The 71215-nt window shown below is 44.4% G+C and overlaps 3 protein-coding genes, 1 long non-coding RNA gene, 1 other non-coding gene and 1 pseudogene across 9 annotated transcripts in view; 3 read left to right on the forward strand and 3 right to left on the reverse strand.

Moving 5' to 3' along the window:
- Positions 1 to 4406, forward strand: part of CXHXorf56 (chromosome X CXorf56 homolog) — a 21530-nt gene extending 17124 nt beyond the window's left edge. The window contains exons 5-8 of one of the 3 annotated variants that reach the window (XM_014559792.2): positions 220 to 309; positions 916 to 1008; positions 2364 to 2456; positions 4077 to 4406. In XM_014559792.2, the coding sequence (XP_014415278.1) occupies positions 220 to 309; positions 916 to 1008; positions 2364 to 2426 (246 nt within the window). In that variant the 3' untranslated portion in view covers positions 2427 to 2456; positions 4077 to 4406. Of the gene's footprint in view, positions 1 to 219; positions 310 to 915; positions 1009 to 2363; positions 2784 to 4076 lie in introns of those variants that run through there. The other 2 variants (XM_032475007.1, XM_006185281.3) reach the window with 2 other exon arrangements.
- A 12331-nt stretch (positions 4407 to 16737) lies between these two features.
- LOC116661988 lies at positions 16738 to 27963 on the reverse strand. Its single transcript, XR_004317949.1, has 3 exons — positions 27840 to 27963; positions 23288 to 23291; positions 16738 to 16748 (listed from the first exon to the last, which is right to left on the reverse strand). It is a non-coding gene; the product is annotated as an uncharacterized LOC116661988 (long non-coding RNA).
- An 18195-nt stretch (positions 27964 to 46158) lies between these two features.
- Positions 46159 to 49156, reverse strand: SLC25A5 (solute carrier family 25 member 5). The gene is made up of 4 exons (XM_032475939.1): positions 48953 to 49156; positions 47425 to 47911; positions 46949 to 47089; positions 46159 to 46572 (listed from the first exon to the last, which is right to left on the reverse strand). The coding sequence occupies exons 1-4, from the start codon at positions 49061 to 49063 to the stop codon at positions 46415 to 46417; spliced, it is 897 nt and encodes a 298-aa protein (XP_032331830.1). The 5' UTR covers positions 49064 to 49156; the 3' UTR covers positions 46159 to 46414.
- Positions 49157 to 56637: 7481 nt separating this feature from the next.
- SLC25A43 (solute carrier family 25 member 43) overlaps positions 56638 to 71215 on the reverse strand; it is a 34894-nt gene continuing 20316 nt past the window's right edge. For 2 of the 3 annotated variants that reach the window (XM_032475937.1, XM_032475936.1), the window contains 2 exons: positions 58791 to 58925; positions 56638 to 57916 (listed from right to left, as the gene is read on the reverse strand). In XM_032475937.1, coding sequence (XP_032331828.1) covers positions 57716 to 57916; positions 58791 to 58925 — 336 coding nt within the window. In that variant the 3' untranslated portion in view covers positions 56638 to 57715. The remainder of the gene's footprint in view (positions 57917 to 58790; positions 58926 to 71215) is intronic. The other variant, XM_032475938.1, reaches the window with a different exon arrangement.
- TRNAA-AGC lies at positions 65403 to 65474 on the forward strand. The gene has a single exon. It is a non-coding gene; the product is annotated as a tRNA-Ala (tRNA).
- LOC102514994 lies at positions 66170 to 68126 on the forward strand (annotated as a pseudogene).

Genomic DNA, 71215 nt, shown 5'->3' on the forward strand with positions numbered 1-71215 from the left:
CTTGATGGCAAATATTAGAAAAATATATTGCAAATAAAAAGATGGGCACTTTAGATAGGCCAGCCTGTCCCAAAGAGATGGGTGTCCCCCAACAGTCCCTTCCCTGCCCCCAGCGCCCAGGCTTGTGCGCTTGCATGCATACACTCACACAGATGCACACACACGGCTCGCGGAACCTATTGAGGTGTACTAAACTGATTCCTCTTCCTGTAACTCCAGGTGATGATGACCAAACGGACCAAAGACATGGGCAAGTTTAGCTCTGTCACTGTATCTACTATTGATGAAGAGGAAGAGGAGATTGAGGCTGTAAGTGCTTCTGCTTGCAGGGGAATTGGATTGGGAGGGCGGAGCTGAAAGGAAAGGGGACCCTTAAACTAGAGCACTGAGCCACAGAATAACTAGAAACTTCACTCAAGCCTTGCTCGGCTACTAAGGAACGCTGTGACCCCGGGCTGGTTCCTGTTTCCCCAGACCTCAGGGACATCTGTAAAATGAGGAGCAGGAAGTCGGACTAGATCGGTGATTTTTTTCATCCTGTTTTTAAAGATGCTTTAGGGGGCAAATCCCTCCTCATCCCTCGTCAGTTTAAAACCTGTTGGGCTCAATGATTTCAGGTCCCTTCCAGTCCAACTTTGAAGGTGTGGGCATCTGTCCTTAGCAGGAGCAGCAATTACCTTTATGGTACTTCAGTGTAATGATGTTTACAGAGAGATGTTATTGGTTATTTAAACACAGCTTCGACTGAAACCTGACTCTCCTGGATTATTGAAAAGCTGAAGAGTTGAAAGGGAGCAGGGTCTTGCCATTTCAGTAATGATTTCATAATTCGAGGAGTATGAATTGCTCCCGGGGTCTGCGTTGTTCCTGTTTGGTGAGACTGCTGGTCTAAGGACGCTTGTTTCTTCCCCCTAGAGGGAGGTGGCTGACTCGTATGCACAGAATGCCAAGGTGATCGAGAAGCAGCTGGAGCGCAAAGGCATGAGCAAAAGGCGGCTGCAGGAGCTGGTGAGTGGCAAGGGGCAGTGGGCGTGGGCGCTGGGCTGGGCTGGGCTGTTCAGGATCCTTGGTCTGAAAGACCCTCCGGCTGGCAGAGGAATCCTTTAGGAAGTCTGTTGAGGGTTCCTGGTGTAGCTGGCTACCAGGCGTCTAACCCTGGGCTGTGACTGTTAGTATATATGCTGCTCTGGATAGTGACCACAGGATCCGGGCCCCAAATGACAGTTCTAGGTAGCCAGCCCTGACTGGAATGTTAACGTAATCTGCCACTGGGGTTCCAAGGTCAGGAGTTCAAGATCAGGGTTCACAGTTATTCTCCCAGGATGTAATGGCACACAATAGTGCCATGTTGGGGTGCCAGGATTGGGGCTGGTCACTGCTTTTTTAAAAAAAAATTTTTTTTGTGTGTGTTTGGAGAGATAATTAGGTTTATATATTTATTTTTAGAAGTACTGGGGATTGAACCCAGGACCTTCTGTATGCTAAGCATGCGCTCTACCAGTTGAGCTATACCCTACCCCCTTGGACACTGCTTCTTAAAGTACCACCACCGCTTTCTGTGCTATTCTTGCTCATTGAGGTGCCTACATTTTTGTTTTCTTGATAATAATTTACTTATGATATTTCTTTAAAAGCAGACATCACAGCATTGGTGCCTCATCAAAAGGTATATCAGTCTATTCTAAAGACTGTAGAGGATTTTTTGGTGATGGAGGTGGTGGGTCTTGAGAGCTGCTTTACTTTGCCATCGTGATCTAGAGCAGAGCTTATCAGATTTTCTGAGGTGACGGACCAGTGCTTTCTTTTTTTTAAATTTCCAATTTGTCAAGAGCTGATTTGTAATTTATAAAATGCAATAAAAATGAATTTGCGTCAGTTCTTCTTATGAAACTATTTTATTTTCTTATGACTTGGTCAAATTGCTATGACAGCCTCTAAATGCTTACCCTCCGTTTTTTTGTGTATCTTCGTGGACTGATAACAAACAGTTCATGGACCACACAACTTTAAGTAGCACTGTTCTAGAACAGTGTTTTTCCTCCCTTTCTGCCAAGAATAAAATGCTGATGTGCCACAATATTGATTCCCTCAGCCCTTCAGAGGTGGTGGGGCTGTGGGATCCCTACACTGATCGCCTTTGAGCATAGCCCTATTGACCCCATTTTGCCGTATGGGTGTTATCATTTTCTCTGTGTGCCGTAACGTCAGAAAGCAGTTGCTAGAGTTTCCTCACAATTTTAAAACCACAATTCTAGTTTGTATACTAAATGAGCATGAGGGACTTGTGTTGGGGCAGTTAAAATAGGCAGGAAAATCAGAATTTCATGTCATGTATCAGGACATATACTTTTCTTCCTTTCCAGGCTGAACTGGAAGCCAAGAAAGCAAAAATGAAGGGAACCTTGATTGACAATCAGTTCAAATGATCAGGACCTTTCTGTGGACCCAGACTGGAGGCAAGCATTTAGATCAGGAGGAAAAAGAGTTTTTTCTTAACTACATAGGCTGGTCCCTACCTTTATGCCCCAGCAGAAGGCTTTACATGGCTCCACAGTGATTCTCCTACATTCAGTGAGGTCTTTGAGTCCATCTGACCTGCTTTCTAGAGATGGGTTGTTCTCAGTCTTTCTGTGTATAGGTCTTCTGTACTATTTTTTGTCCATTTGATGTAAACTTCTTCATCTGTGTAGAAGCTCTGTGAATAGATCAGTGCTTGAGTGTCTCTAGTTTCTAAAGTAGCTCTTATTCCTTCTTCAAAGTTAATAAAATGTTTAAAGATTTTTAAAAACAATATTATGATGTGTCATAGAAAAAAGTGGCAGGAACTATATTTAAAGTTACAGCAAGCTCGATCCTTTTAAGTGGCTCAGTCTCTATTAGACTGGCAGGTATTAGCTATGGTTTGACTCTCTCTACTGTCAGAGAAAATACATAAAAAGCCAGAATCTGCATAAAGCTTCCTTTACTTCAAATATTAAAACTATAGGTGAGCCATCCCTTATCAGATGTACTTAAAGAAAGAAAAGCCAGAATTGAGTGAGGGGGTTTAGGATAGCTCTGATCTGAATGAAAATGGGGTCTCAGTGAACAACCCAAGGGAGCTACCATCCTGTCAAGCAGCTAAGAGTATTGCTTCCTATGCGGGTACATGGGAAGGGGGCATGATAGAGTAAGAAATGATACTGAGATAAACAAAGGTATCTGTGACTGTCGTTTATTTCACATTTGCTATTTGTGGAGGAGTACCGTATACACAAATATTTAATGTCACGCTGCTTCAGTGACATCAGTCTGTAGTGTTTGTATCCATGCTTTTATCTGTTCACCTGTCTTGCAAGGTGTTGAGGCAGGAGGAGCGCTTTAGCCTCCTTGTGTTATCTGTGTGGGCTGTACCCAGTAGGCGCCCAAGGTGTGTATGTGAGGTGCTATTGGGAAATAGTAGGGTATTTTTCTTTGCTTTTTCCCTGATTTCCATATTTGGAAGGAAAAGTAGGTTGGAGTCGGGGTAGATGCGAGCTAGCAAGAACTGGAAGAAGGAGGGGTGGGGTCCTGGGAAAGCCCAGGGTGGGGCCGTGTGGCCATCTTCCCAGTTACTCTCCTGCATCCATCCAGGCCTTTGCCACCGAGTGTTCCTCTCCACCTTATTTCCTGTCCTCGTTCTGAGCAATCGTTAGGCATCATGTGCATAAGCAACCGTAACCTCACAGTTTCTTGACCTCGACTCCAGCCAGTGACATTCACCTTCACCCCACTTTAGCCACAAGCTCCCTGGATATCATCTTCACCACCTGTGAAATCCCATACTCTGCTCTCTGACCACAATCTCCTCCCATTGCTACTCTCATACTATTACTTCCACTAAACTTGTTTTGTTTTTAGATTTGAAGGGTGATTATTTTATTAGTAGTAATAATCAAAAATAGTAGCAGTAATAATAACAATACTACTTGTATCGAGTACTTACTATTTTTATTAAGTCAGGTGCCATAGAAAGCACTTTACAAGGTATTATCTTAATCTAAACAAGACATTAATCCTATGAGATAGGTTTAACGGTTATCATTCTCATTTTACAGATGGGTACTCTGAGGCTTCGAGAGTTTATGTTTCCCATCCAGGAAGCAATAAACCCGGAAATCTGACTAGAGAACTGTGCTGAATTGCTTCTCCTGTGAGATTTAGAAAAAAAAAATACACAATTGAGAACAGATCACAATTTCATTTGAGCAACCAAATAAAATGCAGTGTAAAGACCCTTGCACGTGGGGACGGTGGGTGGAAAGGGACTGGGATTTCAAAATGCGGAATAGATAAACAAGATTGTACTGTGTAGCACTGGGAAATATATACAGGATCTTGTGGTGGCTCACAGTGAAAGAGAATGTGACAATGAATGTATGTATGTTCATGTATAACTGAAAAATTATGCTCTACACTGGAATTTGACACAACATTGTAAAATGACTGTAACTCAATAAAAAAAAACTGTGCTGAAAACCATGCTTCTCCAGAGCAGTTCCTCAGAGTTACCTGAGAGGTGTCTCCTGTGCTGTACTCCTCAGTTTGGCTCAAATAAAACTGTTTTCTATTCAAAAAAAAAAAGACCCTTGCATAGAGGACTCCCTATAGCAAATGTGTGGTTACCTTTCTGCATATTTTCTGTGATATTTGTCCTTAGATACTAATCCTGAACCATTTCAACGTCTGGTTCAAATTACACATTTTGTTTAATCTGTAAGACTGCAAATTGTTATGTCACTAGCACCAAACAATTGTGTGCTCTTCATTGTGTTTTATTTTCATATCGAATTAGTTATTAAAATAAGATGACATAGTCTCTCTATTCTATTTACTTATAGTGTTTTAGCCACAGTTGTAGTGTTTTAATGTTAGTATAAGGAGCCATATTGAAATTTGGGAGTCTTTTCCACTTTTTTGTTTGGTTTTGCACATTATCAACTATGATATAATAGTAAAATGTTGCCACTGCATTAACTGGTAACATTTAAAAGTGTAACTTTATTGTTTAAGAGAAATTGTAAAGCTTTTTAAAAACTAGCTTGTGTCAACCATTTTAGGAGCCTTACCGCTGTGGAACACTTCCTTTTCTTAAGGGAAGATCTGCCCTTTTTTATTTCTTTCAGGTTTTATTCTGCTTTTTCACCTGACTACTCCTCTTTTTCACTCAATTTTAACAAAGCACAGTCCATTACTCTTGAGCTTTTAATCTTTTACATTCCTCCAGGGAAACAAAAAGCATCACTTACGGTGAACTCAACCTGTTTTTAAATTTCACAGAACCTTGGTCTTCCTGTTTTCTCCCAGTATTGCAGCTCTGTCACCCTCGGTCTGTCTTCTGACCCAGCCTGGGCCTGTGATTGATGATCAGAATTCTCATGAGCACCTTTAACTGTTCTTCTGTTCTTACCTTGATTTTTTTTTTAACTTAAAAAAAAATCTTTGGATAATTTTAGATTTATGGAAAAGTTCCAAAAATAGTACCAAGTTCCCATGTACTCTTCCCTACAGTTCCCCTGATAGTAACATCTTTTGTAATGTTATGAGCTGCATTGTTTCCCTCTCAAAATTCATATGTTGAAGCCCTAACCCCCAATGTGATGGTATGTGGAGAAGGGCCTTTGGGAGGTAATTAGGTTTAAATGAGGTCATGAGGGTGGGACCCTCGTGATGGGATTAATGCCCTTATAAGGAGAGACCAGAGGGCCCTCACTCTCTCTTTCTGTGTCTCTCTGTCTTTCTCTTTTCCTCAACCTCTCTCTCTTCCACAGCAAGAAAGGTAGCCATCTACAAGCCAGGAAGAGAGCTCTCATCAGGAACAGAATCAGCCAGCACCTTAATCTTGGACTTACTGGTCTCCAGAACTGTGAGAAGTAAATGTTTATTGTTTAAGCCACCCAATCTATGGTGTTTTATTATAGCGCCCCAGCCAACTAATATATATAAAACCACAGTACATTGATCAAAACTAAGAAATTAACATTAGTACAACAACACTAAACTACAGACCTCATTTGATTTTCACCAGTTTTTCCACCATATCCTTCTTATGTTCCAGGATCCAATCCAGAATTTCACATTGCAGTTACCTTTCATGTCCCTCTAGTCTCCTCTGATCTATGACAGTTTTTCCAGTGGTATCTCCTGCTTTTAATTTACATTTCCCTAATGACAGATGATATTGAACATATTTTTCTTCTTTTTTATTATGATAAAAAACACAACATAAAATTTACCATCTTAACCATTTTTAAATGCACAGTTCAACAGTGTTAAGTATATTCACAGTGTTGAGAAACAGATCTCTGGAACTTTTTCATCTTATATTTCTGGAACTATATACCCATTAAATAAATAGCTCTCCCTTTCCCCCTCTCCCTAGCTGCTGGAAGCACTATTCTGCTTTCTGTTTCTATGAATTCTACTACTTTAGATACCTCATATAGGTGGAATCATACAGTATTTGTCCTTTTGTGATTGGCTTATTTCACATAGAATAATGTCCTTAAGGTTCATCCATGTTGTACTGTATGATAGAATTTCCTTCCTTTTTAAGGCTGAATAATATCCCAATGTATGTATAGACCACATTTTGTTTACACATTCCTCCATTGATGGACATTCAGGTTGCTTCCACCTCTTGGCTATAATGAACAGTGCTGCTGTGAACATCAGGTACAAATATCTCAAGACCCCGCTTTCAGTTCTTTTAGATATATATCCAGAAGTGGGATTGCTGGATCTGACAGTAATTCTGTTTAATCTTTTGAGGAACCGCCATATTGTTTTCCACAGCAGCTGCACCATTTTACATTCCCATCAGTAATGTATAGAGCTCCAGTTTCTCCACATCCTCACCAACACTTCTTATTTTCTGTTTTTTGATAGTAGCCATCCTAATAGCAGTGATATTGCATGGTTTTGATTTGCATTTCTCCAGTGATTAATGAATGATGTTGAGCCACTTTTCATGTGCTCTTTGGCCATTTCTAAACTATCTTTGGAGAAATGTCTGTTCAAGTACTTTGCCCATTTTTAATGTGGTTTTTTTCATTGTTGTGAACAGATTTTTATTTGCTAATTTTCCATCCGTGTATCTTCTTTGGTGAAGCATCTACTCAGATCTTTTGCCTATTCTTAAGCTGGGTTTGTTTTTATATTGTTGAGTTTTAAGAGCTCTTTATATAGTCTGGATGTAAACCTTTTATCAGACATGTGATTTGCAACATCTCCCAGTCTGTGGTTTGTCTTTTCATTCTCTTAATAGTGTAGTGCCTTTCACAACCCAGGATCATGCAGGTTTTCTTCTAGAAGTTTTATATTTACATTTAGATCTATGATCCATTTTGAATTAATTTTTGCATAATGTGTGATGAATGTGTTAAGGTTCATGTTTTCTGACTATTATAGCTTTATAGTAAGTCTTGAAATCAAGTAGTATGAATCTTTTTATTGGAATTGTGTAAAATCTAAAGATCAAGTTGAAGAGAATCAATATCTTAATAATATTGCATCTTATAACCCATGAACATGATATATCTCTCTATGTATTTAGATCTTTGATTTCTTTCACCAGTCTTTTGTAGTTTTTCACCTACAGATCCTGCAAATATTTTGTTCAAATTTATACATAAGTACTTCATTTTTTTCTGGTGCTATTGTAAACCTTACCTTTTTTCAAACAAGGAAAATAATCTCAGGATGTATTTGCAAACTCACTAGGCCTATTCTGATACAAACTTGGGCTGAAATTCCATTTATCTCCTGACCCCAGACTCTGAGCCCCCCAGTCTGACTTGTCTCACAGTGGCGTCCTGGCTCCCCAGAGACAGTGCCTGAGTATTGCCCTTTTCTAGTTGATAGTATACTCTAGTAATTGTTTCGGCACCTTCTGGGGAAGGCCAAAAAGAAACTTCATATTACATACTTGTGGCAAGGTCAAGGGGCTGCATTAACTCTTGGTTCAGAGGTCTCTGGGTAAACCAGTCTGGAATTGGCAACAGGCCTGGGAAGTGGGTGAGAGGCAATGACACTTCATTATAGGGACAATGATTAGAGTTAGTATACACGGTCCAGACCTGTAGTTCTTTATTTTTTAAATTACACAAATCTGTAGGGTAACAGTCTTCTGCCCAAATATTTTAAGCCACTGCCAATGAGTCCTAATTGTCAAACATTTTGATTAACACTTCGGACTTGATTTCTATTACAGCAGCCATGCTTCATTGAAAAAGAAGATAAATCTTACCTCCTTTTAATATTATAACACCTGCCCTGCAAGCTTCCAATATAGAATCAGTCCTACAACCTGCTTTCTCTGATCTTTTACCCAAATAGATGAGTGTCCCTATCTTGTAAATTAGTGGAGACCAACAAGGAGACTAGGGTGGTAGCTCAGGTGAAAGATGAGGGTAGTTGGACTGGAGTAGGAAAGGAAGAGTTGGAGAAAGTGAATGGAGATGTGTTTTGGAGCTTTTGTTATCAGGACTAGCTGATAGATTGGATGAGGGAAGTGAAGGAGAGGGAAATCAAGGACAATGTCTCAATTTGTAGCTCAAATAACTTGGGTGAATTGAAGTGCCATTTACTGAGATGAGGTGAACAGCTGTCAGGGGAAAGCCAAGCGCTCTGTTTTGAACATGTTATGTTTGAAATGCCAGTTGGCTATCGAAGTGGAGATATCAGGTAGGCAGTTTAGGGTATGTAGTCTGGAGCTCAACTGGGGAGGTCCAGCTAGAGATAGAAATTTGGTGTTTTCAGCACATAGATGATAGTCAGAGCTGTGAGACAGGATGAGATCCCCAAAGATGTAAATGTGAATAGCAAAGAGAATAGGTTCAAGGATTGACTCCTGGAGCACTCCATCATTTAATAGTCAAGAGATGAGGAGAATCAGCAAAGACAACTGAGTAGAAATGGCTAGTAAATTTGAAGGGAAACAGGGTGAAATATCCTGAAAGCTAAGAGAAGCAGATGTTTTATATCAGATGTGCCAATTAGAAAACAGAAACCACATTCAAAATTTTTAACAGAAAGAATTTAACGTGAGGAATTGGTTACTTAGGTGAGAGCTGTTTTTCTTAGAACAGCTGAGAAGCCAAGGAAGGGATGGTGAATTAACCCAGAAATTTAGCAACAGCAGGAAACTGCTTCACCTCTACTGGAGGTAAAATTAGAAGGTGGTGTTGCCCAAGTCCAAGATCAGGGACCACACAGCAGAAGCAGGAAGGCTGGCCCAGCAGGGACCTGGTCCATGGAGGGAGGGCCTGTTCACTGGGAGTCACAGAGGACATACAGTCACTGCTAGAGAAGGCGCTCAGAACAGAGGGAAAGGAAGGGAAATACCCTGGCTTCTCCCCTTCTGTTCTTTAATCTTCTGCCAGTGATTCCCACTGGTCAAACCTATCAGGAAGTCAGAGGGGAAGGGCAGCTGGGAAATGTAGTCTGTTCCACACAGCAGAGCAGGAGAAGAGGGAGAATGGGTCTGAGAGCAAATAGGCAAATGACCAGCAAATGTAAGTAATATGAGGACTTAGAAATGACTATTGCATTTAGCAATGTGGAGGTCATTGGTGATCTTGACAAGAGCAATTCAGTAGAGTGGTATGAGCAAAAGTCTGATAGGAGTGAGTTCAAGAGAGAACGGGAGATGAGGAATTGGAGGCAGTGAATACAGGCAACTTTTGGTGAGGGGGAGTTTTGCTGTAAAAGGAAAGAAATGGGTGTGTTATGTGGAGTGCGAAATAAAATTGACAGTAGATATTGTCAAGATGGGAGAAATAACAGCATATTTGAATGCTAATGAGGAAAAAGCCAAGAGAGAAGTAAAAATTGGTAATACAGGAAAGAGAAGAATTACTGGAGTGATGTGAATTGAGTAGGCAGGAGGGGATGAGATCCGTTGCAGAAGTGGTATAATAATAGGATTTGTAGAAGGTTATTCATAGAATCTTCATCACTTAAATTTGGAAAAGACCTTAAAAATCATGTGCTCTAATGTCCCATATGCAGGAATTCCCCGTGCAGCCTCCCAGACACGTATTGTTCAAGCCTTTGCTTGAAAGTCTCCATTGATGGTAGACTTACAATTTCCCAAAGCAACCATTTCCATTTTAAGATAGATAGAATTGTTAGAAACATTTTTCCTTTTCAAAACAACCAGATGAAATTTAGTGCCTTGTTCTGAATTGGATTATGGTTTGGACAAACCAGTTATAAGGGTCATTTTGGGGTCATATAGGAAAATATAAATATGTGGTATTAGATCAGATGAGAATTTATTAAAATGGTAGACATTGTTGGCAGAAAAAAGTTTGCAAAACAGTGTGCAGAGTGATCTTATTTGGTGTATTATATGAAATTCTAGAAGAACTTCAATAAATAATTCTTAAACTGTTTTAGAGACTAGAAAAAAAAGAATTTTTCCCAATTTTTGATATGAAAATAGGATAACTGAGACCAAACCTGACAGTGATAGCAGGAGAAAGAAATATCTGGACTAATCTCACCTGCAAATATAGATATAAAAATCCTGAATATAGATGTAAAAGTTCTAAATAAAATATTAACAAATAGGATCCAGATGAAATTCTAGAGGCAGTTTTCATTCATGTCAGGAACAAGACTAGCATACTTGCCATCATTGCTATTACTTAGCATTATTCTGAAAGTTGTACCTCACTGAATAAAATAAGAAAATTGAGAGTTATAAATAAGACAATGTCAAAATTATTATTGTCTTAATTAGGCTCTTTTGGATGTTTGGAACAGATACTCAAGTTATTGTAAATGATAGGGATTTATTGTAAGGATACACATGGGAATAAGGAACTAGGAATAGAAGTTTCTTAATTATGATAAAGAGTATCTATAAAAAAATCCTATAGCAAGTATACTTAAAAGCTTGCCTCTTGAAATTAGAATTGAGACAAAGTTTCCCCATATGACCATTGTGTTGGAAATCCTACCCAGTGTAATAAGAGAAGAAGAAAAAACAAAAAGTTTAAAGATTTGGAAAGGAAGAAGCAACACTGTCATTGTTTGTAGAAAACGTGATTGTGTACATAGAATATTCAAAAGAATTGAAGGATCAACACTTGAATTGATAAATGAATTTAGAAAGGTTGCTGAACATGTGGTTAATATCAAAAATTAATGGTATTTCTGTATATAATCAACAGTTGGCAACTTTAAAAATATAAATATTATGTCATTACAATAGCATAAAAATACCTAGAGATGAATCTAGAAAAACATGTGCAAAGCCTTTAGATAGAAAACTGTAAAAGATTACTGAGAAAAATTAAGACCTAGATCAATGAAGTGATATACTGTGTTCATAAATTGGAAGATGCAATAGCATTAAAGTGTCAGTTCTCCACAAACTGATTTATAGATTCAGTGAGAGTCCATTTAGAAATCTCAACAGTTGTATGTGTGTGTAAGTGAGTCAGACCTGACAAGCTAATTTAAATTATATGGAAATAAAAAGGTCCAAGAATAGCCAAAGTACTATTGAAGAACCAGGTGGGAAGATTTGTTCTGCTAGATATTATTGTCCTATATAGTGAAAGTAATTAAAACAACGTGATATTGGCCCAGTGATAGGCAAATAGATCAATGAAATAGAATAGCAAATCCAGAAACATCTGGACGTATCCTACACAGATATAACAGATACACAACAAAGGTGCCACTGCTCTTCAACAGGGAAAGGATTTTTTAAAAAATAAACTTTGCTAGGACAACTGTCTATCCATATGGCAAAAAGAAAACTTGACCACTACCTCATCTACAAAAATCAGTTTCAGGTGAATCATAGATCTAAATGTGCAAGGTAAAATGTAAACCTTCTAGAAAAAATATAACAAAATATTTTCATTATCTTTAGGAAATGAAAGACCTTTTAATCAAACCACAAAATTAGTAATAATAAAAGAAAAGGTGGATACATTTGACTAGATTAAAGTTAAGCTTCTGTTATTAAGAGTGAAAAAGTAAGCCACAGGGTAGGTAAAGATATCTGTAATACAGAAAAGTACGAAGCTTATATCCAAAATATCTGAAGAACTTCAGATCATCTTTTAGATAATAGAGGGTTTGACATTGGACTCTTTGGAGACAGTGCAGGCCACAGGACTCAGATACAGAGATCCCCAAAGGAAGGCAAGACTGCTTATTCTTTTTGCTCCTGAAGGCAGAGCCAGAGGAAGAGAGGGAGGTGGAAAAGTGGGACTTTGAAAGAGAATTTGCTATCTAAAGACCCTAACTGAGAGGTTTTTTTCTCTCAGAAGGACCAGAGGGAATAGGTGGCCACACCCCATCATGCCCACCACTGTAACACCTCAAAGAACAAGTGAGTGGAGTACTTTCTGGAGGTAGAAGGATGGACTGTGTAAACTCTAAAGGTCAATTCTTCATCTCAGCTTGTTCCTACCGGCTCGGCCCTAATCCCAGACTAAGGAGGAGTTTCAAGGAAGCCCTTGTCGGTCTGCCTAGGCCTCTGGGGGTTGGGGGTGGAGTGGGGAATCTGGTCTTGAGAATCCAGTGATACCTTTGGAATGGAGCTGGAGGGAGAATGAGTAATTAATAGGCATTCCTGTGGGGCCTCCCCCTGCCCCCAGGGAGTCCCAGCAGGATTTGGAGGCTGTGTGCTGTGTAGCTGGTTTGGTTCCCCTAGGCACCAGACACGCTCAACAGTACCTGTTCATTCACTCTGACCTCAGTTCATTCCCCTCAGCCACAGCGGTCTCCTCCCTGGCCCTCAAACTTGTGAGGCACATTTCCGCCCTGAGCCCTTCGCATTTGTTGGTCCCCTGCCTGGAACACTTTTCCCTCGGGTATTTGCATGACTCATTCTGTCCCCTGCTTCAGGTCTTGATTGAAATATCATTTTCTCAGAGAGGTCTTTGCTACCCATTCTATCCAAAAAATCATTACCTTCCCATACTTCCTGTCTTCCTTCCTTGCTTTCATTTCCCCCTAAGACCCTATATATTTTTGTTATTCATTTTGTTTATCGTCTGGCACTCCCACAGTGAGGACAGGGATTTTTCCCCCCCGTCACTGTTGTATCCCAGGGCCTAGTAGTTCCTGGTAGTGTAGGACATGCTTAATAAATATTGGTTGAATGAATGAATTAGATAAACATTTAGTGAGTGCTGGGCACGGAGGGTGTGAAGGAGAAACAGGCAGGCCTTGGCCTTGCCCTCAGGGAGCTCTCTGTCTCTGCCAGAAAAGATCGACAAGGAAACAGGTCTGTAGGGGGCCCCCTGTTCTGATACCCCAGACAAGTGGGAGGACCCTTGCTTGGCTCCTGCAGTTCCTGATGGGAGCCTCATTCACAGCGGTTTGGCTTCCAGGCTTCAGAGTGGGAGCTGAACAGGAGGCCCTACCACCAGAAATGGTTCCCCTCCTGTTTGGCTCCTTGGATCCTGGGCCTAAGAAAGGAGTCCCTGCAATCTGTTGGCTGCTACTCTGGAGCCCTGCCCCATGGCCCTCTCTGGAGCACGGTTACAGCGTCCCCACCCTGATCGAGGAACACGTCACAATGTGCTGTAACTGCCCGTTGAATGCTCTGGGGCCAAACTAGAAGGTAAGCACCTAGTAGGCAGGGACCAAGTCTGTGCTGCTCACAGCTCTATCCTCTGTCGCCATCACTAGCCAGTCCCTGGACCATACTCGCCTCAGAGCATGCGTGCTGTGGGCCACATTGCCAGAATTTGGATCTCAGCTCCACCACTTACTAGCTGTATAACTTCGGGCGAGTCACTTCATCTTGTTTGAGCTCAAATGTGAACTCCACATCTCTTTGCTTCTGAGCTCTAGGACAGCTCAAAGCGACTGAATTTCCACAAATGGAGGCCAATCTGTACCACCCAGCCTGGAAGCCCTCAGAGCAGGTTTCTGTCTGTGTCTTTCTTGTATCCTTGTCTAACTTGATCTCCAGTTCTGACCTGTAGCAGTGCTTGGGGCACCCTCAGTGTCATGACTTTTCATCTGCTCTGCCAAGGAGCTTGGTTTCCCTCCCCCTCTGTTTTTGCATTTGGAGCACTGTGCCTTGATATGCTTGTGAAAGATCTTAGAGCTTTCTTATTGTCTTTAGGCCAGGGCTGGGCCAGCCCACCAGAAACCTCATCCTGGTGCAGCAGTAGATGACACTGGGCACAGTACAGCAGGAAAATGTGAGGTCACAAGTGTCACGTCACAAAGCCAGAGCATTCTGAACTTCAGCTGTGAGAGTAGCCCCGAAGCAGCAGACACAAGCTCTCCCGGAGGAATCTGAGGGCCTGCTGAGCCAGGTGGGGGTCTAGGCCAAGCTGCTTCCTGGAAGGAAACTAGCATATGGCTGAGCTTCTTAACTTGGGCTCCACAGGGTCCGGGTCGACCCAGAGAGTCCTTGAACCCTTTGAAAGTAATATATTGTGTGTATACATAAGCAGATGGGCACTTTTCTGTGGAGGGGATTCATTGGCTTTACTAGATTTTCAGAGGAGCCCATGAAGAGAAAATGATTAGAAATCACTGGTCTAGTCCTCAAAATGTGAGAGACATCATAGCGTTCTGGAAAAAGTACAACCTTGCCATCAGATTGCCTGTGTTTATGTGCCAGCTCTGTCACGTACTGCCTGTGATCTTGGGCAAGTCACTTTACCTCTTTGTGCTTCAACATCCTCATCTATAAAGTGGAGCTAATCGCAGTTACAGGCATACGTTGTAGATATTGTGGGTTTGGTTGCAGACCACCACAATAAAGCAAATATAGCAATAAAGTGAGTCACACACATTTTTTTTTTGGTTTCCCAGAGCATATAAAAGTTATGTTTATACTATACTATAGTCTATTAAGTGTGCAATAAAATAGCATTATATCTAGAAAAATACAATGTACATACTTTAATTTAAAAATCCTTTATTGCTAAAAAAGTGCTAACCACCATCTAAGCCTTTTTGCAATAGTAGCATCAAGGATCACTGATCACAGAGCACCATAACAATTATAATAATGATGAAAACATTTGAAATATGGTGAGAATTACCAAAATGTGTCACAGAGACATGAAGTGAGCAATTGCTATTGGAAAAATGGCACCAATAGACTTGCTCGACACAGGGTGGCCACAAACCTTCAATTTGTAAAAAACGGTATCTGCGAAGAGCAGTAAAGTGAAGTGCAATAAAACGAGGTCTGCCTGTACCTACTTTACAGGGTTCTTCAGAGGAAAACATGTGGAAATGAAGACAACGCCCTTAAGAGATAGTCTGGAGCGTGATAAAGTAGGCATTATCATTGTACTTTGTGCAAGTGTGTGCGCGCATGTGTGCTTCTGAGACTAGGGGCGGAAGGATAGGGAACAGTGGTTGGAGCCTCTGGCATTGGTGCCTAGTGGTCTGGCAGGCTGCTAGAAGGAGCTATAGGGTGATACTTGGTAGGAGCCATCTGCCCCGGAGGCGGTGGGCAGCTCCATCTCTCTTCTAAGGTACAGCTGGAAGCAGGGCTGACTCCTCTTGTATCTGAAATGACTTTAGGGTACAGCAAGATAATGCTTCCCTATCGGTCTGCCATTCTTTGTGTCCTAAAATTTCTACAGTTAGAGTCGCCGATAGCTTGGGCAAAAAAAAAAAATGTACACTTGGTGGCAAATCTGTGTGGGGAAGCAGAGTGAGGCCCCATCACAAATGTTGACTTTGTTCTTGAATTGGATATGTCATTTATTTCCTAGGAACCATATTGCTACTGCCAGTTATAAAAGTTGTTGCTACTCACTGACAGTTCGTCTTGGATGACAAGCTGGTTTCCTGAGCGAGGCACAGTTGGCTGCCTAGCTCACACTCTAAGCCAAGTGAGTTTACATTCTAACCCCTCCCTGTTGCGGGGACCCTCTCTTCTCTGAACAGCAAAGCATCATTTTGAAATGACTATCCACATAATTCCTGTTTGGATTTAAAAAGCCCATTTAATTGGGCAGCGTACTTGTTTTTTGTCACTCTAGTTACCTGGTGAGCCACCTGTTCTGTATTTTATCATTATAGCAGCGGCTTTTCCTTTGTGGCTTCATAATTAATTTTCCTTTGAAATTTCCTACATTTTTGTCTTTGCCTACTAGTTAGGTTTAATCCTGACTCCTGTAATTTTCATTCATCTGCTCATAGACAACTGTTTATTTTCTTTATTGAGAACTCTGAAATTGTTTTCTGATTGGTTTATAATGTTTAATATCCACATAGTTTTATTTGCCATTACCCAGATTGTTGCTGTTAGAATGAGTAACTGTTGTCATAGCAAAAATGAGAGTTATATACTGAAGTCCTTGAATTTAGGTCTTGTTTAGGAAATAGTTTAGGTAAAAAGTTTGTGAATTTAGGAACAGTGTACCATAAAATGTTCCTCTCTAAATAATATGGATGTTTCGTGGTATAAGCTAACTAAATCCGTGGGAGGACAGATCCACGTGGCTAAGGGTGAGGGACCTTGAAATGTGAACGCCATTTGCGCCTGCCAAAATGATTACTTCTCCTGTTCCAGCTAAGACCCCAACGCCACCTGGGAATCCTGTCCTATGTCCCTGGGCAGCTCCTCTTCAGGGTCCCAAAGCTGCCATCCCACCACCATTGCACTTTCCTCCAGCCCCCAACCCCCAGCAGCCCCCTTTTGCAGCAAAAGAACTTGTTTCCATTTTCACAGAGCAAAATTCAGGTGGGCAGTGTAAACTCCTTCAGCCTCACCCTGACTGGCCCAGATTCAATTCAGATGCAATGGCGCCCCCTTCCTCTCTGTAGCGGGCACTGTATGTGCTTCCTGGACCCCCTTCAGGACTGAAGGACTCAGTGCGTACAGCCACAGCCCTCAGTGCTCAGACCCCTTTGGGAATTGCCTCAGCTCAAGAAAGCTGCTTTGCCCAAGAGCGTGCCCACTTCCCGGGGCAGCCTGTTTCCAGTGAATGACTGATGCTGGGGTAAAGAGCCAGTCCTCGGTCCCTACTCCTGGCTTCAGAGCTTCCCGTGGGGCTGGCCGAGTCCTGTGTTGAGCCTGCATTGCAGCCCAGCGTCTTCCTCCTCCAGTCCCTCCATCTCAGAGTCGGCTCCTCAGCAAACCCAGCTTGCAACACCTGCTCCCCCTACCCGCAACTCCCTCCTCCTGCCCACGGCTGAGACCCACCTCCCCCGTGTGCTCAGGTCCAGTCCCCTCGCCTCCCCTGGGGCATTGCTCCATCACTTATGTCCTCTCTCTATCCTGTAGCTTTAACCTCTCCCTCTTTCTCCATCTCTTCCGCTCAGCATGGAAATTTGAACAGGTACCTTCAACAAAAACCACCTTTGACACAGAGCCCCCTTCTAGCTTCTGTTGTTTCTTCCCCTTCACAGTCTGAGCTTCTGGAACCAGCCCACTGCAGCCTGGCTGTGCCTCCAACCCTCTCCTGAAATATCTGTCCTCGTAGATCTGCTCCATCTGATTTGCCTTCTCTGGTGCATCTGGCTCTGGGGGCCGTTCTGTCCTCCCTGCATTTCTGGGACACTTGGCTCTCTCCCACTTTCTTTACATTTCTTAAGTGCTTGTGATCACCAGAGTTCCAGCCTTAGCCCCCTTCTCATTCGTCATCTCATTCCTGACCAGGGCTTCAGCTTACCTTACATGCTGAAGACCCCCAAACTCCAGCCCAGACCTCTGCTGAGTGATAACACTTTTATATCCAACTGGCTAGTAGACATCGCCACCTTGATATCCCACAAGTACCTCAAAGCCAGCATATCCACAGTGGCACTCATCTCCCTCCCCTGCCCCAGCCTGGGTCCTCCCTGTGTTCCCAACCTCAGGGAATGGCACCACCATGCCCAGTGACACAGGCCAGAAAACTGGCACTTCCCTTGGCACAACCTCTCTTCCCTTCCCACCTACTTCCATACAACCACCACGTTCTGTTGATTCTGCTCATTTCAGGGCTCTCGAATCCCTCCTTTAGATCCTCCCTGACTGTGCCCTAGTTCACGCTTTGACCCCACATAACCTCAGTGACTGCCACGGCCTCCTCAGCAGCCTCCCTGCCCTCCCCTCTGCCTCCAGAGCAGCCTTTCTTAGCACTGATTTGGACATTGGGACTCCCCTGTCCACAATGCCCTGGCGGCGCCCTATTGCCTTCAGATGAAGCAAAAACACCTTTAATCGGCACCTCTCTGACCTGGCCGCTGCCAGCCTGGCTTTGTCACCCATCCAGCACCCACCCCCATCCAGCACTTTATGTTCTAGTACAACTGGACTCCTTGATGTGCTTTGAACACGCCTCATTCTCCCCCGTCTCAGTGGCTCCTTGGTGCATGCCGTTCTTTCTGGAAAGCTGCCTCTTTACTCCCCAGGTCCTCTCCCCTCCTCCCCTCCAGCCACATTTATTCTTCAGGTGTCCTTGCGAACTTGCCCGACTCCCTGAGGCCGTCTCAGGCCCTCACACCTTCCCTCCTCTTTACAGCACCCATTGGACTTATCACACCTTATTCAGCGCCCCTCTTCCCATGTTTTTCTTTCTACCAGAGCCAGTTCCTTGAAGCCAGCAGTTCCATCCTGTAGTCCCAGTACTTGGCACGGGCTTTGGCAACTGGATACCACTCATCGAAGGCCTTTGTGATGAACGAGTCCGTGGGGTGCAAGTGGGTATCAGGGAGAGAAAAGAGAAGCAGCTTGCGGGGAGACAGACAGCAGGCGCCCCTGTCCCTCAGTTTTGCCCTGACCAGACACCCTGTCTTTGGTCTCAGATTATCCCCAGATGCAGTCTGCTTTGGCCCAGAGGCCTGTGGGGCCGCTGTCATCTCTCTGCATCAGCAAAGCGGAGCCTGCAGAGCACTGCCCTGGGGCCAGGGCAGGCATGCCAGGCCCTTACCCGCTGCTCAGCAGCCATTCTCACCTGTACCTATTGGTCACTGCAGGTCTCTGAGAGGCGGGGCCACCCACCAAACCCTTTGCTGGCTGTGTCACATGGAAAGAGGGGAAAGAGAATCCTGATAAGGCTCACCACTGCTTCTGTGACTACTTTATATACAGCGGCGCTTGCCACCCCAGGTGCTGTAAAAGGATTCCAGGAATGCTGAGCCATTGATGCCTTCAGGCTTTGGGGGAGCTGAGCCACCTCTTCCTTTATATCCCAGTGTGCTGGGCAAATGCCCTCTGTGTGTCCTGTGACATGAAAAAGGTTGATTCACTTTATGAAATAAGATCTAGTCATTTCTGTTCAGGTACCAAGAATTTCATGAGTGTGGCCCTGGCTCTTGGCATCTTGAATTTATCCATCCATTTCACCCCAATTAAAGCTTTTTCTCAGGTTTTAAAGTATGGCATGGGGACGGGGGTGGGTCTTTGTTTATCCCCATTTTATAGGTGAAGAAACTGAGGCACAGCAAGGTCGAGACCTACCCGCTGCAGTACTGGCACAGACAAATCAACCTGGTAGGGAAAGCCGACTTCCCCCAAACTGGAAGATGTGGGAGCACAGAGTGGCTGAGGGCCAAGCCTTCTAAGGCTGCCTGGCCGCGGTGCATTTACACTCTTCCCACAAGAGGTCAGTAGGTTCCATAGTAGCAGAGGGGGTACCTGGAGGCTCTCTGCAGTGCAACGTGGAGCCATCCTCCGTGGGAGCAGCTCCCTAAAAGGAAATCCTTCTACCACCAGAACTTCCTGGATGTGCCTCCTCCCAGGACATAGAGGTCGTGACAGGCCAGGGGTGTGCCTATCCCAGGAGGTCTGTGCAAGTTCCCAGGGCAGCTGCCTTATCCTCAGGCCAATCCTCAGGATATGATGAGCCATTTGTGGCAGGTAGTGTCTGTAAACAGGGGCAGCTGTCATATATGCCCTCTGTGGGGAAGGCTGCCGCCATCTCCATACGCAGAATTGGAGCCATAAATGTCACAGGGCTGTGTCTGCTGGGCCAGAACCTTCCCAGGTGAGAAAGACTTGAAGAGCCATATATAACATCCCCAGGAATTAGAATCAAACAGACCTGGGTTGGAGTCCTGACTTGTCCTCTTATAATCATGACCTTGGGCAAGTTACCTAACTTCCCTAAGCCTCAGTCTCATAATCAGTAGCATGGGAAATAATAATACCTGCTTTTCAGGGCTGTTCTGACGATTTATTTATTCATCCATTTGACAAATAGCGGAGGCCCTATCCTAGACTTGCTACTAGGGTTAGGAGACACGACACTTAGTTCAATGCCTAGCACATTGTAAGTACCAAATTAATGATAACTTCTCTTTGAAGGTCAGGCTATGGGTTTGGACTCAAGATAGCAGGCAGTTGGAGGCATCCTGAACAGAAGACTAACAGGAGAAAAACACTCTTAGGGAAGGCTCCACTCATATCTGCAGTGCGGAGGCAGGATTGAAAAAGGCCAGTCTTATCATTCCACGGGTTATCATGAGCATCGAAAAGTACAGGCAGAGCCAGAGGCCTAGGGCTAACTTGTCAGGAGTTGAGCCCACACTGCATTGGGGACCGGAGGTAGCAAAGAGGAGGAGGGGCCAGGAGGAAACCTCCTGTCTGTGCTCTGAAAGCTGCCACGCTTCATTTTCAGATCACCTTGCCTGTCTTTGGGCAGTGGTTTCAGGATGTGGGAAGAAGGTGTGGGCACGCACACGCAGCAGCGAGGATGTGAGCCAGGGCATTTGAAGGACGTGAGAACACAAGGGTATAAAAATGCTACTCTGGTGGGGAGGCCCCCATTCCTCTGACTCAGATGAGGGCATCATGGGATGCAAAGACCCCACCACTGTCCTTGAGTCCCTCAGTAAACTATCAGCCATGAATTTATCTGAGCCTTTCAGAAGCTGCAGTATTTCTTTTCAGCCTGCCTCACCAACTGGGATGTTTCTCACACATTTGCTTCCTCCTGAAGAGAAAGTCTTAAAAGCACACCTCTCCCATGCATCACATCCTGCCCTTCCTCTGATGTAGCAGCCCTCCCAACCCGCCTTCTCAGATTGAGCTGATTGTGTGTGTCAGCAGAAGCCCCCAACACAGCAAGGCTGGAGGAAACCAAGGAGATCTTCTAGAGCGGCCCCTTTAGATCATTTTCTGCATAAGCAGACTGACGATCACTGAGTGGTAGGCAGAACTGGAATTCTCCATAGGTGTCTATTCAGGAGACTGGCCTATACTTCTTCTCAAGCCAAATGGTTTCCCATTTGGGTTGTATTTTTCTGGACTTTCCTCATTGCCTCTATTCTCCCCACCCTACCCCTCAATTTCTTTTCATTCTGTCCATTTGTCAGGTGGTGGAGGCACTATGCTAGCCTAGGCCAACTTCTGGAGAGCCAGCATCCAGGAAGTAAAGCGGTGGACATTCCTGTCAGGCACCGCCCTGACATGCTGGGGCGGCAGTCCTCTCAGAGCCAAGGTGAAACAAGGAACCTGTGGAGAGGGGAATTTCTAGACTAAGGAGTCAGGGCCATCCCTGGGTGAGATCTTGGGGAAGAAGCTAAATCAAAGTTTAGTTGGCATAGAAGAACCATTAATTTTTTTTCAAGAAGAATTCACTGAGTACCTCCCACGTGCCAGGCACTGACTAGGCGCCAAAGAGTCCACTATGAATGAGCGAGGCAAAGTCCCTACTTTCCTAGAGTTTAAAGCCTAGTGAGATTACAAAAGAAAGAAAAAGCTTTTTACTTGTTTGCTTTTTTAAAAAAAACACATAGGTGTTTTTAGTCATGTGTCTGTCCTCTACCAGATTTTGGTCAGGGTTGGGGTACCTCTTGGACCTTTGAACCTTGTGTTTCTGGTACCAAAGTATTTCTGAACCTAGGGCCTAACCAGCGGTGTGTTGGTAAATGTTTAACAGTCGGCCCTCTTCGGGGAAGTATGTGTATGTATATTTGTATATAAGTTAATTATAAGCTTTACTGATGTAATGGATGTATAGCACACAAATTATACATAATTATAAAATAGACAATATAATAGATGGATTATATTGATATTAATATGAATTATAATAATATTATTAATCAATGGCCAACTGAGTCTCACAGAATGCTTTCATTGCCTCTTGTATTTGTAACCTGTGGTTGCCACTGATGTACTTCTGACATGAACGTTGGTTGATATTTCCATTTGTTTGTGAAACAACAAAGACATGTCAGAATCTCATTAATTCATCAATAATGAGGTTTCTTTGCTGAATAGGATAATGATTTTCAAACACTGGAAGATTATTGCCTCATGTTTTGGTGTTATTCACAATGTAACAGTGACAGGCATGGCTCACATGTGAGTTTAATCTGCATTATGAAATTCCCCCTCACTTTCTTAGGTCCAGATAATCAGTAAAACAACAACTCAAACCCTGATTCATAGCATTTACTGTCTTCTTTTTTTTTTATGAGGGGGTGGTAATTGGATTAATTCATTTATTTCTGTTTGGAGGAGGTGCTGGGGGTTGAACCTGGGACCTCATGCATGTCAAGCATGTGCTCTACCACTTAAGCTATACGCTCCCCCCGATTTCTGAGTTGTAAATACTCCCACCTTGCCTGATTTCAAGCTGCCAACTTCACTGTGATAGTGGAAAGCTGTGTAATTGCACACTGTTATACAGGATTTCAGTCACACAGATGTGATAGACAATAAATAACCTCAAGGGCACAGATAATAGTAAAATATATTAAAATGATTAGGAAGTGATGAGTTTGGGGATATTTGTTACCTTAGTTTTTAATAGGATTTATTTCATGGTAAGCATATATGTTTCTAAACAATAGATGTGTTTAACAACCAGCTCCCAACATGTCCAAAAATGTAGCATTTGGCTCTCCTGGGCCCAAAGGCCTCGGCTCCAGCATCCCCTGGGCCTAACTATATTTCCAGGTCATGAATGACCCTCATCCCTACTCCCACTCCCCTCTGCCATTAATTCAGACCCCCCCCCCACCGAAGCCCACCACTGTGGATGGGGAGTTCCGGGATTCTACAGCTAACCCTAGCTGCCACCTTGATTGAGGGCCTTGGGGACAGATTGACAATAGTGGCTTTTCCCTGAGTGGGTGGCCTCTTTCTGCCTGAACAAAAGCAGAGGTGGAAGAGAGCCAGGAACACTTGCAGTGACTCTGGAAGGCACATCTGGCAAGCGCTCAAGACTCAGGGGAAGAGGAAGGATGCAGGAGAGGGGGCAGGGGAGCTGTGGCCTAGCCTCTGTCCACTTGGCCCTGCTCCTGGCTGGGTTCTAATTTACTGTTGAAGGCTTTCCAGAAAGGCTGGTGACACTGAAGACTGTAGGTTGAGGTGGGGAACCCTTCTCTTCAGCCTCTAGGATATCAGCCAGAGTCCTGGCAGCTACCCCTGAGGGTGGCCCGGGGTTTGCCCTTGGAGTTTACATTTGGGTTCCTGTTTCCTTTTCAGCAGAAAGAGAGGGTGGGAGGGGGACTTTGGATGTGAGGTTGGGCTTCTTGCTGACTGGCTCTGTCTGCTTTGGAATCTGACCCTCTCTGGTGGAAAGCCTGCCCAGCCTTCTGGGCCATCCTCTGCTGCAGGCCATGAATGAACCCTGTCTCCTTCCGGGCCCCATGTGCTGTCTCCACTCCCAAGGTCACCCTGGGCAACTTAGCAGGCACAGCTGCATCTAGTGGGGCCCTATTGGGATGTTCTGCTCTGAGGTCATTGCAGGAATGACTGTTTTGTGTTTGCACCTAGGCTGGTAGCTCTCCAAGGGCGCAGTCCCTAGCCCCACCCCTCCCAACGCTCAGTACAAAGACCAGCCCTCAATGACTGAATGAATCAATGAGTACATATTGGCTGACATTCAAGATTTCTTCCTGGTGAAACAGAAGCTCAGTGTGGAGTCCTATGTGGGAGCTCTCATCTCGTCATCTTCTACCAGGAGTGCCCTTTGTTATTCCTAAGACTTGGAGGGAGGTGGGGAGCTCCCCAGTCCTCACCCCCATGTACACACAAATTTTTACTAGCTAGCTATTCTGTAGCCAGGAAGTTCAGACAGCAATTGTTTTTCTTCCAACCTGGGAGAAAAGTCACCTCTGCCACTCCCCCGCGGCCCCACGCACACCACACACTGCTCCGCCTCATGCTTACCCAGGCGGGTGGAAGTGCTGACTGGGAGCGAGTTGCTCTTGGCATCAGCCTGAGAACATCCCGTGCAGCTGAGAGGGCTGTAGTCCACGGGATGGGAACTGACCAGGGTGAGGACACAGACACTAAGGGCTCAGTACACTCTGAAAGGGAAGGGATCACACAGGACAGATTTACAAGTGTTCCACTCCCTGCCAAGTGCCTACACCCCGCCCAACACCCACCCTGGCTTTCGCATGCATCCTCCAGCCGGTGCCTGCTCACAACACCATTCACAGGGGTTTGGAAAAGAGGGGAGTCCTGCTATGTGGTCTGCGGACAGGCATGACTCTGGAGTTTCAGTACTCAGATGTCTCCAACCCACTATTACTGTTGTCCTTATGATGATGCACGATGACTATTAAGGAGGCCTTGTAAAACCACTGTGCAGGAACACTCCAGGCCCGTCTCCCAGGATGACATCCACACCTTATTCTGTCAACGTGCCCTGGGATGAATGACCTCGGGAGTTTACCAGGTTGGAAGTTCGTGGTGGTGGGTGGGGTAGGGGGGTGGTGTATGTGTGTGAACATAATAAAACTTCTTTTCCAGGCCAGACTTTGCTCCTTGCTCCATATGGCCCCAATCCAAGCGCCTCCTGGATAGCCTCACTTGGATGTCCCGCAAGCAACTCAATTTTTTTTTTTAAGTGGAGGTACCAGGGATTGAACCCAGGACCTCCTGCATACTAAGCATGCTCTTTACCACTGAGACATTACCGTCCCCCCAAGCAACTCAAATTTGATGGACCCAGCCACACGATCATTTTTTCTTTCCCTCTCAAACCCATAGTCTGTCCTGCCTGATGATCCCTTTCTCAAGAAATGACACCACCACTCACCTACTTGGCCAAGAGGAAAACCTGGGCACTCCCTCTTCCCTTATCTCCAGGTCTCTGGGCACCAAGTCAGGCCTGTTCTGTCCTGACATTTTTGCTTCATCAACCTAGCCCTGCCTGCCCTTGCAAGATTTTAGGTCAGGCCATCGCCTCCTGGATGTGCAGCCATAGCCTCCTGATGTGCTTTCCTGTCCCTGCCTCCGGCTCCCTCATCACCCCTGCCCCACCCTACTCCATTCTCTAGTCTGTCCATCAGCCAGTCCCCATGACATGCCCAAGGCAGCAGGAAGAAGGCCCCGCCTGATCAAACAAGTCTTTCCACGTCACAGGTACTTGAAGTTTCTCTTATTTCAGTCAACTCTGGGGACATCTGCTGGCTTAACAGCTAACTCATTTTTGACCAAAACCCAGCTTATCTCATTTCTCCTACTGACACTAGATTTTCCTGAATAGAAAGAAGGAACATGAAATGAAAAGGAAGTTTTGACACCAACGAGGAAGTTGGGAAGGCCCAGGGTAGGGTAATGCGCACGTCCACAGCTTCCTGGGATTTGGGGAAGTGGCTTCCAGAAAAGGGGTGGGCTGGGTCCCGCAGGGATGACCCGGAAGAAAGACAGGCCTGAGGAAGGGCCCACTCGGACTCAGGCGGCCAGCTCCTGCAGTGACTGGTGACTGGGACACTGCTTTCCTTCCAGGGCCTCTCTGGGGTGGAGCCTGCGAAGATTTCCCCCAGGGAGGGTGCTCAGATCTCCTGGAATGTGGTCTGGGCTTCCTTCCAGAAGGGAGGGAGAAACTGGGGAGAGGAAATTGGGAGCAAGGCTGGAGAGGCAGCTCCCATTCTCCCCGCTGAGACCTCTGACCTGAGGAGGTGACAGAGCCCTGGCTCTGCTCTGGGTAGGTGGGGCCTGATCCTCAGAGTCTGAAGCAGGCTTTCGCTTTTCTTTCGTCGTAATTCTTTACCAAACACGCATCTCTTCCTAACCCCCCATCCTCTAGGCCAGCTGGAGAGACAGCCCCCTCCAGTCCTGCAAGGCTAGGTTGAAGCCCAAGCCCTCTTGTGGCTGCTCTGACAAATCCGGGACACCGCCCCACCAGTCCTCCAGCAAGGTGACATCACCGGACTTCTTGGGAAGGGCCCACCACTCTCATTCATCTTTGTACCTCTAAGGTCACGTGTCACCCAGACATCACAGGCGCTCAGAAACTTACTACTATGCCTCCCTCTGCTCAGCCTGTAACGTGCCCATCTTTTCTCCATCCTTGTGTCTCCTTCCTCCTCCCTTGAACAATGTAGGGGAAGGGGCCCCAACCCTCCGAGCAGCTGAAAAGCTGAACGTCCATGTATAATTTATAGTATACAGATAACTCATACGTATCCGGGTTCCTGTGTATCCGGGGTTCCTCCATATCCACGGTTCCACATCTACAAGTCGTGTAGTGCAGTGGTATTTACTATTGAAAAAAATCCACGTATAACAGAATCCATATGGTTCAAACCTGTGTTGTTCACGGGTCAATTGTGCATCTCTAGGGGCTGGTGCTCTTGTTCACTCTCTCTCACTCATATATGCCCATATGTGTACACATTATGTATACACAATATATATACACACACCATACACATGATACATATACATTTGTATAACCATTTTATACTCGCACACACTTCTGTTCTGAGCCATTTGAGAATACGTTGTACACATCATGATCCTTTACCCCTATACTTCAGCATGTATCTCCCAAGCACAGAGACACCCTCTTCCATAGCCACAGACAGCTTTTCTCAGGTCATGAGTCAGACACTGTCATAATACTTGGATCTACTGTCCATACTGCAGTTTTGTCAGCTGACACACCGATGTCCTTTAGAACATTTCTTCCCCTCCAGCACAGGAGCTACTCTCGGGTCGGGTATTGAAATGAATTGCTTCTTCTATTTAGCTTTCATTGATCTGAAACATTCCATAGCATTTTCGGAATCTTTTATGACCTTGCAATCTTTGAAGAATACAGTTCCCCTCCTGCTCACACTTTCAACAGTGTTTGAACAGTGCTCCTCGTGTTGTGCTTGCTGTTTGCTCACCATTAGGCAAGGATCTGCATGTCTGCTGGTACACTGCATGGGTAACACGGTGTCCAATGGGGAGACAATGTATATCTGTCTCTCACTGGGGATGTTAATTGTGATCACCAGCTCAAAGTGCTGCCCGATTTCTCTACTCTATAGCTACTTAAAAATTTTTCCTTTGTACATAATGAGCAGTCTTTGGGGACACACTTGAAGACCATGCAAATATCCTGCTTGTCATCAAAATCTCCACTAGATTTAGCATCCATTCATAATTCTTGTCTGATCAAATCTTTACAATGGTAGCCTTAAAATGATGAGTTTCCAAATCCCACACTACCTCCATCCACATTTACCAGGGTCAATTTGTAACCGAGCAGGACCCTATGGGGTCTTTCCCGGACAGACCCCACCCCCTACCATGTCCCCTGCCTACCTCTTGTCTGTAGAAAACTTTTAACCTCCTAGGCCTTTCCCGAGTTCCAAAGAGTAAATTTAATCAGAGAAGTGAGAAAATGCAGAAAGAAAGGAAAACAGTCAAGCAAGACAAAATAATAATAGTTTAGCCATTAAACACAGTCAGAAACCTTTAGTTCCTCCTCAAGGGCTAGAGATAATATTCTGCATCACGTCCTTTGAGCTCTATTGCAGACACTGAAATCCCCACTGGGTGGAAAAAGTTAACTGTATGCTGCCCACATGCACGTAGACCCCAGACCGGTTGGAACCAGAAGGTTCATTCCTAGTTACCTCCCCACCAACCAATCAGGAGAATTTCCACGAGGTGATTATGCACCCCACAACTCCTCCTTCACAAAAACCTTTCCTTGAAAGCCATCAGGGAGTTGGGGCCTTTTAAGCACTAGCTACCTGGACTCCTTGCTGGGCGCCCTGCTATAAATGCTGCACTTTCCTTCACCACAACCCGGTGTCAGTAGATTGGCTTTACTGTGCTGGTGAGTAGAGCCAAGTCTGGTTCAGTAACAAACCGTATATATACAAAATGTGTGTGTGGAGAGAGAGAAGCCAAATGATAAAGGGAATAGGATACAATTTTAATTTCGTTTTAAAATACACCACTCTAGCCATTTTGAGCCACTTTTGGTTCACCACACCTGCTAAATACTCTTGGCTAATTCCTATTCATCTTTCAGCCAGGGCTGCCACAGATGGTGCACAACTCCAGGGGGTGCCATTCACATTGTAGTCAGGCCAAATGGCAGCCGTGGGTCTTGGGTTATTGGAACTTCCTGTCGGAAGCTTTCCCAGATTCCCCAAGCGTCGGTTAGCATTTCTGCTGTTTGCTTCCAAAGCTCTATCTGCTCTCCCCATCAGCATCCTTGTCACATTATATTGTAATTGTCAGCTTACTTCTCTGCCTCCCTCATTGGGATATAAGCTCCTCAAGGGTAGGACTTTCTCTCTCTCCTTTTCTGCTGTTCCCGGCCCAGAATATGTATTCAGCAAATGTCAAATCAGTTATAGAGGTGGGTCTCATATTATAGCTAGTTAAATAGATGGCTGGCTTCTCTGCTAGAGGACAAAGTCTTTAAAGGCAAGGACCACACTTAATTCATCTTTGTCTCCTCTTCCCCTCCCCTCAGTACTTGGCACGGAGCCCTGTTCATAACAGGCACTAAACAAACCTTTGCTGAATGCGTCCATATGTGTATGCTGGTTGTTAAGGAAACGCTTTTGTTCCCTTTCCACAGAACTGTACTAAACTCTGTGTGCATAACACCTGGGGACCAGGTGACGTGCCCTTTGTACGTCTGCTGTTCTGGCACAGCTGGGCCAAGCCCTGCCTTATCACAGTGCACAGGGAATGCAGGTGTATGTGATCGGGGTCATTAGAGTTCCCGTCACTGAGGTGACTTTGGACGTCTTTCTGGAGCTAGGTCACTTGGAAGGCACGCTGCTCTGTGTCGGGTTGATGCAGAAGCAGCAGGAGAGACCTGGCGAGCTGGCCTAGGAGGAGTTGGGCTGCCCACCCCGCCCTCTGAAGAGCACAGCCTGCCAATCCAGCAGAATGACCTCTGAGGACCGCCAGGTCTTGCTCCACAGTCTGCCGGCTGAGGCGCGTTGCCATGGCAGCACACACACCTTTGGGGAGGCTGAGCACTGCGCGGGGCTCAGCAGCCAGAGCAGCTCTTCTCAGAAGGCGGAAGGCAGAAGGGGAAGCTCTCGGGAGGGCTCTGCTCAGCCCTCTAGAGGCAGAGTTCGGCCCCAGGAGCAGCCCAAGGAAAAGTCAGCATAGTAACACAACCCTGCCTTTATACTGGATTTTTAGCCTCGATACAGGTTATTCTTCTCAAGGTTTTCTTCTCTGTGTAAGACAGCTTTTTCCCAATAGGAAGAAAAATGCACCAAGGGGCCCAGATCAGTAAGTGAAAGCCTTGAAACTCACAGCCAGGGAACAGGGGAAAAATAGATCTAACACAGGAACCCCTAACATTAAGTTTTAGTTTTATTTCGAAAGCACTTATACAGCATTTACCATATGCTAGGGACTGATTTAAATGCTTTACAGTCTAACTTATTAAATCCACAAAACAATCATTTAAAGTAGGTCCGGTGATCACCCCCATTTTACAGTTGAAGAAACTAAGGCACAGAGAGGTTAAATGACGCCTAAGGTCACACAGCTGAGAAGTGGCAGAATCAGGACTCCAGCCCAGGTAGTGTGATCCCAGACTTTGTTCTCTTTACTCCTCTGCCCTGCAGCCTCCCTAGGTTTGCAAACCTTGTGAGAACAGAGCAGGAGAAGAGGTGGCCCTTTTCCTACTTGCCTTTCTTCCGGAGGATCTTTTCTACAGAGCAAATGGAGTGCAGCCTGTTCCCTAGTCACATGAGGAGAGAGAGAGAAAGAGAAGATGCGAATGAGGGCACTGTCTGATCGCTTGGATGCTTCTGGAAAAGCCAGCTCTGGCAGGGGCTGAGGCATACCGCAGTGGTTTAGAAACTCCTGCATTTTACTTCCTGAGCCAAAATTCTGAGCTGAATGTTCTTAGAGACTCCCTGAAGACGAGCGTGGCATCAAAATCTCTTTAACCTTCGCCTCAGGCAACAACCACCACCAAAGAGCAGCCAGAGCTAAACTTTGGCTTGACACCAAACAGAGCAAGGGAGAAAATGAGTGAGTCAGGATGGCATTTCCGAGCTCTAATGTGAAAGATAATGAGTTGTTTACAGTAAACAAAGGCCCCAGTGGCCTCTTTGTAAATCTCAGTCCTGAGAAAGTATGGCCAGAGCTGCGAGCCCAAACAGGTAACCTGTTAATCCAACCTGTGGAAATATCACCTAGACGGTACAGACACCCAGGGCTGAGATGAGCAGGACAAACTTTGAAGCAAACGAACATGCCACCAACAAATTTATTTTGCAGGCCTATATGTTTGGGGGCTCTGCTGGGCACCTAGAGTATAAACACGAGTAAGAATGCTAGTACTTGTGCTAACGTATGGTGTGCTTGTGCCTGCATAGATGATCTCCAGAGCGGACGGGCAGAGCGTGGTAACAGAGATGACCTGGGGGTGGCTAGGGAACAGCGGTGGGAGGGAGACCACTGCAAACCCTTTATGCCTTGTGAATTTGCTATCAGAGGCACGTTACCCGTATATTACCATGCAAAAAATCAATGAGGCAAGAGGGAGAGACCAATGTGAAGATGTGTAAATAGGCAAGTAAACAGCATGATAAGAGCTCACAGGGGCTTGTTCAGAGTTTTCAGAGGTGGGGAGGATACAGCTCAGTGGTAGAGTATGTGCTTAGCATCCATGAGGTCCTAGGTTCAATCCCCAGTACCTCCTCTAAAAATAAATAAATAAATAAATAAATAAATAAATAAATAAATAGATAAATAAATAAACCTAATTACCTCCATCCCCCACAAAACAACAACAACAAAAACAAAGAGCTTTGGGTTGTAGACCATGGAAGGGCCACAGGAAAGGACTGAATTTACCAATGTGTCTTCCTGGCTTGGGCCACAGTCCGGCCTTTAGCCATAACAGTTACTTCCAAAAGGTCTTACCATGTCCTAGCTAGGAAAAAACAACAACTGTGTGTGTTCTAGTCTTCTTTTCAAACATGTCACAGGAAAAAACTGAAAACTGCTAATTGGACAAGAATGCGGAAGCAGGTGAGGCCACCCAAGGCAGAAGGGATTTTGTCCTTCCATAGGCTTTGGCCTCCTCCCCCCTCCTTCACGGATAAAGGTGACTGTGAGTAACAACCAGTCACCTCGCAAACATACACCTGTCCCCGGCCGGCCCGCCCTGGGCCCAGAGACGTGTCCAGCTGGTCTCGGGCTGATGTGGCCTGCTCACTCTAGCCTAAACCGGCTGAGGAACTAGCCCAAGCCTGAGAACATGGGTGGAGAAAGTAATTTGGGTGGTTTTCAGGATAACAAGTGGACACAGTCAACTTTCTGGTGTGGAGTATTTTTCTTTTCTGGATGATGTCTCGACAGTTTTTAATCCTGATCTCACTTCCCCTCAAATGCTGCTCCCCCCCGCTACCTTCAGGCTTCCTTCCTCCGAAGCCCAGCGAGTCTGCTGGGGAAATAATAATGTGAGAATAGTGATCGTAAATCACGACCCTTACGGAAGGCCTCCGTGGGCTGGGCTAAGTGCTTTACCTGCGTTCTATTTCCTGCCGTCCTCACAAGCCCCCGATGAGGAACGGGCTCTGGCTCTCTTCGTTTTGCAGATGAAGAAACTCAGTCCCAGAGAGACAAATAGCTAGTAAGTGGTGGTGACCAGACCGTGTGGTTACGAGCCCATAACCACTGTGCTAAAAAGGCTTTTAAGCATCTGTTGTACTGCCTCTCATAAAGTTAGTTTTAATATTAGCCTAATCCAACTCTATTTAGGAAGGGTAATGTGCTGCCAAAAAATCACTTATGACATGCTAACGCTAAATATAAATGGCTTTTCTATTATCTCTTGTTTGGGGCTATTTAGGCCAAGGCTTCCCTCCAAGGGCCTATAGAAGCAAAGGTTTATATGCATGCATACCATTTGGGCCAACAGGAAATGGGCCCAGCTCTGCTGGCCCAGAGTCAAGGCCCTAAAAAGATCTGCTTATAAAATCAGCATGGAAATGAAAGCAGACCAGGCCCTGGTATTACGCATGCCAAGAACCTCCTTCCAGTTTATTGTCCCTGGGGTGAGGGAGGGGAGGGCACAGCCCCGGGATGAGCATTTTGGAGCTGAGAGCTGAGGGTTTTGTGGGGAGAAGCTGACTTCTAGGTACCCTTTGGTCATCACCTTGGAATTGTAGAGATGTGTTTAGAGTCCAGAACAAAGAAACTTTCTGACTCCCTTGTTCTGTATTCCCGGTGGTTAATTCCCACCGGGGCTGCACCAGTGGGGGAGGGGTGCTGGCAGTCTTCTCTTCCTTAGCTTGCTGTCATGGTTAATTTTGTGTTGACTAGGCTAAGGATGTCCAGATAGCTGGTAAAACATTGTTTCTGGGTGTGGCTGTCAGGGTGTCTCGGGAAGAGATTAGCACTTGAATCGGTAGACAGAGTTAAGGTCACTCTCCCTGAAGTAGGTGGGCATTATCCAATCGTTGAAGGCCAGAATAGAACAAAAAAGGCATGAAAAAGTGCAAATTTGCTCTTTTCACTTGAGCTGGGACGTCCATCTTCTACTGATGCTCCCAGTTACTGGGCTTTTGGACGTGGATGTGGACTTATGCCATCAGCCACCAGGCACTCAGGCCTTCAGACTCCAACTGAGTTACACCACCAGCTTGCAGATGGCAGGTCTTGAGACTTCTCGGCCTCTATAATCACGTGAGCCAATTCCTATAATATATATACGTTCTGTTTCTCTGGAGAACCCAGACTCATGCCCTGGCTCTCATGGAGTTGCCTTCCTCTGTTAAAATGCTGAAGCTGGAGACCGAGAGACTTCTGGAGCAATAGTCATCTGAGACGCTTTTTCTCTCCTATCACTTCCCTGGCTTCTCGTGCTGAGATGAGGACTAAGCTGCCCCTCGTGCCTGGCCCGCAGACCTTGCAGCACCAGCCCCGTAGCAGCAGCTTCTATCCCTGCTGATGCAGACCCAGTGGGCTGGCCAGGTGGTCACTTGCCAAACCTGAAAACATTGGCTCTTTCCCTCTGCCTGGAATGTCCTCCTTACTCCGCTCTCACAACTCCTACCTCTTCACCTTCAACAGCTCAGGGTAAAACCCACCTCCTACTCACCTGCCATTTTGTCTTCCAAGTTCTTTCTATAGTCAATATGTAGCACATTGCTTATTGTTACTACTAACAGTAACAAGGACTCCAGCTATCATTCTTGGAGCGTGGTTTGCCCGGCACTCTCTCATTTACACATTATCTCATTGAAACCTCACAACCACCTTGTGAGGTGGGTGCTGTTATAACTTGCCTCATTTTCCAGAGGAGGAAGCTGAGGCTGGGGAGGTTAAGTGGCTTGCCCTAGGACATAGAGCTAAGAAGTGGTAGAGCTGGGATCTGAACCCAGGTCTCTCAAATCCCAGAGCCATTCTCTGAACCAGTGGGTTTACCTATTCTTTTCCATTAGATTCAGTTGGTTAAAGGAGTCTTTTATCTCTTTTGGACTTTCACCTCCTGATACCCAATACTGGGCTCTGCTTGGAGTGGGCAGTCGCCAGATTGATTTCAGTTTGCAGGAGTTCCACTTGCACCATCAGGGCCCGCTGGGCATCAGACTCTGCTTCTCCCTGGCCCTGCTAGGGAGAAGCAAACAGCAAGGTGGCCAGGAGCCAGAAGCAAGAGGCAGCGCCAAGTGTGAGCAATAACCAAGGTGCCTTGTAGTCAGGCACGGGCCCTGAGGCTTCCTGCTGCTCACCTCGCAGCCACATCACACTGGTACGCCTCTGGCAGTGCAGCACCTGCTAATGAGGCAGGGGAAACGAATGACACCGACATCCTGTTCGTGCCTGCCTGCTCGGACAGCTGGGGCATCTATGTGGGAAGATCGCCTTTTCAGATCACTGGATTTCCATGGAAATTAAACTCAGCCAGACATCATCTGCCCCCTTGTGGACTGTGCTTTTCTGACATCTTGGGAAAAGAGAAGGAAATAGTGCAGTCTCTAAAATTCCTGGGAAAATACCATTGCCTGAAAATCTTGCAGGGTCTGGAAACTGTCACTGTGACTTTCATTGACTAGGGGTGGCAGAGTCCCTTATGAGTCTTCTGGGTTCTTCTACCTTTTGACTACGGCTCCAGACAGCACACCTTGCTATTCGTAGTAAAATCCACGTGGCAGGTCTCTGCATCTTTCTGACCTTGTACCTGTCTCCCCTTTTGGTATAGCCATCTCCCAGCAGTCTCCTTTCAAAAACAACAAGTCCTCTTGCTTCTCCTTTTCCCATCTCCACTGCCATCACCCTGGCCTGTCCTAATCCCCTCCCTGTTACAGCAGCCTCTGCACCCACACCTCCCCTGCAGCCCAAGCCTCACACCACTTCGGGGCTAATCAGCCAACACCTCACTTTGCAGATGAGGCTCCCTGCTACCTACAGGGAAAAAGTTCAAAGTCCCCAACCTTCCCCTTGGCCAAGAATACGGATTGATGGCCTATTGTATGCAAAGCACTCCTCAGAAGTCTGCTCCAGTGGATCACAAGGGTGCAATCACACTGGCTATCAACTGTCCCTGTGGGTTGCAACAGGCACATTATACAGGCTCACAAGCATAGAAAACCAATTTATGGCTACCGAAGGGGAAAGTGGGGGCTGGGATGGATAAATTAGGAGTTTGGGATTAGCAGATACACACTACTATATATAAAATAGATACTACTTTATAGCACAGGGAACTATATTCAATACCTTGTAATAACCTATAATGGAAAAGAATCTGAAAAATATATATATATATATAACTGAATCAGTATGCTGTAGACCAGAAATGAACACTTTGTAAATCCACTATACTTCAATTAAAAATAAATAAATAAAAGGCAGAGGTGCCTGCCCAATGGCCCTTGCAGTTTCCAACCACTCATTCCTTCCTGCCTCGCACCTTTTCTCAGGCCACTCCTCTATCTAGATGGTCTTTCTTGTCTTTCTTTACCAAAGAAATCCAATCCAGTCCTCAAGGCTGATCTAGAGTCTCATGCCTGTGGTGGAGGCTCCCCTGACCATCCACCCACAGTGATTGCTGGAGTCATTTGACACTTAACATCTGGATAACTGAAGTGTCTGGACCAGTCACTTGGCACATGTCAGACCTTTTTGCATCCTTAACTTTTATGTTTATATATGGGTCTCCTTAACTTGACTGTTCATCTCATCACCTGGGAAACATTTTCATCCTCCTCAAGAAGCATTTACAAAGTGTCTACTATGTATTTTTAGCAGTGGAAAGTGATGAACCTTTGTGGAGCCTCTCTGAGTTAATAACTAAAAGCTTTCATAAAGATTTCACCGTTTGTCACGAAATGCTACCACTTCCATTTTATTTTTTGACTTAAAATGTAACTTAAATTACCTAATAAATAAATCTAGTCTTATGAAAGTGAAAACATTATAGGTCTGGTTACAGTATTCCTTGCCCACCCCTACCCCTCCTCACTCAAGACCCCTTAGAAATACGGATGAAGACACTGAGGCTCAGAGAAGTGCCACGATGTGCCCAAAGTCACACAGCTAGCGCATGTGGGAATTTTCTGACTCTAGAGCTCTTGTTTCCATTTTTTTCACGCTGCCTCCCGTGAAGGCAAGGACTCTGTTTGTACCTCTCTGTGTCCCGGATGCCCAGCACAGGGCTCTGCACCGAAGCTGGGGTTCTGCAAATGTTTCCATATCAGTGGGCTCCCCTGCAGACAGGTTTCCTCTGCATCAAGGCACTGCCTCCTGAGGCAGGCTATACCGGTCCCACCTGGTTAGTGAAGGCTCAAGTGGCAACTGAGGCCATGCAGGCACCCGGATAGGCGTCCTTCAGCCATCCCTGGGTTCTGTGACATCAGGGACCCCAGAAGTCTCCTTAGGGAGTGATTACAGCGAGACCTTGTAGAGGCAAGTCCAGTGTTGGCCGGGCACTCGCTATGTGGCTACCAGTGTGCCAGGGGTCGCTTGTCATGAGTGGAGAAATATAAAGTATTTTATTGTGGAACCAAGACTTCCCAATACCTCCGACACACTTAGCGAACCAGCCAGCACATATCCAAGTTCTAAATTATGCAAGTGTAGATGATGCTCTGAGGGATCAGGGAGGAAGAGTGTGACCACAGTGGTCAGAGCAGGCTTCTTAGAGGAGGTAAGTTGGCCGGAGAGAGGTGGGGAGCAGCCAGCGTGGAGGGCGCCGCGCTCCCAGCCGCGAGGCTGCAGCGCCCGGCGGAGCAGAGGAGCAGCGCGCCCTCTGCAGGCCGCTGTGAGGAGGCGGCTGAGCCCGGCGAGGCGAATTCGCCACTGGCTGCGGCGGCGGCTGCCGCGCGGCGGGTCTCCCAGCCTGTATCTCTCATCCAGCCTTGCATTTCCAGCGGCTTTCGGTGGCCATCCGGCCCACAGCAGCCGCGTTTTCCCCTCAGGGCATGCCCAGCCCTCTTCTCTCCCAGTTAGTTGCCTTCAGTCGCCCCCGTGGCGGAGGAGGCTTCTCCCTCTGCTTCCCCCTACCCCATCCGCAGCAAAGACTATTGTAGCCAACACGCCGAAAGCGCCCCCTACAACGTTTCCCTTGGGAAAGAAAAACCCCAAAAAACAAAAAACAGCGCCTAAAGGGACGAGGGTGGCGTGCCCCGTGGTCTGTCATTTAACACTTAAGCACATATTCTGTGCCAAGCTCTGTTCCACGTGCCTCGCAAGTACTGACTCATTTAATCCGCACTACAGTGCTGTTCTTGACCCCATTTTACAGCTGAGCAAGCTGAGGCACTGAGCGCTTAGTACCTTGGCCACCGCCTGGCCTCACAGTTGGAAAGAGGCAGCACCATCCTCTTAACCACCACACCAAGGCCTCTCCTGATGCTGCAGACATTGGGTCAGTCCCCCAAAGGCCGACGGTTCCCAGCCCAAGCCACTCCCCATCCTCAGGTCTCCCTGGTCATTTTCTGGGAACCACATCATCCTGCACTGCCTCCTGGCCCTCTCTAAGGGGGGGCCTCTGCTTTCAGGGTTTTCAGCTGCAGATGCTATATATGGCTTGCCTCAGTTATCCTCATCTGGAAAACAGTAATCATAGCACCTGCATCATAAAGCAGCTGAAAGGATCAAATGAGAGAATCCATACACAATTAGAAGAGTGGCCCACAATAAAAAGCACAAGAAATAACAATAGGTAAGAGACCAAGCCCCTGGTGGAACCCTAGGGGCTTCCCACCCACCTTCAAGAGAGACAGCAAACCCACTTGCCTTCAGAGCAGATCAAAGAGGGTCACATTCACTCTAGGGTTCTCACCGGCTTTCGGTGGCTGGGGCTGTCTTAGAAGCTGGGAACATCAGGCCCAGGCATAGGAGTATGTCTGGTCTAATCAGCCCTAATAAGTCACGTGGGTGTGCAGTTGGTACAGCTTTGATAGCAGCGTCCTCAGGTGCCCCAGTAACATGCCTGTTCCTCTCCCCTTGGAGTGGCCTGAGTCACCTTGTGTGGCAGTCAGTGTTCAGCATTGTCACCATCACAACCAGATACCTATCAAGTACTTACTATGCGGAGGGATCCGTGTTTGGGGTTCATGATCAAATGGGCAGCGTATGTTCACAGGCTGGTAGGAGGACTTGCTGTGGAGGCACACTGATTTTTCACACAAATTTTGGGAGGGGGTTTCCCCAGGCCTGGCGCTCTAGTTCTCTAGCATGGATGCTATAGCAGCAGTACAGAAACCAAGTGATTTCCAAACCCCAGCTGTATCCAGAGCCTCCCTCCAAGCCCAGAGGCTGGGCAAACGATAGATGCCAGACGAGAAGGCCATGTGCAGCTTATTATTGCAGAATCATTCCCTAGGAGCAAGGGGCCAAATCCAGCCAAAAGTCACTCCCACAGATCGATAACCAAAGGAGCCGTGTCCACCTGTTCATTCATTCATCCTCTCATTCATTTCTCCTCCCGATGGACATTTACAGCACATCCGCTGTGTTAAGTTCTCTGCTGTGTGTTAGGAATGTAAAGAGGAACAAGACATAGCCCCTAACAGAGACACACAAGTAAATACTTAGTCATCATACTATGACATAAACATTATAATTCATTGACTTAATTATTTCTTGAATACCTATTATGTGCCAGGCACTGTTCTAGGCACTGGGGATACAACCAGGAATTAAACAGACAACCTACCCGGGCTCATCGAGCTGACATAAATAGACTATGTTAGCAGTTCAAAGGAGAGGGCAAGATAAACAAGTTTCTTCTGCCTAGCACAGGGAACTATATTCAATATCTTGTAATAACCTATAATGAAAAAATATGAAAATGAATATGTGTATGTATATTTATGACTGAAACATTATGCTGTACACTGGAAATTGACACACTGTAAACTAACTATACTTTTTTAAAAAACAAAAAAAAACAAAAACAAAGGAGAGGGCATTGAGCACCGGCTAGTGAAGAGTGGGAAGGTTCATAGAAGAGGTGTGCTCTCAGCTGGCTCTTGAAGGACTGTACCCGGGCACAGAGGCAGGGAAGGGTAGGCGGGGGTGGCGGGGAGTAACTGCGGGCAAAACTGCCTGCATTTTCAGTAAACAAAGAATGTTGCCTGCCATTCCAGTAAACAATGAACGCTGCCCGCCATCAAGCCATCAGCCACTGCTGCTGCCTCCGACGGTGAGCCCTGAGGGGAATTCAGGATGGAGAAAAACAGGATACTGGCCCTACATAGTTAAGATGCATATCTAAGGAGTAACTTCAATGAGCTGAGATTCTTGCATCTTGCCATACATAGAAAAGCACTAAAACCATTCACTTGAGTTATCTGTTTTTGTGATTAGCAGTTATCTTTTGACATTCTACCACATTCCCCCCCACCCCCCAGCAAAAACTCCTATATATCTGATTCCTCCCTTACCTCTTTGGAGCAGTTCCTCAGAGCTACCTGAGAGGCTGCCTCCGGGGCTGTAGTACTCAGTAAGCTCCCTGAACTCGCAGCTTTTAGATTGTGCGTTTTTCTACAGTCCACCTAATAGTACAACAAAGCTTGGAAACAAGTGACTTGGTTTGGGACTTCGGAGCATGCGCAGAAGTAGCAGAACAAGAGGTGCAAGTTACTGTCTCCATAGAAGGTGCAATCAGCTAAAATAGACCGACGCCCAGGTGTCAACATTTTTCTGAGACCCTCCCACCCCTAACCCTGGCGAGAGGTGAGGGGACGCCAAACACCACCTGGTCATGTGGTTGCATTAGTGGAGTTGGGCTTTACCCAAATGGCCCAATAACCCCAGCCTCAAGCAAGTGACCTTAGAAAGGGGCTGAGCATTGTTTGCTAAGAGCCTTCCTTTATAAGGAGAGTCCGTCCTGAAAAACCTTAGGAAACTGGAATAAAATCAAATTTAGCTTTAGGTTCAAGTAATTATTCTTGAACAATGATTCTTAACTTGGCTGAAATAGTAAATAACCCATACTCTAAAAAGGAACTCTAAACAGTGCTTTGGTTATTACAATGTCTATTTAATATTTGTCAAGTGTATTTTATCCGTTGCTATTAGCCAGATTTTGTATTTTAATATATTTCATGACTCAAAATCAATAGTTGGATAGGATCACCTTGAAATTTTCTTTGAAACCTTCTGTCAGGTCAGCCAGCTCACAGTACGTTACCTCACCTCTCTAAGCCTCAGTTTCATCAGCTGTAAAATGGAGTTAATAATAATACCTACCTCTCAGGGCTGCTGACAGAATGAGAAGAGTTAATCCACGCAAAGTGCTTAGCACAACATCTGCCATATAGGAGGTCAAAATAATCATCTCTGATCCTGATTCTGTGTGGTTTTAGAGAAATCACTGGTACTTGGTTGTATTGATTGTTTAATCAGCAGAAGTAGGCTTAACTTAATCCTATCTGTCTAGCTCTAGAAATTCTGAAAAGGGCCACAGCCCTCGGTAGAAGATTTAAGAAATGATATTGTAACCCAAACAAGAAAAGTTGCTTTCCAATTTTCCTTGTGGACAAACTGAGGCACAAACCCATGATGAGGTGTCATGTGACCCAAAACAGAGAAGCCTGAAGCTGAAGTGGGATTACAGTTTCAGTGGCCAAACCCCCAGCTTTCTGTCCTAATTGGCAAAGAGCATGCTTTTACCCAGAAGTCCAAGCGCCTTTACCCTCTGACCTTCACTTCTAGGGTAAACCCATTACAAGGCTCAATTTTTATGATAAAGAGACTCCTGAGCCCTAAACTTAACTGCAAATATAACAGGAGATCTTTTGCTTCCAAAGGCCTCAGTGTGCGTTGCCTCTTCCCAGCAGCTTCTTTCCCCAGGGAGCAAAGTCATAGACCTGGGTAATCAGGTCAGGGCCTCATGGATTCCTTGAAATACTACAAGAGCAAAGGGAACTCCAGTGATCATATAGTGCCCCTGGGCTGGCAGGGGAGTGGGGTCTGGGTGTGAGGCAGGACAGATTTATTTTTGACCTTCTCCCTTGAATAATCAGTGATATAAAATAAGTGCTCTTAGAGTTCAGGATTATCACTATAACCACATATTCCCATTCAGTCCATTCCAAAAGTGTCCTCTTGATCTGTGTGTGTGTGTGTGTGAGAGAGAGAGAAATTCTATAGGGCATGTGGGATTTTCTTGAGACTGTTTTAGAAATCTGTAGGTCAGGGATATTTCCGTTACATCAGTCTCCCACGGATGAAATGCAGATCATCCAAAGCATTCCAATAAAACAATAACAGCCATAATAATAGCAAAATGGTGTAAAGCAGGTACCTTTACATAGTAACCCCACTGATCTTCACATTGTGCCTACGAGTTAGATATTGTTGCTATCCACGTATGCCTGATGGGGAAACAGGTACAAAGGAGTTAAGTAAAAATTGAACAGTTGTCAAGTGAGAAACTTTGGGATTTGAAAAATGAGACCTCTAGTCCAAAAGGGTCTCATGAGCGAGTCCTGAGCAGGAAGATTAGGAGCAGTGGGGAGACCAGGGGATAAGGAAGTCCCAGACCTGGGTCACCCCTCTGCCCTGATGTACAGGGCTGCCTCCAAATTCCTTGTTCTGGTCCAGCTCCACCAGCAGGAGTAGATGCAGGTTTTCTGGGGATATCAGTTTATGTCAGTATATAATTTGGGTGCCCTCTTTAAACAAACACAAACATATTTTACTTTTGAAAATTTTACAAAACTGGATGACCAAATGAATATGTTGCTATCGCCCCTCCCAGAGCTGGGAAGGGGCTCGTGCAAGGAGGGTCTCTGAAGCTGAAGCATCATTAGGTTCAGGGTACATATCTCTCTACCATGAGATATCTGCTCCTCGCCCAGCAGGATACTGGAAGCTCATTTAGACAGAAGAGTTCTCCTTTTCACTCCCAAACATAAGGCCCTCGGAAGTTGATCTGTCAACAGCAGTTTAGCACAGACTTTGCCCTGGTTATGTCTTTATGGCCACAACCATCTCCACTCTGGGAGTGAAAACACTGGAGACCCGATGAAACGTGCCATGTGATTAGTTTCAGCACATTCTCTTAAATTTCGCCAGTGCTAAATTTCCTCCCTGCATTACAAAAGTTGCCCAAGGGAATGAAGTCCCAGGACAGATATTTACCACCAAAATGAGACCTCTCTTTGACTGACAGTCATGGAAAAGCCATGGATTAATACTCTTTTCATTTAACTCAGTTGTGTCTTCGAAGAGGGTACAGGGAAAAGACTGCCCAATCTGTTATTTGAGCATTGTTTAGATTTGTTGCTGGGATACCAAAGGCTCTTTTAATTTAAGCCTTTGGCTAAGAAGAGCACCATGCATCTGAACTTGTTCACCTGCACTTAAAACAAATAATGGCTGAAATGAAGGGAAAGCTCCTCCAAACATTTTGAGTGGAACAAGGCATTTTTTGTGTGTCCAGAAATTGCAGCGTCCGATATTTGTTGTCCAAATAAATCTCCACCTGCATACCAAAATGCACATTACACATAATGAGATGAGGCTTTGAAAAGACAGATGTTAATTTTTTCGAGGTAAATCAGATCACCTTTGACCCAAACTCCGAGTGGTAATTTTGCTGCTCAGCTTCTTGGTCCTGAAACTAATGTAAATCTTTACATTTGTAATTTTACTTGCCAATGCCAACCCACCCACACAGTCTGCAAATGACTGTTCTGAGTCAGAGACTATTCACTTATGAATGTGTTAGATATGTTAAAATGTTCTTGGGAAGGATTAAATCACCTAATCCCAGTCCTTTCACAGATTGTGCTTTATGTAAAAATGATGGAGCTAGAGAACATAACTGGAAGGGACTTTAGGGGAGAAACTAAGGTTCTGATGTTAGAAGTGACTTGCCCCCAGGGTCACTCAGCAACCAAAGCTAAAACCGCAAAGGAGAGTGCTGGCTTCCTTTTAGGCTTTTATTACAGGATCACACTTGGAAATCTTTGCTCAGGGTCGAAAAGCTACCCCTTCCCCACCCTCCTGCCTCCCACAGCGTCTGTGAGTCCTGGTACCCCACAGTCTGACGCTGGTCTAAAAGAATCATGCCGTGTTGAATCCAAGCAGTCAGAATATTATTCAGATAAAAACAAATCAACTACTCTTACAACAGTATGTATCAATTATTTTTTTGGTTCGATAGACAGGAATGTTCATAATGGTTACTTTTGAGGAGGGGGATTAGGGATGGCAGAGGGAGGACAGGAGATGTCTTTTCTCTACTGTTCAACTTTGATTACCATGTACAGACACTGTGTTAAAAACCTAAAAACAAATTAGAAATCCTATGCTCACAAACTTCACAGGAGAAATGAAATTTATCCCAGGAACACTGATGCTTGAAAATCTATTATCCAGCAACATGGGTGGACCTAGAGATTATCATACTAAGTGAAGTAAGTCAGACGGAGAAAGACAAATATCATAATATCACTTATATTTGGAATCTTAAAAAAGACACTAATGAACTTATTTACAAAACAGAAACAGACTCAGACATAAACAACAAACTTATGGATACCAAAGGGGAACAGGAGGCAGGGATAAATTAGGAGTTTGGGATTAGCAGATACAAACTACTATATATAAAGTAGATAAACAACCAGGTCCTACTGTATAGCACAGGGAACTATATTCAGTAGCTTGTAATAACCTATAATGAAAAAGAATATATACATGTATGGATAACTGAATCACTATACTGTACACCAGAAGCTAACACAACATCGTAAATCAACTATACTTCAATAAAAAAAGAATAAAATCTGTTATCCGGTAAAGCAGTATACTTGAAAATTTTTTCTACCGAACTATCCACAATGGCAGAGGAGGCTGACAGGGTTCCCCCTGGAGTCTGAGGGCAGTGCCAGAAATGGTCCTCTGTACACAAGAACTCTCTTTGCAGCTTTAAAATGCATTCAAATTGTGCAATAGACTCTCTAACATATCTGCATCTCTTTTAATACCAAAATAATGGCTCAAATGACTTACCATCCACGACAACTGCCCCTATGAGGAGACACCCCTGGTTTCTTTCTCCGGCGGTTGGAGCACCCGGACCACACTGCCTCCAGTGATTGAACAGAGTGGCCCCTGGAACGGGGAACGTGGCTGTGTACGTGCTGACCTGTATTCTGGCTCTCTCACCTGGAATTGGGCTTCCCGGATTCTGTTAGGCATTGAATAGTAACAAAACAACGGCATAAATTAGGAGGTTGCTAAGATTGTGTACCATCAATGTTCGCACGAGCATAATGGACATAATGAATGCTATAGCACTATCCTGCACAGCTTGGAGAGATTAAAACCACTTTGTCTTTAAATTAAATTTCAAAAATCATTGAACAACAAGAATAGAAAGAAGAGAGAGAAAAAAACCTCATCTATGTCAGCCACCCAATTGTAGGAGGCCCCACTTCTTGCTTTCTGATCATTAATGCTCGGTCCTAGGTTTATTTTAATAGCTGCTAGCTCTGTGAGTCCACATTTATTGTGATAACTATAAAGGGGGCTTGGGTTCTTGTATTGTGGTTTGCAGCCCTAAGTGGAGAGCCTCTTATCCCCTTTCAGGATCAAATTCTCTGAAGAAGACCTGAGCTGAAGTTTATTTTATATAAATTCTACTCAAAATAGTATGTCTAGGCTGTTGCAGAGAAAGAAAAGAGGGTTTGAATTCATTCTTAAGTAGTTCTCTGCTTGTGCAGATCTTCATTCAACAAAATGGATGCCTAATTGTGAAAAACTCATATTTGGAATGCTTACTAGATGCCAGTCACCATATTGATTGCTGTACATGCTTTGTTACTTCACCCTTACTCCCAACACCTCTAGGAAATACAGCTAGCACTATTACACCCCCATTTTACAGATGAGGAAACTGAGACTCAAGATAAGTGACTCAGCCAAGGCCATACAGGTAAGTAATCAGCAGAGCCCGGATTCAAATCTGGGTACTTCTGTTTCTGGAGCCCCTGAAATCTTAACTGTCTCTTAATAATGATCATAGTTATCATTTATAGACTGTTTATTATGTATGCTCTGTGGTAGATGCTTTGCATACATTCTTTAATCCTTGAAACAACCCTCTGAGGCAGGCATTATTATTATCCCTGTTTTGTAGATGAGGAAAACTGAGGCTTAGAGTAATAAGGTAACACAGTAAGTGGCAGAATCCAGGCTTCTCTGATACCAGTAGAGTTTTAGTTTCTTTTTTAAACAACTTTATTATGGTATCTTTTTTTTTAATTTTAGTCAGTTACAATGTGTCAATTTCTGGTGCACAGCATAATGTCCCAGTCATGCATATATATACATATATTTGTTTTCATATTTTTTCATTAAAGGTTATTATAAGATATTGAATATAGTTCCCTGTGCTATAGTTTTTTAAAATCTATTTTTATATATAGTGGTTAACATTTGCAAATCCCAAACTCCCAAATTTATCCCTTCCCACCCCCTTTCCCCTTAAGTCTGTTTACTATGTATTCAGACACCTTTAACATGCAAACATTGTATATATTTGAGGTAGACAACTTGATGTTTTGTATGTGTATACATTGTGAAGAGTTCTCAACAACTAAGCTATACCATTCAGGTGGTTGGCCAGGGGGCACATAACAAAAATTTCTAGGATGCCCTGGGCATTAATGCCTGCCATGCAGAGCAGCGCCTTAACATGCCAGTGTGCAGTGTTCCTTGGGAATGAGTTTTCCCTGTGTGCATGGCTCACCTATCCTATCACTTTCTACTTTGAATGTTGTGGCTTGACAGCCATGGTGCTTTATTCTTCATTCAAATCTCATGTTACAGGCAAAATCCACTTAATTTCTGAGTCCTAATCAAGAGCTATAGAAATTGCAAACATATTCTCACATGGATCCCAAAAAGAGTTTATTCAAAAGAAACAAGTATCCTCCACTGACTGGGCTTATCATTACTAGCATGTTAGGCAAAACGCAGATGCTCTATTTCCTCTTTGTAAAATGAGTTTTGAGGTCGTGGCAGCTCTCACCATTATCTTTAACAGCACTGCCATCTCAGCACTGTGCCAGCTCTAATCTCTGCTTTGAATAGGATTAAATTAAAATGACTTGAGACAGGTGAAGATGGCTGAGGCAAGGCCACTGGACAAAACTTGCTATCATTACCTCATATTTTACATTTTTTTGTTTACATAAGATGAAATTCATAGAACAATTTTAAAGTGAACAATTTAGCTTGTATTGCTTGACTAATAACCACAAGATACAAAAGGTGGGTACATAGTACTTTCTGGAGAAAGCTCATCAGCTAAGACTGTCCACAGGCAACAGACCAATGGTTTTTGGATGCTCTGGGCTTGAAATTCATTTTGCTAATGTATTGGGAATGCTGATGGATCACACAACCAAGTTATTCTTTGCTAAATGGATGGTTTTAGAAGAAAGTTCTTCATCTTGGGAGATACTGTAGCATTTATTAAACATGAAGCATTTACTCAACTGTAGCACTTACAATTATAAAATGTATTTTTATATGAAAATAAACCACAAACAAAATTGTGTTTCAGATATTTTTTATTTCTTCAAATTTGTTATTTATCAGGAGTGACTGAAATAAAAAATATAATTGGGTCCCATCATCATGGAAATGGCTTTAAGAGAAAACTGGTCCAGTGAATATTATTGCTTCCCATTTCAACCAGTAAGTAGTTGCCATTGATAAATAGACAGCCAACAGTCTGTCAAGAATGCTCATGATATGTGATATAATACAACATGCCTGTTCACAGAGGGAGAAAAACTAGGAAATAACTTATGTGAACTTCTTGATCTCATCATACAAGACAAGCACAAAAGCACCACCCATGCCTCTGAGGACATTGGACCACGCGCCTTTGAAAAAGGCTTTGGCTCCTTCGTCACGAGCGATCTTCCGCCAGCAGTCAAGCGTGCCTGTGTACATGATATCAGCTGCAAAGAACAAAGACAAGGAGTTGGTGACCCCAGGCTGATGAAAAGGCCCTACGTTTACTAGACTAAACCAGAGCCCCACCTTATCTAAAAGCTAATGTCAGTTCAGAAAAAAATCAACACTTAAACACTGGTGTGGGTAATACTGAAATATCAATCTGGTGACTAGAGAACAGGGGTATGTAGACTAACTCTTAGTAGTCTTAACCTCTAACACCCTCATCATAGGCATCCAAAGGGCCCACTCAGACCTAACTGTGCAGTACACACAGACCAATCAACCCCACCCGCGATCTCCAGACTGACGTTTTTAAAGTCAGGTATCACTAGTTTGTGCCCATGTCCCATATCTATTTTCTGCTCAAGTGGAACTTACTTCCTTTGCGCCCTGACTGCATCATCATGCGGCGACGCACGGTGTCAAACGGATAGGAAGTCAACCCAGCAACCGCTGTGACCGACTGTGCAATCATCCAGCTGATGAAGATATGAGTATTCTTGGGATCTGGAAGCATTCCTGAGAATCGGAAAGAAACACTTTTACCAGAAAGCAGAGTCTTCCTGACTTGTTTTCCACACCCCCCACCCCCAAGATCTCCTCTGTACACAAGGGCTGTACGGGATGACCTTGACTTCCTTCAGCAATTACAAAAAAAAAAAAAAAAAAAAAAAAGCAAAAAACCCCTTTGGTTCCTGGAAAATTAGGATGGCAAATGATATTTTAACACATTGATCGCCACGTCACCCAAATCTGGGTGACAGTTGTTTCTTCAGGGGTACCTGATTCACAGTGGGCGATCAACATGTTAAATGGTCTCAGAAGAACAGTATCAAAGCACACAACAAACTTACCCTTTGCAGTGTCATAGATACCAAAGTAGGCAGCTCGGTAGATGATAATACCCTGCACAGACACGTTAAAGCCTTGGTATAGGCCCTTAATCCCATCAGATTTGTAGATCTTAACCAGGCAGTCACCAAGGCCTCTGAATTCCCTTTCAGCTCCAGCTTTGCCCACATCAGCTGCTAGACGGGTACGGGCAAAGTCAAGAGGGTACACAAAACACAAGGATGTGGCACCAGCGGCACCACCTGATGCCAGATTCCCTGCAAAGTAGCGCCAAAACTGGGTCCTCTTGTCCACACCACCCAGGAAGATCTGCTTGTATTTATCTTTGAAGGCAAAGTTGAGAGCCTGGGTGGGGAAGTATCTGATGACATTGGCCAGGTTACCACGCCAGAAGGACAGGACTCCCTGCTCCTTGGGGATACGAACCACGCAGTCTATGATGCCCTTGTACTGCTTATCTGCAGTGATTTGCTTGCTGGCATGCTGCACCTGACAGACAAGAAAGAGGCCAACAGGGAGAGTTATAACCATGGAGAAGGGAAAGAAAAGAAAATGTATCATCTCAATTGACACCCTTAAAGGTTAGTTGGCTCCCCTTGCCACATATCTAGTCTTCTACGTCCCACAGGCTGCACTCTCCCAATCCTCTGACGCTTTCACAGGTGGAAGAGATGACCTGTACCATCAGAGACATTAAGCCTCCACCCCGTTGGGTGGGGAGGGGGCACCCTCAAGTGAACCCATGACCTTTAGACCTGGGAGAAAGGTCATTACCTCAGACCCACGTTCAGAGGCATTAGGGTGAGTCCCATGTCGGGCGCGGTCACCTGGGTGACCGTGGCCCACGCTTCAGGTCTCTGGAGCGGCTTCCCTCCCGCTCCGGCCCCACTCCTCTCCTGGAGGTGACCCGTCGGCCGCCACCCGTACGCCCGTGCCGGCGCGCCCTCTAGAGCCGGAGCGGGAGAGCGCGCGGCGCAAGAAGCCAGGCCGCGGGGACGCCGCGGCGGCTGCGCGGGGGAGGACGCAGTAGGGCCACGCGCTTCCCGGCGCCGGCTTCCGGCCCGGCCAGGTCGGAGCGCGCCTGCCGGCTGCCGGCTGCGAGGCCGCTCTACCGGCCTCATGGCCTCCCCTAAGCTGTTATCTCCTTGCCGCGACCTTGAGGTCTTCGGTAAGGACAGGTGTCCGTCTTCCCAGTGACGAATTTCAGGCTTTGCCCTTGACCCCAAGGCCTGGGAGCCAGCTACTACCGGGCTGCCCCATCCGAGTTCGCGGCCTCAGGGATGCCCAGGCCCTGGTCTTCCTCCCCGCCCTCCCCCGGGCCCCTACCCCTTCCTAGATCCTTAACTTCAGGCCACTATAAGCACTGCCCTTAAGTTTGCCTTTTGGTCCAACCCTGCGGCCAACCCTGCCCTCACGCTGCCACTTCACTGGTCCGGAGGGTTAGCTGCCCCTGCCCCCGACCCCGGGCACCGTTTCCCGCGCGACCCCTCCCCCCACTTCCTGGTCGGGCTCTCGGATCCCCGGACGTACCTGCAGCAGCAGCTTGACCCGCTCGATGGGCGCTACCGCGGTCTTGGAGATGGCCGCGGCCACTCCACCTGCCAGGAAGTCCTTGGCGAAGGACACAGCGGCATCTGTCATGTTGGAAGGCGAGAGGAAGCGGGCGACTGCAAGAATGGTAAGGGACCAGCTCGGACTCCGAGGCTGTGGGGCGGAGCGAAGCAAATGGCCGATTTATATAGGGGGAGTCGGCGCCCGGGCGGCCGGCGTCGGGGGCGGGCGCCGAGTCCCGGCGCGCGGGGCGGCGGGGCAGCTGAGTGGCTCCGCGCGCGGAGGGAGGAGCCGGGGAGTCGGGCAGGGGCCGCCCTCCGCGCCGCCGGGGCTCGTCCACAGCACCTGACCCGGCCCGAGGAAGGGGCGGCCCCAGGGAGTACCTGGGCCCCGACGCGGGACCCTGGGGGGGGGGGTGCCTGGGGCGCAGAGGGACCGGGAAGTCACGGGGTGCCTGGATAAGGGTAGGGCGCAGTATTGAAGGGGACTCCAAAGAACAAAAAACCCCCACCCCCCAAAAAACTTGGTAGTTAAGATAAATACTATTTAATGCAATATAAAAAAATTCATATAGACAAATTACAGCGCGCTGGCCTGTCGCCTGTTTTTGTAAATAAAGTTTACTTGGGGCCCCAGGGCTGGGATGACGGTGAGGCACTTAAGGCAGAGCCCTGCAAGTGCAAGATGGGAGCCTGTCTTTATTTTAAATTTCGAAACGTTGTTCATCATGGGCTTTTGCATGACTTTTGAGCTTTTAAAATAGTGAGTTAAAAAATCATTCATCTTGGTTACTGAGTTGCTTGGCTCCCGTTTACATTTGGCGCCAAGGCCAAGTGCCTCACTCTTCCCACCTTAGACCTGGCGCTGGAGCTTTTGCCGGTGAAGCTAGAGGAAACTGAGGGAGCAGCTGAACTGGGACACTGTCAGCATGCACCAGACCCCGGTTTGCAAATGCTGTTTAACAAAGATCTTGTCAGGAATTGGCAGAGGAGGATCCAAAGGACTTGGCTGGGGTTGGGGAAATTATTTTCGCCGGAAGCCAAAGATACAAGGAAGGTTAAGAGTCTGTGTGAACCAAGTTGGTATTTGGTTCCCTGGACCCCAGGTAAAGTGCTCTTGAATTCGGTAAATTCCTGAACTCCAGAAAAATTTAGAGGAATCAATAGAATTAGATTGACAGCCATTTTGTCAACGGACAAGTGCTTACCGAGCTCCTTAATCCCTGCACTGGGTAAGCATTTGCCACATGTGTCCTTAAAAACTTACTTTTAACTTGAGTGCAACCCCTCAGATTCAGAACAAGGAGATGAGAGTCATCACAAATCCTGTGTCTAAGTAATCACAACCATGTTTATAAAAGTAAGGATAACTGTTGAAAACTCCAACTGCAGCTGAACCCTAGGTGCCCAGCATGCTGAAAACATAGGTGGTGTACCCCTCACTTTACTTTCTTTTCCCCTCCCATCTTCTCCAGTTCTGCCTCTTAAAGGATCCAATTCTAGGGTTCCTCCAGGAATATCAGGTCCTTCCTCTAAGTATACTTTGCAGTTCGTTAGTCTTCCCAAGGACCCCAGCAATTCGAAGTGATGAGCACACACAGCAAGTGTTCAAAGAAGAGCAATTTTGACTCTAGCTTTGTTGATTCTGGGGCCTATCTTTGACCTGTGTTCGTGAGAGGCCGCTACGTTATCATTAGCTGATTGTAACAGTAATGCAGCTGAATACAGAAATGGCCTTGTGCAGTTTCAGTGGTAGAGTATGTTCTCTGAAATTGATAGTCACTCCTCTAACTCTACAATAAGAGAATTAATAGCTAAAACAAACAAACAAAAATCTATGGAGCATCCTATTTAAAGGGAGGTGGTTTTTAGAATGCATTTCAAAATAAAATTCAAAACCTTTCTAGTTTGACCTTTTGACATTCTGATTAATGCATTTTTATTCAAATATTAATTTCTCTACTCTGCCTCATCATTACTCATGTACCTTTTGCTACTTTTCAGTGGCCACATCTGCTATTCCCTTTGAGCATGATGGACCTACCATATTCTGTTCCGAAGCTCTTTTACTGTTTCAAGCACCTCCACATTTACTGTTCTGTTAGATTTCTCTCTCTGCACAAAACGATGATCAAATACTTACATAGAATTTGTCCCTTCTGAGTCTTTGGATGCTTAAGTGTAGTTTTACTGAATTGCAATACAAGATGGGTCATTTAAAAGCGACTTCATGTGATGACTTGGTATTTTGCTAAATCAACTGTGAGCTGGAGCTCTCCTGGTTGCCTGTGACCAGGTATACTTCAAGGAGTCAGATGTTCTCAAAAGTGTCAAGGTCATGAAAGGCAAAGAAAGACTGAGGAACTGTCACAGATTAGAGGAGATTAAAGACAATGACGGGTTAATGCAATGTGTGAACCTGGGTTGGATCCTGGACCAGAAAATTGGTGGTACTATTGGTGAAATTTGGATACCGAAATACAGATTAGTTAATAATATTCTACCAATACTATTCTTTTTTTAAAATATATTTTTATTGAAGTATAGTCAGTTTACAATGTTGTGTCAATTTCTGGTGTACAGCACAATACTTCAGTCATATAGGAACATACATAGATTCGTTTTCATATTCTCTTTCACTATAAGTTACTACAAGATATTGAATATAGTTCCCTGTGCTAAACGGTATAAACTTGTTGTTTATTGGATTTTGTGAGAATCCTCCTGTATTTCGAAGTGAGAGACACTCTGCCAGAGTTCAGTAGGCACTCTGTGTGATTCAGTGGGTTTGTAGATGTAATTCTTGGTGTATTTGTGGGAGAAGAAGAGCTGTGTGTCCCTCTGCTCTGCCATTTTGGCTCCTCCTCTCTCTGTGACAGATGCCAATATTATTCTTGGTTACAGTGGTCATGTAAGATGTTAACATTTGGAGAAGCTGAGTGAAGGATACATGGAAATTCTTTACAGTTTTTTTTTGGGGGGGCAACATTTTTATGTCTGAAAATTAAAAAATTAGAAAGTCAAAAGAAAAAGAAAGAGGGGGAAAAAAAGAAACCAGGAGCAAGAGTTCAGGAAAACAGACTCATATTAGTAATAATAATGATAATGTTGGTAATGATATATGGTTAGTCAATTCATTAAAAACGAATTCCTCCAGTGAGACATAGTGGGAGCTCTGTGTTGGTAACTATTATGTTTCTGATAGTTACGTAGAATACATGTATAATTAAGAAAGAGAAACTAAAGCTAAGACAGTGCCTAATAATTCTCAGAAAAAACAAGGAAGAAGTCAGGAATGATCCTTAAGGCTGCAGTTATCTGTGTACCAACACACCCAGAGTATGGGTAATAAAGTGAATGTAACATGTTAATACAAGCAAGGAAACACAATTTTATAGGTATTGTTCAAACTTGGTGGAATAGGATTTCTGACTGGTATCTGGAAAAGAAAGGGTAAGCCTGGTTCAGAGAGATACCATATAGAAATAGAGCAAAGTAGTAATCAAATAGTAAGCAAGAAGGTAAAACCAGTCATTCATTGGTGGGAGGGTGAAAAGCATTCTGTGAAAATGAAAGGGAGAAATGAAAGTGATTGCCATTGTGGAAGCACATAAGAGACTGCCTAGATAGTTAAGAGCTATGAGTAGTACTTCATAAAACCAGCTCATAGGTGAGAAATGTTGATCAGAGATAAAAACCATCTGATTATCTGTCGTAAGTTTCATTATTCTGATAGGGACACATTTATAAGTTTTTGACTCTCTTGCCGATAATTACAGTTCTCTGAAGACTGAAGAAGCAATGAGGTAAATTGCTAAAATAGGCTTAATCCTGGCAATAAATAAAATCTGGATAGCAAGGTGAAAGTGACAAGAATCTTAGGGAAACTGACCAAGACTGACTGGTCTGGATCTGCTAAAGAAAAGAATGCTGGGCATGGGGTCAGATAGGTTAACTAACCTGCAGGGTGTGAGGGTGTGTGTGTGTGAGAGACCTCAAAAGGATCAAAGATAAATATGATCTCTTGACCAAAGTCCAAAAGAGAAAGATAGCTCAAGAGTGAGAGATTCCAAAGATAAAATTCAGACCTGTAGAATTTGGAAAATTCCAATGAGAAATTAAAAAGGTAGAGATATCTAATAAATTAAGCTTTCCTTCCAGATTATTCTCCGATGAGCTCAGATTTTTAAAGTACATATATAAATGACAGGGTGAGGGCTAGACTTCCAAGGACAAAGACCAAAGTGTATCACAAACCTCTAGGAACTGAGTCAGAAGGGCTAAAGTTCAGAATAAACCCAGGCTTATAAAATGGGAAGGACCACAATAAAGGTTTCTAATGCTCTATTTAGTGCAGGGCACTTAAGGATAATGAGCTAGAGCATGTGTGAAAAGAACTGAGTCTTAGTTGACTGTGAGTTGGCAATGCCAAAAAATGCTAATGAGTCTTGAGTTGGGTCAGGATGCGGGTCATGAACAGATCAGAGGAATTTCAGTCCCATTTGGGCCTCTGCTGATTGGCCCATAGAGCTTTATGCTCACTTCTGGATACCATGTTTAAGAGGACATTAACAAACTAGAATATATTCAAAGAAGGCAGTCAGGAAGGTGAAGTGCCTATAAATCACGTTGTAGGAGAAATGGCTGAATGAATGAGAGATATTTAACTGGGAAAGAGCTTTGAGTGAAGGAGGGACATCATAACTGTCTTAATAAAGGAAGGATTGTCAGGTAGAAGAAAATTAGACATTCTGTATGGAATCAACACCAGCTGGTAGAAGTGTCATGAAGGTAGACTTCAGCTGAACAAGAAATAACTTTCTAAAATGTGAGCTACTTAAAGGTGGAGTGGGTTGCTTTATGATGTGGGAAACTTGTCTCTGGAAATGTTAAGAGATGGGGTGAAATGGCCACTTGTTAGGGACACTGTAGATGAGATTGCCATGTTGGCTGGGAGGAGAGCTCTGCACCCTTCCATTGCTAAGATCCTGTGGCTTTGTTCCTTTGTATCTGTAAGATTGAATGGACTGAGCATCTGGGTTTGGAAATCTGGGACAAAAGAGGAAGACAGAGGTAATTTGGCCCAGTGGTCAAGAGGATGGGCTCTGGAGCCAGACTGCTGGAGTCAGACACTGGCTCTGCCACTTGCTGTCAGGATTTGGATAAGTTGCTTAACCTCTCTAAATTTCAATGTCTTCAGGTGTAAATGGGAATGATAATGGTACCTATACCTTGAAGGATTATAGGGACAATTAAATGAGATAATGTATGCATGAACAGTCTAGTACATAGTAAGCATCCAATACATGTTAGGTTTTATTAATCCTAAGAAAAATACTAACTTAGGTTGACTAACTCTGACTTTTAATGAACAAATCAATCCACCCCGCTTAAGTAGGGTGGTAAGCCAGTTCTCTGTCCCAGATAAAGACCCTACCTATGATCTAGTAACCACATCAGAGACCATTGAAGGAGGAGTTGAGTCTCTAAGAGATACCCCAGAAAAAGCACTTCATTTTTTAGACTGGGCTCGCATTTGCAATACGGAAGTCTGTAACCTCATACTTGTGTTTGTAGTGTAATTACTGAAGAGAAAACAGTGCTCCTCGTTTCTCTTCCTGTCTCTAGCCTCTCATTTCTATTTTGGCTTCTGGAACAATCTTGCTCACATCCAGTTTTCATCACCTCACCTATGTTGCTCAATAAACCAGTGACTCTCTTTTGCATAGTGGGTCAATCCTAAATTCCTCAGCTTAGCATTTGAAGCCCTGCCCCCCACCCCAAGGGCTGTGTTTCTGGCCCCTTTGGACCGGTTTAGAAAGTGTTTGATGTATCCCAGCCCTGGGGTATTACAGCTTAAAATAAAACAAAGTAACAGTCTTATTGAGGTATAATTATATACAATAAAACTTACATATTTAAAGCATACAATTTGGTACTTTTTAACATACCTCTACACCTATGAAATCATCACCACTATTAAGGCTCTATGGAGTGTGTATCTACTTTTACTTTAACCCCCCACCCCCACCCCGTGTACATCTCTCTAAATAAATCTACTTTTACTCAACTGTGGCTCGCTCTTGAATTCTTTCCTGAGTGAAGCCAAGGACCTTCATTTGGCGGGGCGAGCCACAGGGACTCACCTGAGACCTGGGACATGGCCATCCTCTTGTGCCACACCCCTACTTTTTCCTGTATCATCTTTGGCGACCATGAAGGGATGGGAAGAAAAACGGGCCATTACCACAATTAAGATAGTGAACATATCCATCACCACACTAAATTTTCTTGTGCTCTGTTGTAATCCCTCTCCAAGCAATCATTGATCTGCTTTGTCAGTATAGTTTGCATTTCCTAGAATTTCATATAAATGGAATCATATAGTATGTACCCTTTTTTTGGGGGGGGCCTGGTTTCTCTTACTCACAATTTATACACACACACACACACACACACACACATACACACATACACTCTGAGATTAATTTATGCTTTTTCTATGTATCAATAGTTCCTTTCTATTGCTAAGTGGCTCCATTGTACAGCTATACCACCTTTTGTTTAGCCATTCATCAGTTGATAGGCATTTGGATCATTTCCACTTTTTGTCTATGATGACACTGCTGTAAACACTCCTGTACAGGTTTTTGTGTGGACATACATTTTCATTTCTCTTGGGTAGATACCTAGGAGTGGAATTGCTGGGTCATATGGTGACTCCATGCAGAACCAATTGAGGAGTTGCCAGGCTGTTTTCCAGAATGACTGTACCATTTTACACCCCCAGCAGCAGGGCACAGGAGTTCTAGTTCCTCCATGTCTTGAGGCCTTTCTTTAGCCACCATCTCCTCAATGTCATTGCTAGTTGCTTCTCCCTTCCCTAGGAGTTTCTTCTCATCCATTCCTTTGGTGGTCTCACTCAACAGTCTCTTGGCTTTAAATGCCATCTATCTTCAAAATTTAGTTCAAGACTCATTAACTCCTAAACTTCCTGCTCATCAGTAGCCCTTCTCACCTATGATTATCCCTTTAATCACTGATTCAATAGGTATACAAGGGGCCCCTTGGCAATCTTGGACATCTTTGCTACTACATTATCATGCCCTGGCTTGTATTTGCTTTGTAATGATAGTCCTTTCACGTATGTAGGTATGTGTTGTTGCCTACAACTGTAAGTTACTCCTGGGTCAGTACTGCATCACACTTCTTTATAATCCTCTTGAAGTACTTAGTCCAGTTTGCTGGTGCACACTGCCAGCCATAAAGTGGACAAGCAGAACCCTCCCTTCATACCTCTGAGAAAATATGAAGAGCTGGAAGTTCATTTTTAGGAACAGAACTAGAGGTTTAAGATAATTTTTTGCAGCTTTCATAATTTTTAAAAAGTTGTTCACCTCAAGGAAAATAAATAGTAACAAACATGAACTATTCACTATAGGTTAAGAATCTGCTACCTTCTCTAACAGTTTGGGCTACAGATGAGATTTTCATGTGTATTAGCTGCTATTCCCTACAAAATCCAGTCTGCCCCAGCAGTTGGAAAAGTGAGTTATTTTGATATATTTCAATAGGACAAGTTTATGAGAGTTTAAAGATTTTGGCCAGTATATATTTAGCCATAGTTTTATAACTCAAATTAGTAATAAATGACCAACATATCACTTTTATTTGGAAAATAAATTTAATAGGGAAAATACTTTCAACATACTGAAAGCCTGTGTGTGTGTGTGTGTGTGTGTGTGTATATATACAACTTAATATTAGATATTGTTTTTTAGTGCACAGATAACCGCTATTCAAAAGGTACAGTTATATAAACTTGACATAGAATCCCTAAGGTGGAATAAACAAGAAATTTGGTTTAAAAAAAATCTAGTAGAGATGATTAGCCTGAAGTGTTTTTGTTTAGTTACATTTTGTGTTTACACATGTGTATATATGTCAAATGCTCTATTTGATCCTTTCTAGGCAATGGGGACATGTGAGAATAAGTTGACTAAATAATTTATTTTCAGGGTAGGCTTGCAAAGCAATTTAAAAAGACAGAGAATTCAGGCCACTTGAACTACACATGACTTCAACGGAGGAAGGTCTTTTGGGACATAATGAAGCAGTCATGGTATAAACTACCATCCAGAAACACAAGATGTTAAGCCTAAGATGCTTCAAATTTAAAGGATGGTTCTACTATGACAGTGGTAATGTTTAATGTTAAATATTTTCACTTAGTTTCTGATAAGCATAATTTACACTGTGGTGTGTGCACTCAGAAGCCAGCAAAGATTATGAGTTCCAGAACGACTGTTTTGGGAATCTGGGGGTTAATCTGGGTGAAACTAGGCTGACATGCGTTAGTGTGGTGGAGCTCACAATGTGCTATCTGCTCAGCCATTTCAACTACATGTTGCTTTGAGGAGTCATGGCAATGTCCCCCTTTGGTGTCAGGTGAATTACATATTCATATTCAGATTGTAAATTGCACATTTCATTACTGCTAGGTTTTGTTCTAAAATCTGGTGGGATGCCATCGTGAGACGGTCATATTGGGAAACCTTCTGGTGGCTCAGGTGTTCATAGGGCCATCAGGAGCTCAGAGGTGGTATATGGCTGAATCTTCTCATTTCCAAGAGCAGCAGACAGGAGCACCCTCTCATCACTCCATGCGTGCACAATTCTGAGGCTACATTTATTTCTGATTGCAACATGCCTTCAGTCCATGCACTTCAAGATCCATTCAGTTTTAAAGAGTTGGTTTTTTAGACTTCAGTTGTCCAGTTTTGAAGAACTTCTTTAATTCCCGTAATTCCTGGGGCTTCAAACTCTGATCCACTCCTGGGGTCAATTTATAGCTCAGGGGAGACATGATGTAACCATTTTGGTAAAGACAGATTCTCTTGCAGAACTCAAAGGTGCTAAACATAACTCCAAAATACGGAACTATCTGTTTACAAAGAAAATGAAAATCATGTTAAAATCTTAAAGAAAAATGTCTGTGCATTTACAATCAACTTGGATTAGGGTAAACCGAGATAAAGGCTGTGGACAATACAACATGGTCCTTTTTGGAATCAAGGAAGATGGCAAAATAAAAGCTGTCTTAGTGTGAGTCGGGGAGAGGAATGGCAGAGCCACTGAAGGGCAAGCCCTGGGGAAGCCTGGGTCTGAGTTAATGTACATGTAGACAGTCTGACACTGCCTGTCAGCATATGCTTGTCTTTTTGTGTGGCAGGGGTAGGTAATCAGATTTTTATTTATTTATTTTAATGGAGGTATGGAAGATTGAACCCAGGACCTCGTGCATACTAAGCACGTGCTCTACCACTGAGCTACACCCTCCCCTCAACATATGCTTGTCTTGATTGGAATCATTTATATGTCAACTAGTGCAAGGTTAGTCCACAGTACTTAACCTTTTCTTTTTCTTCTTCTTTTTTTTTTGGTCATGGAGTTTTTTGGGAATATGATGAAAGCTGTGGGTCTTCTACCCAGAGAGATAGATGCACATATGCCCATAGACATATTTTTGCATACAGTTTAAGGAAAGGAGGTTAAGTTCCCCTTAGAGTCCACGAACCCTCATTTTGGGAACCTCTAACTAAATGCTCCGCTCCTCTGGGATGGGGTATCAGATGCCCCAACAGTGTGCTGGGTCCCCTCTCTTCAGGGCTGATGGCCAGCTGCATTCATGGGCCTTGTGCTACTGTCAGTGCTAGAGGAGGTGTTTCCATGCCAACTGTAGGGGGAGCAGCAAAGACACAGAAAAGGGTGGAATTGGAAGAGGCAGAGAAGCAGTAGAGACTGACCACTCCTCTCACCTTCAGCAAGTTGGCTGCCAATCCATTCCACAGCCCCAGGACCCCTTGGGCTTTCACTACCTGCCGGAAGCAATCCACTGCCCCTGAGAAATGGACATCTACTCCTCCACAGTGGGGAAGGTAGGGGCTCTGAGCCTGGCAGAAAATAGAAGATGGGATGAGGCGATTTAGTCACCAGGAAATAAAGGTTCCAGTCAAGTAGCCAAGGTCTCAAGTCTGGGCTCTGGATGCAATATCCTGGCCAAGATGATGAGAAAGAATGGCTGCCATGGGGCTTAACTCGTTCCATGGGCTTAGAATGAATAGTAACCTACAGTAAGGCCATGACACCCCATTCACATATTTTTGGCTATTTTTTCTTGGAAGGAAGCAGCCGTTTGGGACAGACTCAACTTTACAATTAATGCTGCTTCCTAACCTACGCCCTCTGGACATGGTAGAGACGATCCCAGGCCTTTACCCTTTTTAAAGTGCCTCCTATTCCCTTGTCATAACCAATCCCTCCCCAACCAAGCTCTCAAGTAGGGGCCACTTATTTCCCCCATCACAGACGTCCCACGGTTGGGGCAGAGGAAAGGGCATTCTTCCAGTTCCTTTTTCTGTTCCCGGAACCTGACTCCTCCACTCTCCTGCCAGAAGCTCTCAGCTGGGGCTTGTGTGGCTGAACCATACTCCTTGTCACTGCTCTCAGCCACTGACCTCCTGGCCACTCTTCCACATTCACTGAGGACTGGGACACCTGGTGCCTTCTCCTCTCCCACACTTACCACCACTGTAGGGAACTTCAGCATTTACAGTCATAACCCATCTCATACCAAGTTTCTGGACCTCTCTGACCAGAGTATGAGAAACAGAACAAGAAATGGACCAGCTGAGTCTCCAGCCTGGAGTTACAGGTACCAAAATGATCAGGGGTCTTTGGTGAATGTCTTAATTGAAAGCGTTTACCTTAGCACTGTTCCGACTCAGCCTCCTTTCCATCTTACTCCATTGGTAAAGAACTGCTGTCAAACAGATAATAAGCCTCCTTTCCCCTTCAAAAGAATCTGCCTAATTATAAGACTTGAAGTTCCTCCTGCTACTGTCAGACCAAAATATTGAAATGAAAAGATTGTGTTCACGCAGGAAATTAGCTGTCTTATTCTGCTATGAGATAATATTATTGATTTATCTTCTGCTGGTGTCTAGAACTGCAAAAACCCTGAGTCATGAGTCAAGGTAATAATTTTGCAACCTGGGTGCCCCCCACCACAACTAGAACAAAAGACAATAAGCAAGTTACATGAGTTGTATGACAGGTCCATTATAATCAGTTGTGATGAATCAGGGGCATCTATAGTCAATCTCAGAACCTTAATATTCCACATGTCTTTTCTTCACTTTGCCTTCACTGCCAAGCCACCATTGGTGCTCACACGGACCGCTGCAGCAGCTTCCTTAGTTGTCTCTTTGGGACATAAAAAATTTGAGACTTCTTGTCTTCCTTCTCTATAGAATGGCCAAAGTATTTTTTTAAATCAGATCTTTTTACTCACCTGCTTAAAATAGTTTAATGGCTTTATATAACATTAAGGATAAAAATCTAAATTTCTTACTGTTCCCTGTAAGCTGTAGTGGTGATACAGTGGTAAATATTTAACAAGCAGTTCTCTGGGTGGGGAAGCCCCAAGTTGTAGCATTTGCTGATTTCAATGGTGTAAATACTCCCATTGTGGCCGATTCCAGGCTACCAACTGTAAGGTCAATCAGCTCCCAAATTTGCTGCAATTTAATAACCAGCTCTTCTGAGCTAGTGGGAGCTGGCTGTAGCACATTGCTTGAAGGCTCCAGGCCCTACGTGATCTGCGCCTGCACATAGTTGCAGCTTCATCTTGTGCCGCTCTCTTGCTCACATACAACACTTCAATTGCACTGGCCTTTCTGTTCTCTGCCTGATGATGTCTAAATTTCTATCTCCAGCCCCTCTCTCTCCTCTGAGCCACAGGATCATGTAACCAATTACCTACTTGACATCTCCACTTAAAAGGGTAATAAACACCTCCAACTTTATATGTCCCATGCAGAACTCCACCTCAACCCTAACTGTCTGGAGTTGTCCTCATGTCAGTCAATGGCACTGCCATTGACTTATTTGCTCAGGCCCAGAACCTGAGTCCCCCTTAAGTTCTCTTCATCCCTCACCTCTCACTATCTCATCAATCACCAGCTCATGCCAGTGCTCCAAATATATCCCAAATCTGTCCACTTTTCCTCCTTCCCACGATCATCATCCCTAGTCCTAACCACCATCATCTTTCACTTTCACTACAACTGCTTCTAGCTCATCTACCTGCCCCTATTCCCCATAGAGCAGCCAGAGTGACCGAGCAGACTACTCCCTTGACTTCAACTCTTCAGGGGGTCCCCACTGACCTCAAAATGAAGTCCAAGCTCTTTCATCTGGCTTACTAGGCCCTCCATGACTTGGCCTCCACCTGCTTCTCAGTCTGATCACTTGCTCCTTCCTGCATTATATTCTATGCTTCAGGTACTTTTCATTTCCACTGCCAGTACTTCTCATCATCTCTCTTGCGTGAGGGCCACAGTTTCCTTACTCAGTCCCTGGTCTCTGCCCTCTTCAGTCCATCCTCCACACTGCGGCTGGGTACCATTCAAAACTCAGCAGATATTGTTATTGCTTTGCTTAGCAACCTTCACCAGACCCCAATTTTCCAAAGAAAATCTTCCAGAAGGAAAGTTTCCAAGGAAAACTTAACAGAATTCAAAACCGTCTACGATTAGAATCCCAACTGTCTTCCCAGTATCATTTCCCACTACCACCCTATGATAGTTAGTTGGCTAGGCACCCAGATATTTGGTTAAATACCAATCAGTCTGGATGTTACTGTAAAGGTATTTTTTAAATGAAATTAACATTTAAGTCACTCTGAGTGAAGCAAATTACCCTTCATAAATGTGGGTGGGCCTTATCCAATTAGTTGAAGGCCTTCAGAGAAAAAAGACTGAGGTGCCCTGACAAAGAGGGAATTCGGTCAGCAGTCTGCCTTTGGACTTAAACTGCAGCGTCTCCAGCCTGCTAGCCTGCCCTGCAGATTTCAGATGTGCCAGCCCCCACAACTGTGTGAGCTGAGTCCTGAAAATCAATCTCTTTCTCTCTACATACACATACCCATCCTATGGGCTCTGTTTTTATGGAGAACCCTAATACCTACCCCCACCCCAGGAACCATACATCCAGTCACACTCAGTGTCTCCTGAACACTACGTACACTTTTCTGATAGACAAAATCCTAGTCACCCCAGGCCAGGTCAGATGGCACCTTATTTTGAAATGTCTTGATGCTGCAATTGGAACTGCTGGTTTCCTTGCCCCCCCCCACCTTGTCTCTCTCCCTCCTTCCCTGCTCCCTTTTTTCCTTCAAATTTACCTCTCTGTTTTTTTAAAAAAATCTTTTATTGTGGAAAATATCAAACATATACGAAAGTTGAGAAGATAGTAAAATTCCATCACCTAGCTTCAACAATTAGCAATGTCTAGTCAATCTTTTTTTCATCTCTACCTCTTGCAAGACATCATTTCAATTCATCTGTTTAATCTTAACTTAGTCTAATTTTAATTCAAAATGTCATTTAAATTTAATCATGTTTCTCTAAAATACAATGGCTTCCTAAAATAGAAAATAAAATAATTATGTATATAGAAATATACCATTATTACACCTATAATATTTTTCCTTAATATTGTCATGTATCCAGTCAGTGTTCACACTTCCTTAATTGCCTTAGGATCGTTTTGTAGCATCTCTGAATTTAGGTTCTTTTCCTGGTTTGTGCTCCCTTAGCTATGGCTTAGACCTCTGCTGTGGCGCAGGCTATCTCGTATGCATTATCTGGATGCAGTCTCTGGGCTGGCAGCCAGCAAGCTGATGGGAGCAGGCACTAGGCCTTCCTCACTGTCCCAGCCCTTCAGGATCGAATACCCTTCATTGCACATATCAGGTGCTCATTAAATGTCAAACTTTCCCTCAGTATCAGTGTCACGTGTAGCTTTTGCTAAATACAACTGTTTACCTGTGACCAGGCTCAAAGAAGCCATATGGATGGTCATGAAGTTAAAAAATGGCCAATATTTACAGAGTGTTAGGTGTCAGGCATTACACTGAGCACTTGGCATGTACCAGCTCATTTAATCCTCACAGAAGCCTCATGAAATAGGTAGTATTATCTTATTAGCCCTATTATATAGATGATAAAATGGAGCCCATGAAAGGATAAATCTCCAAAATTAGACCATAGGAGAAAAAGCATCAACTTGAATCTGGGTCTGATCGACTCAGAATCCAGCTCTACCCCACTGAGCTACACTGTTTCCTGATGCCCAGAACTGAGAATACTACCTTAGCCCTCAACAAACTTGTTACCACACATCATCCTTGAATGAGGGTGCTACAGCATGCACACTGAATGAATTCTTTAGGTGAAGACTGGAGCTCAGGGTGCAGTATGAATACATGCCTCTACAAGTGTCATGCTAAATGGATACCCAGGTCAAAAAGGCAAGCCCGTATTGCTGGTTGCCCCCTGGACTGAATGTGTGTGTGCCCCCAAAGGTCATATGTTGAAGTCCTAACCCCCACTGTGATGGTATTTGGAGGTGCAGTCTCTGGGAGATGACTAGGTTATGAGGGTGGAACCCTCATGAATGGGATTAGTGCCCTTGTAAGGAGAGACACAGCAGAGAGACTCTCTCTCTCACTTCACCATGGGAGGACACAGCAAGAAGGTGGCCATCTGCAAACCAGGGAGTGGGTTCTCACCAGAGACCAAATCTGCTGGCACCTTGATCTTGGACTTCTCAGCCTCCAGAACCATGAGAAATAAGTGTGTGTTGTTTAAGCCACCCTGTCTATGGTATTTCTGTCATAGCAGCCTAAACTAAGTTACCCCCAAAGGAAGAAGGAATGGTAAGGCTATATAGAAGTGCTTCTCAACACTTCACTGCATATTAGGCTAACCAGGGAAGCTTTTCAAAACCATCAATGATTGGGATCCACCCCTAGAGACTGCGATTTAACTGACCTAGGGTGAGGTCTGGACGTCAGCATTTTTGGCAAGCTCCCCAAATGAGTCTGATACGCAGACAGGTTGAGGATCACTGGTGTAGGCTCTCCACAGCACAGGGCAGCTCAGGGCTCAGAGCTGAGCCCACCAGCCTGCTGCTGACGCTGAGAGCACCTAGGGAAAGCATACGGGCCCCAAGGCCAGACTGCTTAGACTGAGACCTCGCTTTGCCACTCACTAGCTCTGGGACTTTGAGCAAATGCCTTGACCTTTCTGAGCCTCAATTTCCTCATCTGTAAAATGGAATAATAATAACACCTATCTTATAGGACTGTTGTCAAGATTAAATGAAATACATGTAAAGCGCTTAGAACAGCATTTGACATATAGTAACCACCATTATTATCATTATTATTTAGTATCTAAACTTGGAGAAGTGACAAGTATGCTGCAGACTAAACCAACGCACTAGGCTTGAATGCTAGACTGCCACTTGCCCAAACTGTATGTTACTAGCAAAGAGAAAACATGTCAGGCTACTAGCACAAGGCCCTGAACTTAAATCCTCCCTCCACACAAACCCCGGCAACTATCCTGTTGCTGTCTCGTTCCAATCTGCAGTGCCAGGACTGGCATGTGGCATTCTGCAGCAGACACCCTCAGAGAAAAGTCAGAGGATCCAGGTCCTAGTCCTGGCTCTGCCACTATTTGCTTAACCTTGACCAAGTCCTTTAGTTCTTTGAACCTTTGCTTCCTCACATTTCAGGTAAGGAGGCTAGAACTAAATGACTTTGAAGGCCCTTTCTTGCTCCCATAATCAATGCTGCAGGTCCTCCTCCGTGTTCCTTCCTGCCTCTAGGACATCAAACCTGCCATTCCCTCTGTCTCTCTTCCTGATCAGAGTAAACATCACCTCTTCGGGGAAGTCTTCTCAGATTCCCAGCCTAAGTCAGGAGCCTAGTAAACACTTCTGGTCACCCTGTACTTCCCCTTCATGGCACATGATACAGTTTGTAATGATTTAGTGTATAATTCTTTCTTTCCTGTCTACCCCCTACCCTGACAACCTCCCGGACTGTACATACCATGAGGGCAGTGACCATGTCTGTCTTGTTTGTGGTTTTTATCCCCAAAGTCTACCAACAGGCCTGGCACCGAGTATGTGCTTAATACACATTGAAGGAAAGAAGGAACGAACTTGTGGTAGATGGAAATGAAAGATAAATACTTCAAAGCAAAGTGCTTGATTGTTTCTTTGATAAACTTCATAGAGGCCTTCCAACAGAGGCAATGTTTTAGGTTGTTCAGTCTTTCCATGAGTACTGAAGTAATTGAACAATATTTATAAAGATGTAAAACTCATATATTCTTGACCAAAGCAATCCTAATTCTAGGAATCTATCCTACAGATGTATGTGGGAAATGATGTATGTGTTACAAAGATTTTTGTTGCAGCATTGTTAGTAACAGCAGTAAACTGGAAATAATCTAAATGCCCACCAATAGGGAGCTAGTTAAAGGAACAGTTTGTCTGCGGGGCGGGGGCGGGGGGAGGGTATAGCTTAGTGGTAGAGTGCATGCTTAGCATGCATGAGGTCCTGGGTTCAATTCCCAGTACCTCCATGAAAAAAAAAAAGAAACAGTATGTCATACTATAAAATACAATGTCATCATTTAAAAATACGTGGCAGCTCTGCTCTGGGACCTGCCACTCAGGGGTACAAGGCCTGCGTCCTGCACCTCCAGGCTCCTCACAGATGCTGGCCTGAGAAGACTGAGCTGCATTCTCCAGTGGTTCACGAAATATGGCCCCCAGGCCAGCAGCATCACATGGGAACATCTTAGAAATACAGAAGACCAGCTGAATCAGAAACTGGCCATGCGACCCAGCAGTCTTTTACCGAGACCTATAGGAACCTCCATACTGTTCTCCATAGTGGCTGCACCAAGTTACATTCCCCACTGACAGTGAAGGATTCCTTATCTTGGACCTAAGACTACTTTCTTGAACAAGAAAGCCATTAAGCTTGACTTCACCTAATTGAGTGGGAAGAGCAGAGCCCAGCTACTATGTTTTAGTATTCGACAGACTGCAGCCTGTGGAGTTGGAGTCTTCTTGGCAACAGACGCTGGAGCTAAGGTGGAGAGGAATAAACCAGCCTGTAGACGCTGCCATCAACATGCCAAGCCAGTGAAACTGAAAGCTGGTCCATTTGTGAGGTCTGGGGGAAGACGTCTGCTGCTTACTGAGTCTTGAGCACCAAAGACCCAGGTCTTACTACAGGAGCCGTTACCTTACCACTTTTGTTCGCGGGTCAATGGAGTTTGTGACAGCCCTGGCAGACCTCCAAGTAGGGATGAGCTGTCCCATCTGTCTGGACTACCTGGAAGACCCAGGGACTGTCCTCTGTGGGCATAACTTGTCGATCCTGTATCAGTATGTCCTGGAAGGATCTAAATGATACTTTGCTCTGCCCTTTTTGCAGATCTTGCTATCCAGAAAGGAAATTCATGCGCAGTCTCTAGCCGGGCAATTTGACTAAAATTGCTAAGCTACTCCAGATGAGGAGAAGGAAGAGGAAAAGGGAGGAAGAGAAGCTTATGTGTGAAAAGCACAGTCAGGTTTTGATCTTTTTCTGTCAGAAAGACCGAGAGGTTTTATGTCCACAGTGCAGTTTCTCCACTGATGACCAGAATCCCTACATTCGGCCCATAGAAAAAGCTGTCCTCTATCGTAGGAAAATATTGGAGCATTGCACTGAGCTTTGGAAGGAAAGGGTGGAACAAGCTGAAAGATGATAACTATGCAAACCAGAACATCACTGGAACTGAAGAAGGTAAAAGATAGGAGAGAAGAAACAAAGGCTGATTTTGAGCAACTTGTGTTGTTTCTCCAAAATGAGCAAAAGACTGTTGTTTGGCAATTATAAGATAAAGAAATGGAGATTTTAACAAAACTAAATGAGAATCTAACAAAATTTTCAGATCATGTTTCCACATTAAAATATCTATTAAAGGAGACAGAGAGCAAATATGTGAAGTCAGAACTAGAATTACTGACAGATGTTAAAAGTATCTACCTTTCTTGTAATAGCTTTTAATGAAAAAGAATATGAATATGAATATATGTATGTATATGCATGACTGGGACACTGTGCTGTACACCAGAAATTGACACATTATAACTGACTACACTTTAATAAAAAAAGTATCTACCTTAGATATAAAACCATAGGGTCTCCTGAACCTTTTTCATTCCAGTTGAAGGAATATGGTTACTGTCTTCCTCTACAGAATTTTGGCCTAAAGAAAATTATTAAGCAGTTTCAAGTAGGTGTAATTCTAGATCCTGAAACAGCACATTGTAAACTTATTGTCTCAGAAGATAGAAAAATTGTACAATATGGAAATAAAATGAAAAGTTTATCTTATAACCTAAGGAGATTTTATCTCTGCCCAAGTGTTCTGGGTTCTAAGGGCTATAACTCTGGCAGGCATTACTGGGAGGTAGAAGTGAAAGACAAGCCTGAATGGACTGTGGGTGTCTGTGAAGACTCGAAAGGAGAAAGCGTCAGAATCAGTGGATTTTAGTACAGGATGGATTATGGGGTTTGGGGCGATGTAGTCAGAGTAATTATGTTGCATTGGGCTCTAAAAAAATCTTCTGCCAAGAGTAACACCTGGTAAGATTGGCATTTTTTTAAGACTGTGAATTGAGTGAGGCTTCCTTTTATAATTTGAGTGATAGAGCTCTTCTCTGTATTTTTATGCTTTTTTTTAAAATGACTGTTTCACAGGAGCACTTTGGCCCTATTTATGTGCTGGAACTGACTCTAAAACTCTTAAAATCTGTACAGTAGCACATTCTGAATGATGAACTATTTTAAGACTCTTATTAATTTTTTTTCTTCCTTTTCAGTGAGTGGATAAAACTAAGCCAGTGAATCTCGTCTCAGCAATTCTCTATTTATTTAAGTTTTTCCTTTAAACAACTAGGCTGGTTTTTATCTCAGTTTCAGAAACTTCTAAAAAGTGTGGTTATAATGCCTACCTTACAGATAAATTATGGGATCCAATTGGAAAGTGCTTTAGAAATTGTAAGATGAAATACTTCTAAAATATATTACTTTAGAAGTCCAATAATAATCAATAAAACTCCAATACATTTTTTTTTCTGTTAAAAAAAATATGTGGCAGCTCCATTTGGACTGATAAAGTCCCATCTTCAAGGTACATTTTAGGTGAAAACAACAGTGCAGAAGAGTATATGTAGCATGCTGCTGGTCATCTACAAACAAAAAGAACATCACATGCATGTTTATGTGTATCCTTGTGTAGACCATGTTTGGAAAGATTCAGGTAAGAAACTAGAAACAACAGTGTTTTCTCTGCAGAGAACTGGGAGGCCAAGGAATAAAGACTTACTTTCAATGTATACTCTTTGTACCTGTTGGATTTTGTATCATCTGCATATGTTACCTATGCAAAAAGGTAGAATACTAATTTTAAAAGAGCATAGTCAAGAAAATGAGAAGACAGGCCACAGACTAGGAGAAAATATTGGCAAAAGACATATCTGATAAAGGACCGTTATCCAAAACATACAAAGAACTCTTAAAACTCAACAGTAAGAAAGCAAACAACCCAATAAAACATGGGCCAAAGACCTTAACAGACACCTCACCAAAGACATACAGATGGCAAATAAGCATATGAAAAGATGCTCCACATTATATGTCATCAGGGAAATGCAAATAAAAGAACAAGAAATCAGTACACACCAATTAGAACAGCAAAATCCAGAACACTGACATCACCAAATGTTAGTGAGGATGTGGAGCAACAGGAACTCTCATTCATTGCTGGTGGGAATGCAAAATGGTACAGCTACTTTGGAAGACAGTTTGGTGTTTTCTTAGAAAACTAAATATACTCTTAGCATAGGATCTAGCAGCTGTGTTGATTAGATTAGATCTTAGGATTTACCTAAAGGAGGTAAAAACTTATGTCTACACAAAAACCCGCACATGGATGTTTAAAGCAGTGATATTCATCATTGTCAAAGCTTGGAAGCAACAAGATGTCCTTCAGTATGTGAATGGATAAATAAAAACGTGGTATGCAGACAATGAAATATTACCAAGCATGAAAAAGAAATGAACTATCAAGCCACAAAAAGACACAGAGGAAAGTTAAATGCATATTATTAAAAGAAGCCAACCTGAAAGCACTACATACTGCATGATTCCAACTATATGCCATTCTGGAAAAGGTAAAATATGAAGACAGTAAAAAGATCAGTGGTTCCCAGGGGTTTGGGGGAGAGGATGAATAGAGCACAGAGGAATTTTAGGGCAGTGAAAATACTGTGTATACTATAATGATGGATACATCATTTTACATTTGTACAAATCTATAGAATGTACAACACCAAGAGTGAACCATAAAGTAAACTTCGGACTTTGGGTGATTATGATGTGTCAGTGCAGCTTCATCAATTGTAACAAATGTACCACTCTGGTGGGGGATGTGGATAGTGGGGGAGGCTGTGCCTGTGTTGGGGCAGGGGATATATGGGAAATCTCTGTACCATCCTCTCAATTTTGCTGTGAACCTAAAACTGCTCTTAAAAAACCAAAGTTTTAAGGAAAGAAAAAGTATTTAAAAGGAGAGACAAAAGAAAGAAAATGAACAAAAGAGAAGAGTCCTAGTTGGAGCAAACAGGAGCTCAGAACTTTTCACTTGTTATTTGGAAACAACTTTTATCTTCCCTAGACATATAGGACATAACCTGGAGACCATGCGGTCCAATTCCCAAGCCATCTGAGGACATATATGTGTGGAAGGCAGTTGTGGTAGGAGGCTTTTGTCTTTTGGCAAATCCCCAATAGTCAAACAAACAAACAAAAAAGCCAGTGGTATTGAAGTAAAAGGACCTTTATGTCCTGTGAGCCACATGGCCTAAGTTTCTCTTGGCAAAGCCAGGTCCCCAAGAGCTGTCCTCATACAGCTGGGAAGCCCCCTGGCTCTGCGGTGGGGATGTCTGCACCAGTGGGTGTTAGTGGTGCCCCGGGCTCGGCACACCTACAAGCCACCCCTCATCCGGCTTCAGTGCACGCGCACATTTCAGTAGCAAGCCAGAGGACCCACTAGCTGCTCGGAAAGCCCGTGATGACACGAGGGAAGCGAGCAAATGGACAGCAGGTTAGTATTCTGCTTGGGAAGAGAGAAGAGAAAGTTCCTGTGTGCTGACTGGGGTTGGGGGCAGGGAAACCAAACATGCAGCGAGGCCAGAAAGCAATTGAGATGCATACAAGTGAGCAGCAAGGCCCTGGAGGCGCACGCAGAGCAGCAGAGCCAACTTTTAGTGTCACCTTGATGGGGAGTAAGATTGGGTAGGAAAGGTGAGGGAGAAGATTTGGAAGATGACAGTTTTCAGAAGACTGGGAATACAGAGACATATACAGTACCTCTAGGTAAATGCGTGTTAACCCAACAAATGAACAACTCTCCTACCATCCCTGCTCACCATTATCTATAGGGATGGAGGATCTTTTGAGGTTTTGTTATGCTAGTGCATTGTGTGTTTATAGCGATCACAGGAAACACAGAAACACACCTGGACTGGCTTTTATAGTTCTAATCAGGCCTTCGATGCCATGCGTGGATTCTGAAGAGATGCTTCAAAAACAATAACAATAGTACCTCAGCGTTATTGAATATTTATCATGTGTCCAGCTTTGTATCTGTATTAACCCAATTCAGTCTTCTCCACGGGGATCTGAGCCAGGCGCTAGGCTTTTCCTTGTGTTTTACAGATGAGGAAAATGAGGCTTACCCAAGTTCACGCAGGAGGAAGGGACAGGGCTGGCATCCAGAGCCCACACTCTGGGCCACCGAGCTAGTCTGTCCATGAAAGCTTTGAGATGAATACAGCTGTCAAAAACAAATGAGCAACAGCTACACGGGAAAGAGGAGGTGAATAGTGGCGCTGCGTTTCTAAAGCTGGCTTGAGGCCAGCAGAGGGATGGGCAAACCCCAGTGTTCAACTCCTCCTGACGGCAGAGCCACAGATGACTGCTCACAGCTGCGGGTCTTCCCTGGCTGACAGCAGGCCTTTTCTAGGACCTTTCTTTACCCCTTCCCCTTCCTCTCTTCACCCCTACTCTGGAGGCGGGTCGGGGTTGGGGGGCAGCTCCTGTCGTAGCTGCTGTTATTGTTCAGGTGGAGCTCAAAGAAGTCTGCTTAGCAGAGGGTGGCCATTTTGATTCCCAGACTTGATCTCTCCTAAGGGATAAGCCGGCTCAGGTCAGTAGGAAAGGGCAGAGTGATTTCACACTGAGAGGAGTTAGGAAGGCCCCTCC

This window comes from Camelus ferus, chromosome X (genome assembly GCF_009834535.1).
Source record: "Camelus ferus isolate YT-003-E chromosome X, BCGSAC_Cfer_1.0, whole genome shotgun sequence".
NCBI lineage: Eukaryota > Metazoa > Chordata > Mammalia > Artiodactyla > Camelidae > Camelus > Camelus ferus.

Bases quoted from the DNA above. Each gene is read 5' to 3' on its own strand.
- SLC25A5 (XM_032475939.1), bottom strand. From the start codon at position 49,063: ATGACAGATGCCGCTGTGTCCTTCGCCAAGGACTTCCTGGCAGGTGGA. The intron at 47,912-48,952 runs GTACGTCCGGGG...CTTGTCTGTCAG, and splicing joins GGGTCAAGCTGCTGCTGCAG to GTGCAGCATGCCAGCAAGCA. The intron at 46,573-46,948 runs GTAAGTTCCACT...TGTTCTTTGCAG, and splicing joins GCAGTCAGGGCGCAAAGGAA to CTGATATCATGTACACAGGC.